At 39.6% G+C, this 72,089-nt stretch overlaps 1 protein-coding gene across 1 annotated transcript; it reads right to left on the bottom strand.

The window, feature by feature from the left end:
- Positions 1 to 15,794: 15,794 nt before the first annotated feature.
- Positions 15,795 to 47,941, bottom strand: LOC137259056 (GLIPR1-like protein 1). The gene is made up of 7 exons (XM_067796766.1): positions 47,570 to 47,941; positions 26,081 to 26,213; positions 24,720 to 24,826; positions 22,420 to 22,532; positions 21,602 to 21,690; positions 20,704 to 20,823; positions 15,795 to 16,814 (listed from the first exon to the last, which is right to left on the bottom strand). The coding sequence occupies exons 1-7, from the start codon at positions 47,747 to 47,749 to the stop codon at positions 16,810 to 16,812; spliced, it is 747 nt and encodes a 248-aa protein (XP_067652867.1). The 5' UTR covers positions 47,750 to 47,941; the 3' UTR covers positions 15,795 to 16,809.
- Positions 47,942 to 72,089: the final 24,148 nt, after the last annotated feature.

Below are 72,089 nucleotides of genomic sequence, written 5' to 3'. Positions count from 1 at the left end.
GGGACACGACTAGGTAACCAGCTACTGACAGTAAGTTCTATAAGGGACACGACAAGGTAATCGGATCTTTGCAGGTTCTTCTTGTGCCATAAAAAGATATCACCAGACACTCACATACCTGCAGAAACAAAGCTATATAGGTCAACATAGTGCCATCCTTAGATCACAATACAAACCTAACTGAAATAACTGAACAGACCCTAAAGCCAATAATCATTTCGAATATTGTGACATTTGAATCTAAAGTATCAACCCTAACTATGACGCAAGCTTCGACTATATCTTCTGACCTCACACCCTGATGACAACAACGGACTTTATTTATATTTGTTTGAAGACACATGCTCACTGGAAACCCAAATCTTCAACCACGTGAAACATAAAGATGTGCTATATATGTGTGTGTGAATTATGTTAGTTTTGTAGGACCAAACTGCATTAGTTAAGAAGATAATGCTGCTTCATAATCACCATTTTGTGCAAAACACATTGCCATTGTTTGGATTCCCTGTACAAAGTTGTAACTTTGTAAACGCAGTAGACACAATTAATGATATCTCGTTGAAAATCCATGACAGTCAGTCAAAGATGCATTATTCTGGAAAAAAGCTTCCCGCAATGATGAAACAGAACAGAAGGTTTTACAACATTAATTAACAACAAAAGCGAACGTTTCATTGCGTGAAGAGGATCAGAGAATGTTTCAAACAGAGCGTAAATTACGGAAACCCTGAAGGTTTTGTGCTGAAATCGATTTAGTTACTTTCCTCATGAGACCTGAGACCATCAATCAGTTAACTCATTGCTAGGCGTTGCATCGATGACGTAAGCTCCTGAACATGCCAGTAATTTGCATGTCCTCCAGAATGATTGCACTCGGGTCAGTTAGGTTCTCTAATACACTGCCTAAGATGATCACAGAAGTGTTCTAACGGGAGTGAGTGCACGACGTCCAAGGGTACACGGGTATGTCAGTGATGCTGATAGTGTCTTGACGTATTTGAACAAGTTGATGTCCGGGCTTGTTTATCGTCACAGTTTAACAGTTCCGGAGAAGAGAAAGACGTCCCAACAACGTTACTTTTTAAGAGTTCCGAGAAGGATCGTGACACCGCAAACGTACATCCTAAACCCAGGAGTCCAAAACTTAGTCAAAAGACTCGTACTTGACTATAAGGTTAATACAAATTAAACCTGCCCTCTTCACTGAACACCCGTTCAAAACACGTCACTGCCGACGTCGCTCAGAAGGGTCAAGGCGGAATACTGTAAGACAGTGACTTCTGTAGTGCAATCACAAGAGGCCCATGGCTGCGAGTCCGGTCCAGAATGGAGTCGAGAGTGGTGATTTCAAGTAATCAGTTGGCTGTCTGCAGTCTTATTATCGTTATTCCAAAACGCCAACCCCTATTCGACTGATAACCTTGCATGATTTTTATCGTCATTTTATGAGCTGTGTCATTTTGAGTTGCAATCGCGTACCATTTATACCCTCCAATCAATTTGTTTAACTTGTGTTATAATACAAAAACACTTCACTAACAATTCACCAAACACGGACCTGTAGTTCAATGGTATGATTTGGGAATCGTTTCAACAACTTTAATTTAAGTTTTTAAGAACGTTTTCAAGCCTGTTTACAATAAAACAATGTACAATTTAAGTGGTCTTGCTTGCGTTGATGTTGACAGTACCGGTGACATCGAATATTACAATACCGACGATCAAGGATGATGATCATGGCGGTGGTTGATAGCTGTAAGACTTTGTCAATACAATGGTCATGCATCCTTTCAGGTGTTCAATTATCTATGTATTATCGATACGTTAGAACCACTGGTATTATCTCCCATCAAAGTTGCATTCGACTGGCCTGAAACAATGTAACGATTGTACAATGGATTCTGCTAGAATAAACCAATATGCTGCCTGATCTATAGTTCTAACATAAGTGCTAAAAGACCATAACGCCTACAGTTTTTGTATGTGAGAAGTACCGTTGATAAAGCACACTTTTTTGGTCCTGAACTTTTTTAGTTAAAGCACGAGGATTTGCCAAATTTAATACACACATGAATTATATTACAATCCTCGTTCAGGGCTAACTAACAGGCTCTTCCAATGACGTGTCTGCCGCACTACGTCAAGGGGCACGCACGCTGGCGTGAAAACAAAAGATTGACAGTTTGAAGACGGTGGTTTACGTTCGGGTTACATATCTTCTCTGTATTTCAGGTTCGTCTATGATTGTCGTAAACCACACTGGGAAATGTGAACATCTCATTTCTGACACCAATGTAAGCTTAAAAAAGTAAATCCAAGTAAAGGCATGCCATGGATGTATTGTGGGAATGTAAACATTGTGACGTCGGTTACCAAGGGAACGTTTTATAACGACGAGAATGGAGTCGTGATGTCAATACTGTGTGACGTTGTGCAAAACGTGTACTAGATGAAATACTTTCGGTGCTCATAGCAAAGCATCTTAGAGCAGACGTACACATTATACTTTGTAGTGGCGTTGTTTCGCCGTTCTAGTCTAGCTTTCCGCTGCCAAACGCGACCTTAGTACACGCACGCGTTTACGTGCCTTAACTGTAATAGTTCACAGAAGAACTGCCCTATATTACACTGTGCAGGGGGTAGAGCGAACTGTATTTCTGAAGTTGATAATACGGACGGATTGTTTATCCATCCCGTCCTTCATGCCTATCAGTTAAGTGGAGGACATACGCAGACCTGGGTAAATGTTGACAAATGGTATCGTTTCGAAACAGCCAATACTGATTTATCATAAACTATTTAATTTGACATCGCCTGAAAACACCTGGTTCTGTTGATAGTTATCAGAAGAGAAATGTCTCAAAGCATATTCATAGAAAGATAGAATGCTCTCCATTAAACGTTTGAAAATACTCATCTGGGTATGTTCAGAACAAACTATTCCATTTGCCTGTAAATAAATACATGTTAGTCTGGTGGTTCTCATTCACTCGCTAATTTCCTGGAAAAAGTAATTACACTGAATAACCGCGTTGATAGCTTTATGTCATATTTTTTCTCACGCTACCCTACATACTATTAAAAACAACTGTGTGTTTCATCATTGTGGCGGATTTGATGTCAAGATCCCTATCTCTATATTCCTGCATAAGATTACGAACTGCTATACATATTTATAATTGGCGAACTTATGTCTAGTGATAGTTGATATCGGAATAAAAGGCACTGACATACATTGGCACAACTATTCACTCGTTGCTCCTCAGAAGCTATTCATTTAGTCACGGTTGAAAGTAATTACGTGACATGGTGGTATAACTTGGGGGGAAAATTTATTTTTCTCCTTTCTAATAAGAGACACGTACTGGCAAGTATGTGCTAGTACAAAAACGTGACGTCCCTTACAAATTTGATTCAAACAATTCAAATCCCACACGTCTTTAATGTAAAGTGCATCAGTCTGACAACTGACTGATCCTGTACAATGTATAATGTTGTTTATTTGTATAACCCTGTTACCTTATAGCGGCACGACGCTGACTTCAACAGTCATTTTTATTTTTGACTTTTAGTATATTCAGCTGTTATCGAATGATACATACTGGGGCAGACATTGATCATCTCAGACGCTGGAATAAATGACTGCTATTAATTTTTACTATGAAAATGCTAAAAGTATCAGTGTATGAACACCATCAATGCAAACTACATATTCACAAGGTCTGTGTATTTAGTATGTGAGTGAGTGAGTTTTACGCCGCTTTAAGCAATATTCCAATATCCCATATCACAACAAGGGACACCAGAAATGAGCTTCACACATTGTACCAATGCAAGGAATCGAACGCGGGTCTTCGGTCTGACGGGCGAACCCGTTAGGCTATCACATCGTCCCTATTTAGTAAGTACACAAGTAACATTCACACAAGTAACTGCTTAGTATATACGAATGTTACCAATGATCTACACATGTCAACGTAGAAATATTCAACAAGTTGATTGAATGCAGTTGTATTTAGGAAACATTTTGACAAAATGGCAACAACTACGTAATGTTGTCATATGGAGCTTGATGTCTTCGATAACACAAGCAACAAGTCATTGTTTTCTTTCATTACGCAGTAAAAGACCCATATCTTGTTCCATTGTAGTAGGTAGAACTTCTTACGCAGTGTTTTATATCTGATACATGTAAGCTTATCACTCACAGTGTTTTAGTAAGCCAACAATCAAATATTTATAGAATGGCATTTCTCTCCATAATACCATTTTTCACTTCTCGAGATAGTAAACCCATCCTTGAAAGCAATCACTTTAATCTTCTCTCCTCCAAACACTGCATCATATATCAAAATATCAAAAATATAACAGTTAAATTGTCCCTGCATTAAAACCAAGCCGATACCAAGTCGATTCAGTTTTCTGTGCTAATTCGTAATTAATAAAGATATAGAATAGATACGGGCTAAGCACACAACCCTGTCGTACACCCAAATCACAGTCAAACATACACGAACACATATTATTAGACTTAACGCATGGACGCAGACTGTATATAACTTGAACTTCGTTTTACAGTTTACCAAATCTGAGTTGGGTGACGCTCTTTGAAAGGTTAATGTAAAGAGTATGCTCGGTCGCTTCTGAAAATGACATGCAACATGAAAGTAATGTATCCGCTATGGGATTTACATCCAATATCAGTTTAAAGGGAAGGTGTGAATGGGAAACATTAAGGTCAGCCCCTGGTATCTGACTCTTTTGAATGGTTTATTGAATCACTGAGTACGGATATGACACATCTGAAGCTGTCTGGCTGGTATATTCTGTGTCAGATACTGGAGGAAGCTATGCAGTGTTGCGGCCCGTTCACGTAACATGAACCTACTATTGTGGGTTCGAATCCCGGTAGGCCCTGAGTATATTTTCCCAAGGTCCTTAATATCTACCTTCAGTTGTTGGCGAGCCATAGCCCACTTTTATCTCTCATCGTTCTCTATAGTTAAACTGTTTTATATTGAATTACTAGTTTTAAATGAATATCTGTGATATACTATCGATTTCACTGTTCTTCATCAACAGGGTTTCAGTTTCCAATATTCTTGATGAAGAATGTAATTATCACTTGTTCTCGTCACGATAGGACGCAATATTGCCGATGTGACGATAAATATTAACTCACTCACTCACCCACCGAGCATATCGTAGATGTGTCAGCAAAATAAAGGTGTTCGTGGGTTTTATTAAAGTGAAAACAAATTTCCGATAACCTCACATGACTAAAATAATGATGAACAAAGATGTCCAGACTCATGTTAATAGTGATTTAACATGTTGATTAATGAAGACAAACCAGCGGGCAACAGTGGAAAGATCTCGGTTCAATGATCCGTACATCACTGGGGTCAAATACATCATGCATTGTACCCGCGATCTCAGTTAAGTACAGATTCTAGTACCTTTATCCAGGACTCGAACCCCCATCCTCAGTGTCTGGCACCTATTGTTTTAGCCGCGATTGTATAATCGGTTAGATGGTTTGTGGGCTGGCCTGAAAACTGAGAAAGGGTATATAAAGACCTGCAACTGTACCTTTTTGAAGCACTATGTCAGAATTGAATAATGTAACCGAACAATTATGTCAAACTCTAAGGAAAGAAGTGATAATTTCAAAGCTTGTGCAGGTGGTGCTAGGTCTAACGAGATGTGCGTGGATGACAGTGAAGTTACCCTCTAGCCAACTCTATGCCATTATATTTTCAGTCCTGCTTATCTCATGTTACTGTGATGCATACTTCCAATGAGAACGAAAGCCTAAAATACTTTCAATAAATCTGCTAAACACATAGTCAACTGTTCTATTACGACTATATCAAGAGAATGCGTTTATGAATGAATGACTGTCAAATAGTCCTGGTACTATTTGACCCCAAACAGTAGCACCCTCGGATACACAGGTATGCAAGTAGATTGTTGTGTGGGTCGCACAAAAAGGTAAGATAAGGGGCCGCTCATGATTTATGATTGGGGGATGGGGGTGGGGTAATTATGATTTTCATGAAGAAGCCGTGATGTTGCTAGAATAGTGCTAAAAGCGAAGTAAAACATGCTGGTTCAGTTATTCACTATGCCATAACGATTTCTGAAATGGAAAATGTAAACGTTGAAACCATAACTTATTGCCCACCACTGTCTGAAATATCCGAGTTACTACAACATCGACAGAGCTACCAGTGCTCCACAGCTTAAACATCTTTTGCACCGTCTGATTCGGGTACGAGTACAAGTAGCCTAATGGAAACATTCGTACCACAAATCCTTTGACAATGGCCGATTTCTAGGATTCTATTTCTATGTCATCAGATATCTCATTTATTCTATATTCCGTCATACCGATGAATATAAAGCTATTCTCTTGTCATACTGAAAATGTAGCAATCAGTCATTTGGAGTTTGCAACAATTATAGATACAGGTATGTGCTCGTTATAACCTAATACATTTCTTTTACACCTGTGACGATCCGGGTTGGAATGGTTTTATTGTTCTGGTCTTTCACCTGACTGAGGGTCAAGGAAAAGCCCAGACACGTTGTGTATACAACAAAAAGGAAGTTGGCATTAATAATATTTTGTCTTGTACTTGAATACAAACTTCTATATGTCTCTCAAGAACCTCAATAACACACCTCTACCACACTGGGCGTGGTCTTCATTTAAACCTTGTAAAGGCACGTGATTCTATTACAATGATTCTAAAGTCCGACAAGAGCTCAACATCAGAATTGACAGAATGTGTTTCGGGTCAGGTGTCATCTAGCCCATCCGCGGCGCTAGACTGCCCTGGCAAAATACATACACAGTAAGACTAATCACATACCAAACGATCACGAAGTCGTTGAGAAAGCAGTGTGCCTTGGAAATATCATCTTCCCTTACCATTATTGAAATGCACGTGATATAATGGCCAGTGTTATAAATATACTCGCTGGTATTTTCAGACCATTTACAATACTCCTGGTCTTTGGGCTTATAAATGTGCCATTATGTTGTCGTTTTGGTATCAGTTCATATTACAACGGTGGTAAAAAAAATCTAATATGGTATTATAAATCAGAGAATGTATAGAAGCTTGCATAAACAGTAAGATTAAAGCTTTAAGAAAGGACGCAGACATTTCAGTCGACATCGGCAGAATGCTGGGTTTCGTAAGACAGCATTTTCCATTTTCTGTGAAACTTTATCCGCTTGTGAAAGTCTCAGCAGCTATGATTTATCTTTTCTGTAAATTTATATTGTATCAGTGCCAGACGAATATGTTATTTCTGTATGGTAAACATGGTTTTCACCCACCCGTAACGGGATCGCCGGTTTAGTAACAATAGCTATTACGCGTTGTTTGAAAACATCAGAAGCGATGAGACAAAGTGGACACACCTTGTTCAATGGAAAGGGGCATTGGTAGCCCTGCAAACTTTGAAGGACCGATATTCTGGCGGGGGCACACAGGGAGGGGGCGTGGTTTGTTGATGCGTTTTGTCACTGTAATGAAGGAACCTTACAGTGACGAAGATTCTAATGTACTATGTTTTGTAACTGCACTTTGAATAAAGCCAGCCACGGCGAGGGAGCCGAACAATTCCAGCGACAATCATTATGACAATTTTCCGATAACTACTTTGCCGACTTCACATTATTAGCAACCACTGAAAACCTACATGATTTCACTGAGCATGATAACAAGATAAATATTTCCCCTAAACATTGAAATTCAGTGTTATTCTTACCATTATACCAAAGAGAATTTGTTTCGTCGCATAGTCAAGACAGGGTATTCGATTGCACTGACGTATTTCTGGTTATATATCAAGTGTATAATAAATCTATTTCCCCGAAGTTTGCCTTCACTTATAACCATTTTTGCACTTACACGCAGTACCCTTAATTATTCATTTACTGGACCCGTAAAGGTCCCGGGGTAGAATAGGCCTTCAGCAACACATGCTTGACGTAACAGGCGACATTGCTTGTCGTAAGAGGCGATTAACGGGATCGGGTGGTCAGGCTCGCTGACTTGGTTGACACATGTCATCTGTTCCCAATTGCGCAGGTTGGTGCTCATGTTGTTGATCACTGGATTGTCTGGTCCAGACACGATTATTTACAGAACGCCGCCATATAGCTGGAATACTGCTGAGAGCGGCGTAAAACTAAACTCACTCACTCATTATTCATTTACTGGATTTTCAGGTTATCGATCACTTCAATATATGATTTGTTTATAGACAACCGTCGAGATGAAAATTAGTCTTGCCACATGTAAACTGACTGGTGACGTGAATGATGCATCACATACTCTTTACAAACACCAAACCAATTTCTTCTGCCCTGGGGTAGGTGCTAGTGTACTCGATATTGACAATACAGAATTTTTTAAAAAGCAAACCATTTAACAAATACAACGTCTTGTAAAATAAGTATTTTATACTTTGACCTAGTCTTTCAGAAAAACGCCAGTTAACATATGTGGTGATAAACTTTACCGAGGTAAAAGAGACAAGTCCATATTCAGAGGATTCCGGATTATGACCGAGCTATCTCTGCTATCCTTGTCCCCAGTCATGTCTGAGGTATGGACTGCATACGATGAAGCTGTCTGCACATATGAAGCGAGTATTGCTCTGATGAAAGTCCAGTGAAGCTGAAAAACACATTCTGGATATCCTCAGTGACTAATCTTTATCCAAACATCTTTACCTGTTACTCGTTAACCTAATCAACACAAGCCCGCACACCAATCAGTTGAAGCCTGTGCATAAGTTGAAGCCTGTACATCAATCAACCGAAGCCTGTACATCAATCAATACAAACCTGTATATCTTGTTACCAATTGTTATCGGTCTACTGTTATGTGTATATATACTACAACCCTTTAGTTTTATCCTCACCTCACCTGAAGATGAGACTAGAATCTGTCTCGAAACGTTGTGACCTTGTATAATAAAGAAGTTGAACCATAAAGCACTTTTAGTATGTAATGAAACTTTTACAATGGCTAAGTTCTGAACATGTTTCATGTTGACAGCGCTCCAGGTACTGAAGGAAAGGAAAGCCACATTAACTCGGTGCGCTTAGTAAGCTGCAAGAGTTGTGTGATCCCCAGGGAGTTGAGTTTGAAAATACGATGTGCAGTTGTTATGGATAAACAAAGCGCCCTTGAACAATTGAACTGGAGAAATGGATATCGGCGCCATGCAAACGTCTAGTATACATGTAAACAATGTACAATATATAAGTAAACAGAAAGAGACCGTAACCGCCAGTTTGAACAGTGTTTCAGGTTGATTGGAATTCTAGAAGTTGGTGAGTCAGTAATAAAGCAGACTATTGATACCAACTTCTTGTTTATTGCCAAGGGCAAAGATTTGGTGCAAATTATTACACCGGTTTCAAGTAATATTGGTTCAAATGTTTAACAGTCTGACTAATACAATAAACGCAGTATCTATTTATTACATCTCACCAACGTAGATTCCATGTTTGAGCATATCAGTTTTCCATGATTTGTTTAATTTCTTTGTGAAATTTACATATTGATGGAAGTGTCACCAGTAACTATTGTTATAATCACGAATACTGTTTTATTCTAGTGCGTTTTCTTTCTGAAACATCTTGAAGCACAGCGATGACTTGTTCCGACGCATGTTCGTTAGGAATAAACCACAAGGGATGTATTGGATTATAACACATTCATATCTGTATTTATAACTGTAGGAAACGAAGTGACCCGTATGATTGATTGCTACATTTTCAAAATGACAAACACAAAATGGTTTGCCATCCATCGTATGATGGAATATATGTAATGAATGACATTTCTGATGAGAGCGTACCAGACAAATTAGAATGTTGGCGGGAGCACTTTAACTTAGAATGTGTGGTCAGAAGTTTTTGCACTCATATCCTGATTTGTCAGAAGTTACTTACACTTCCGATACAAACCCGGATATTGCAGACTATGGTGGCCAATCAGTTCAAACGAATTTACATTTTTATCTGTACAGGTTTGCAGATTCCTATTTGAAAACCTTCATGGGAGACTCGCAAGGGGTATTTTATTTTAAATCCAATGTGTCGGCCCGAAGCCCTTATTTTGCTCTTTTTGGCGACCTGTTCCCGTTTCCGGTAAACGATTTCGTTGCATTTCCGAGCCTCTTTTCGGGTACAAATGGTTTCGACACTATTGAATAGTCATTCATAAACACATGGGCTTTATGCAGCCGAAATCCTGCAATCGGGTTTGTCTATAGAACTCTAAGGAGTTTCACTTGGCTAGATGCTGAGAGTGACTGCAGTGCCAATGAGACAGTACACCTGCTACAAAGACAAAAATCGACACACCGAGGCAGCTTCCGAAAAAGTAGATATTGCATTACTTTCCTTGGATTATCTCATTATCCACACATCCAAAGTAGTCACGCTGAAGACCAGGGCTAGATTCACCAATTGGGTACAGTGTATGGGGCCCATTGCTGGTGTCTCCGCCGGTATATTGCTGAAACATTGCTAAACGCGACGTAAAATGTAATTTCAACCACTCACTCATAATCCACAGCTGTTAGACGTCTGTCCACCCTGACTCCCACCAGTGCCTGAAAAGGAATAGACCAATCAGACCGTTACATAAGTTTCATATCTATATCTATTCTCGATGAGTCAGCACAATATTCAAAAGTCTTAAGGACTAGGGCGATGTTCTTAATGTTTCCCATATACACGTTCCCTTTAAACTGAGCGATATTCAGCTGGGTGTAAGACTCCGTGGCTGCTTCTCTACTTTCCATTTCATTTTGAGAAGCGATGGAGCATAACATGCCCTTTACATTATGATTTCAAAGAACGTCCTATATCTCGTGCTCAAAATTTGATCAAGATCCCATTAAAGCCCACAAAAAGGTTTCAGACCAGACATGTGGAGGACATTAGAAAATGTGAGGCATCAATGATCGTGATAGTGTTCCGTTCAATACCCCATTTTGACTTTCACCGCATGTTCGTTGAGCTGGACAATTGACGTTCCATTTGGCGCCACCGCGGATCAGAATACATTTTCATGAATACCCACATCCACGCATTCATAAACACAATGAACGCAGACCGCTGTCACAGGGTAGAATATGGCTGCTTGTCGCGTGAAACAGTCTATAGATTAAAACATCTCGTCATTTTTTTCTCTTTGTGTTCTAGACGAAGTTTGGATTGGGACCCGATATGGGTGTTTTACTGAATAAGGAAAGACAACACTGTTGGTGCCGACATACCACACCCTTTCGAGGTCATCTGCTACTTTATGGCGACATTATACGGATTTGTTTTCAGTTTGCCAAAATGTTTCCAGCACAACTTGTTGAATACTTCTTCATTGCAATGTGTAGCCAATGGTAACATATCGTACATAACAAGCGGTTCCTTATCTGAATACTTTTTATACAGTTACACAGGGGCTTGTGTAGGTCTATTGATTGTATTTATACACTGGCGGTTAAACAGTTTTCTTTTAAAACTTAATAACAATCGGTTATGTGTGATCATGCAATTCTGAACCTCTGCTCAACTATTTTCTATGTGGCGACGTCAATATGAGCTAAATATATTATTAATGTGTCTTCTAAGTGTTGAAGTCAGTGCCGTCAGTCCATGGGAACAGTGTTATACAAACAAACATAAACACAATGAACTCCTAAAGGTTAAGTCAACTGCAACAGTAATGTATACTGGTCTAAAATAGTTAAGGATATTTGTAAATTTTGAAATTATGAACAATTGTGTATTTATACATTGGCATACTGATCAAAATCAGTCATCAAAATAACGTAGTTTGTCCAGTATACATAACAATAGAGATGACAATACAGATGGGATTTGAATAGTGTGAATCAAGCTTTTGATGGAACTTAAGTTTAGGTACTGACACATATTTTTTGCCTCTCTTTAAACGAGAGAAAGATCAAATTTTTTTCCAATCCAAACTATGTCACATTGACACGTAGTTGGTTAAACCGTGACTAATTGAATATTTTCTGATGAGCAAAAGATGAATAGTCGTACCACTGTATTGGCATGTCTTTGTTCCAATACCAAAAACGACTGAACAAAAGCTTGTCAGTTATAAATAATTTAACACAGCACATACTGCTATACATCAGCACAGAATTAGGAATTTTGAGTTCACATCCGTCACAATGAAGTTTACGGTTGTGTTGAATATAGGGTGAACGTGAAGTGATGCAAAACATGAAGCTATCAAAACGGGTTTTTCTCAATGTAATGACATAAATGTAGTCCATCAAATAAGCGAGTGGATAAAACCCTATGTAGGGCACTAACAGATAGTTATTTACGGACAATATATTCTGTAAAGTATTCATATGTGTTATATTGGTGTATTCTAACTTACTATGGAAATGCATTTCTTTGCGTATGGCTATCAACAGAACCAGACCATGTCAAAATACATTGTAAATCTTTTTATGATAAACCTGTACTGACTATATATATACAACCTATATCATCTGTTAACATACACCCCGGTCTTTATATGTCAGTATGAGTCTTACGGTTTACTGGTCCTTTAGAAGTTCATTGTGTGTTTGCTTGTTTGTATAACGCTGTTCCCATGACCTCAACACTTAGAAGACAAATAGCATATTCAGCTCATATTGAGCACCATATCTCGCCTTTGGGATCATTTCCTTCAGACTAATTCCGCTCAAGATCGCCCAAGAAGCGACCGTCCAAGAGTTACCACCCAGGCTCAGGGCCACTACATCCGGACTACTCACTGGCGTCGTCGTCCTACCATAGCCTTCGAGACTGGACAACGTATCCCTGGTTTGAGACGAATTTCCGACCAAACTGTAAGAAATCGATTTCGGAAAGTGGGGACTCGACCAACAAGTTCAGTAGTCGCCCATGATTGAGATACTTATGTCGGTGCAATCGCTTGCGATGGCGTCGTAGACACGGGAAAAGGAACCTGAAAAAAACTGGAGACGGATCTGGTTCAGTGATGAATCACGCTTTCTTCTTCTCCGGCGAGATGGAAGACAACGTGTTTACCGACGGAGAAATGAACATTTTGTCCCGAATTACATCACCGACAGATTCGGTGAAGGAGAAGTCATGGTGTGGGGTGAGCAAAGATCTGATATAGTGCTGGTTCAGAGGAATTCCACACCACATCGGTACAACAGAGGGAGTTCTTACAGTATGACAACACTTCTTCGCACACAGCACCCGTCACGGTCCACTACCTTGCCAATTCGAACGTCCGTGTCTTGCCATGGTCTTTCCGAGCTCCAGACTTATACCCAAATAGAAACCTATGGGATGAACGTCACCGTCAAACTACGCCCCAAACACTTTCACAACTGGTGGCAGGAGCTATTTCGTCGACTTAACCAGTCTGTGCCGAGACGGTGCAGAGCAGCATTTGCTGTCAATGATGACGCCATCTTGTTGACTCAACTACACAGGAACACGACAATGAAGGCGGTTGTTGTGTTTTGAGAATTATTTGTCTATAGACGTGAGAAAAATATGAAGAGTGCAGTAAGAAATATTCACTGCTTAAGAAGTGCAGTCAGGTTCAACCTTCCACACCTCCTCCCCTCCCTCCAAACCCCCTATGCAGAGAGTTATGAAGGAGTTTTGATTAGTGCAGACTAGTATGGTGTATGTGACGCCCTCTATATGCATTGTTTTGTTTACAATTGAATAAACTTTGTCATATGGAACACCGAATGCCCAACTAGTTCGGCAAAACACTCTGTCGGGACTAACAAGAATATTCTCCCGATCTTACTCTAAACTAAAGAACGTGAACACATTGGAAACTTTCAATGTCCGAACCAGTTCCCATTTTACACATATCATACAATTTGTAAATATTAATGGAAGCAAGTGGAACTGACAGGACCAGTGGTGCGCAGTGATGATTACTCGACTATACTTGAAAGTGTCAAAGGCAGGAATGATACTGTGCAGTAGGGGCGGATATGGAGTTTTTAGACAGGGCGAGGGGTGCACGAGAAGGGACGGGAGGGTAAAGGGGAGTGCGTGTCCCTGTACTATCCCCACCCCCTCTGGATCCGCCTATGACGGCACATGTACATGTAGGTGGCGCGACTGCCTTTTTCCTGGTATATACGTTCTAGCACATGGGGTTTTTCAGCAAACATTGTTGTTTACATCTACGGGGCTCGTCGATATCCTGTCATACGTGAATGACTGAATACGTCGGAATTTCATGCTACACATAAAATCAAGCTTCGAAAGATTTAGTTGCTCTTTTGAAATAGTGATATCAATCCTATTTCTGGTGGCAGAGCTTTGAATCTATAAAAAAAATTCAATTGATCACTATGTAAATACATAGATGCTTAAACGCAAAACTGACAGAATATCACACTGCAGTTTGTAAATGTGAAGCAAGAATCATAAAAAGATATCAACAAAAGATATCATTCTAGTTGGAGTAAACACGTCCCAATGTGTATTTAAGAGACATGTGGCTAGACCTTATATCAGATATAAAGACACATGATATGCGGGTACACGTTAATGAATTGATATAAAACCTCATGACAAAGGAATCTTACACTCCTGAGTAAACGTTGCCGCCAATTAAGGAGTAGAGTGCTTACAAAACTGCTTCCCCCTTCTGTTGTTGCTAATAAACATGGATCAATACAATTCAAGTATTGATTGATAGATCTTCGCTGAACGTGTAGCGTTCGACGGTTAGAAAGAATGGACACGAATTTAAGAGATATGTTAGCAGGTGTGCGTGTGTATCTGTGTGTGTAGAAGGAGGGGTGTGGTGGGGGAGTGGTTGTGTATTGGCATAGCAGAGGTTTACATCATATATAAAATGTATACACATGACTAGGCCGCATTTTCACTTGCTTGTCGATATAACGATATACCTGTAGCTTTACGTAAACGTCTCGGACAGTGGGCCTTGTTTCGAATTTCATGTGTTATTTTACAGACGCTTCTAAATTTGCATGCTTAAAGAAGGATAATAGAAACATGGTGTGTGAATTTAGTTTTACGTCACACTCACATTCCAGCTCTAAGGCGTTGGTACGTAAATAATCGAGACTGAATCAGACAATCCGATTGCGGCGTTGAATAACAAATCAACAACAAATCCCATTGGTTCAGCCATATCGTGTATGCATTGGATCGTATTTTATGTTCCTTCAGGTCGAGCAATATACGTACAGCTCAAGTCCGGTATGTTGGTTTTTCACAAAATATGAAGAACACAAAATGTTGTTCGTAGGTTGATTGACAGGTTATAACCGTCAGTAAATGTGTCACAAAGGTTTGTGGAAGACATGAGGAGGAGATTCAAAATCTGACGGCTTAGTGTCAAGATATTCCAATGCAATTCCCGCTTTTGGAACATGTACCACAAATTCTCGTGTTTTTTTTCAGGTTACCAACTGACAAAACCTTTGCATATTCTGATGACGTGTGCCACAAATGATACAGCATTAGCCCATCTCTCCGCGATCACCGGCTGTCAGCCGTGCGTGAGGGATCTACAAACACATGTTATCGACTTTTGTTGTGTGGATTTGTCGAATATATTCCCCGCGTACTCCATTTTACCCTGAATTCTATCCAATGTAACCTGATAGAGATAACAGCCTTAGAGACTAACCTGTAGGAATATTATACAAAAAGTATTTAAACTCAAATGTCAATAAAAACAGGATTGGTGTGATTTTCAGTGTCTTTATTCTTTCAATGCGAAGAGGTATTACAGATGATCATGTTAAATGCTTGTTTGAGAAATTTATGTACCTGTGAATGTTGATCTTTACATTCTCATGAAGACAGGATTCATCAGAGCATTATTGTTTGTTCTTCAAATGTGACGTTTCTGCTTATATCGTTGTCGTATGTGACTGCTTGAGAAATAATGTGCTCATCCCGTGGCCTACCAGTCTTCATTTTAATGTAAATACCAGCATCCGATCAAATTACAATAGTTTAGACTCGAAGGTTGGAGTTATATATTAAGTAGATAATGGTCTTGCTTAGTGAATACAAATGACAACAACTGAAGAGGGACATAAGCGGAGATGGCAGCTACAAAATTTAAGTAAAAACAAAAGACTGGACAGTGATAGTTATAAAGAAACAGAAACAACATGTTTATTTATGAAGGGGGATCTAATGTGGATTTAACAAATATATGTTAACATATTTAGTCTACAGTTAGGCCGAATGAATATTCAATCTGTTTATGACACAGATACAAAGTTTATATGATGAATAGAGGCAACTTTGGGGTTAATGAAACTTTAAGCAAGACACTGCACAACCGTCCAAACACCATGTCCAAACTGGAGACTGTTAAAAAGACACGCCTCACGAGGCCCAAACCTATGATGACACAATGCCGTGGGGTCGTGTGTTCTAGATGGGATCACGCTGTCTTAGTAAAGTCGAAAGTGCGTGTTTTCACCCAAAATAGTACTTGAATCCCAAACATGAACGTGTCATTCAAAAATGGAACATTTGTTACATTTGGACAGAAACCTGCCAGTCAGGTGTAATGATGTGCCAGACGGAATACATATATGCTATGAAATCATTGTGTAATTAACGAAAGTGTAACTAAAAACAGTTATATTTGTCGAGCAGAGAACGCGAATGATAGATAAATGTGGTATCATATACATAATCAGCATCTTCGTGGGAATGATGGACTCAGCATGCCATGTGGTGTATTAACCTACAACATAAAAACATATATAAATACACTGTATCATAGGTAACAGAACTAAAATGCTGTAGCAGTTTTTACATAACAAATTTGCAAATTTATTCTGTTGCAGTACAGTATCAGTACAAACATGTAATAATTCATGCTACAGAACGTGCACCTGACGACAGGTGAGTACTTGACGAGATACAGAGTGGTTTCACAAGCACGCAAGCACATGCTGCGCGTTGTGTGTGTTACGTGTATTGTCACCGAAGCGATTTGTAGACATGTTCATGGTACATGTGCTCACGTATTTGACGTGTAGATGATAGCTATGCTGATATATTGGACGTGCTCATAATGCGTGCGTTCATATGCTGGACGTGTTCACATAATGATATATTGGTTCACACACTGATCGTTCACATAATAGTGAGCGAGTTTATATGGTCTTGTAAATAATGCATCGGGTTACACACACACACACACACACACACACACACACACACACACACACACATATATATATATATATATATATATATATATATATATATATACATACATACACACACACACGCGCGCGCGCATCATGCATATATATATATATATATATATATGCATGATGCGCGTGTTCACATAATGAACTTGAATGTGAAAAGTGTGTCCACACACTGATCGTGTACATACAGTGTGCTTACATCTTCTACGTGTGCATGATGGCTGCGTTTACTGAATATTCAACGAAAAGATAATGCGTGTTCACATACTGAACGTTTAGATGATGCATGTACACCCATATTCAGTGTTAACATGAAGGGTGTGTTCACATCTGGAACACACGAGTGAAGGTAGTGTCCCCACGAAAACTGAAGGTTGTGTGTATGCTAATATATGAATGGTGCACGTGAAGGGCGTGAATTTGATGTGTGTGTTCATATATTAGACGTGCATTTGATGCGTGTGTTCATGTACTCAATGTGGATGTGAAGCTTGCGTTCATACTCTGGACATGCACTTGAATGTGTTCACATATTGAACTGCTTCCAAGAATAGGCGCAGATTGCGCAAGAGATTTTTTTAAACCACTGTCTACTGCCTCCACGTCAAGAGTCTCTCACGGCACACCCTCATGAGACCTGGGTTTTGGCCTCTACCATGGCGCTCCACTGGAACTGTTCCCCCCAAGCCATCATGGATGGATGATGGGTTTTTTAAAGATCTGACTACACGCGGGATCTCCCCGTCACCGACACGGAAGGGATACGTCAATTCGATCCTCAGGTACTAACGCAGCAACTGTCGTCAACCCGCACATGCATATGAGAAGCAATATCCTTCCTTTGCATCGGTCCGGTTCTGTGTATCTCAAAAATATATAGATGTTATCCTTATCTTGGTATTATTTTCACCTGGGCATAGATCACCTCACCTAGGGAGGTAGGGCGTGTAGGCACTGTCATAGCCATGACCTGACAGACAGAAGCACTGTTTGTGCTACATGCAGAGATGATCGACAGTCCCCTTACTGACCTCTACGCTTCGAACAACTGCGTCAGTGAAATGTTGATTCCTGATTACCTACGTGATTTTCGAAGCCTTCCGCCCCTATGGCCGTTTACTTTGGTTCACCAGGGGAATGGGTACCGAACGTTGAACGAGTTGGGCAACCTAGTCTGTCGTACAGACCCTGAAGTATATATATCCAAGAAAGCCCACGCAAGTGTAGAAAATATGGCAAGTCTAGATTTCCATAGCTTCTGAAAATGAAGAAAGTCTCATGGCTCCATTTCATTATATTAATTTCTTTTCACTATGAACGTCGTTTCTTCAGTAAAATATGTTCATTTCAGAGACTAGCTGTTAGTCTATTGGTTACTCTCCTTTTCACCGCCTTCCAGCGTGTGTCTGTGGGTGATGGTTTCGAAGCAAGAGTTGTCCAGCTTAAGGTCTTTGACTATAATTCCCAAAGGCTACTTCATAATCGCTAGGAGGCGGGATCTACTTGCCAAACAGCGCCCTTTCCTTGTCAAACGTGGTGGCTGAAAATCAGATTAATTCGGGAGCGTCCACTCCGTGGGGATTTTGTGCTGTATAAGCCATATGGTTTAGCATATCGGGAGTGCTTTCTCATCGTGCTTACTCGTGGATTCCTTGTGTTATGCGATCTAATGGTTGCGAGTTGACACAGGATAAAACGTGGAAATTTCAACCATAAATTATTTGTGTCCTTATCTTATTTCACGCGATGGATATCCATCCGACCTGCCCCTCATCACAGAAAGCGGAACGCTCCAAGAAGGGAATGAGCGGAGCAGGCTGAGCGATCTGCATGCTTACAGGAATGACTGACAGATTCTGCCATGGAGTGGGGGCAGAGTTCAGGTGTCAGAAGCCAGAAATCTGAGTCAACCTAGCCTACAGCATGTTTCCTCACATGGTGGTAGAGGAAGAAGAGAGGGGCATACCGTGGGGTAGGATAAGTATATTAATATACAGTTCATGGTTAAAAATTTTCAAGAATCAGTCAACGAAGGACTATAAAACATATAGAATTTCACAGATATTGTCTAAAATGAGCTAAAAATGTATAAATATTTTATTTACGAAGACAATGCAATATAAAAATGCTGATTAAAGAAGAAATGACAAATGCAACATTTGATAAACCGAACAAATAAAATTGTATCACGGTGACAAGATAGACCGATCGTCGGACGTAATATATATCACCAGATACACGACAATTTCATGCATGTGAACAGAAATCATTGAACAATTGATGCAATGGTGTGGGTAAAAATACTGTCATTTTTGACAAAGCCAAAATGACTGCTGAATCGTCGTTTCTTGAGACATGTATATTTGAACTGAAAATTCATCGGCTATTGAATCTGTTTACATGTATATAGATACGGACGATACTTGCGAGTTTGATGCTGTGAAGGTAGTCATATTAAGAGATTTCCATTATCAGAAAACATTGTTAATCGCAGTGGCCTAAGAACAGAAAGTATCCCATATTACAAGGGGATAATATTACTAAAGCATTCATTCGTTATGGTTGCATCGCAAATAAGTCTGCCTTGGGGACAAGGTGGATCATACATCCAAACCATCATGTATGTACGCTTCAAAATTACGATGTGACCATTACTCATACTTAGGTAGGAACATAACAGGATGTGACAACGGTTAAATTGTGCTCGATAACGGAAGAAAACACTATATGACGCTTGTGCGAGAATGTTCAATCTATTGCTGACTGTCACCAAGCCTCATCATGCTACATTCTACTACTTTATCGTATTTGAAGTGTGACCTACATTCACAGTATAAACTCGCTTTATACGAATAGTTATCTCACCTCAGTCGCTACATTCACAGTATAAACTCGCTTTATACGAATAGTTATCTCACCTCAGTAGCTAGGCTAACACCTCACCTAAACCGATGATGTATGCTGTTCGGGAGCAAAAACATGAAAACCGACTCGAAATATAGGACTAAATATTCAAATTCAACACACATTGAACAAATTCACTCATCTACACACTCAAGGGGGTCACTAACGTAAGATGGAACATGCAAATATGCTGGATTTAGGTTAAGAAGTCAAACGCAAATTCAGAAAAAACAACTGAAATAAAAAGTAATCTGTACAGGCATAAATAAAAGAAGGTAAGAAAACAGAGTACATGCGCAATGTTGTTCGTATTCCCACACCATATAATATACATGCTGGGGATTTACCCTTGTGGAAACAGGGTGGTTACGACAAAGCACATGCAAACAGACTTGATCAGAAAGGAAGGAACAAACTTTCTCCCGCCACTGTCAGGCATTCCCCAATTCACAGAGTCTCCACTAAGGTCACGGCCAAGACTTCCTCCATTGTCAGAGCCTTCATCCTCACCGGTTATTCTTGTCTGACATGTTTCCCCTTCATAGCCAGTGCTCGTACAGTTACACATGCAGACATCTTGGACCAACTGGCCGCCATTTTGGCATTTGATGTTATTGCAGTTCGGAAGAGCTAAAGAAGAAAGTGTGGATGAATAAGTCAAGTAATCTATACACACAGTGGGTCAAAGCTGCGACATTTTTAGGTGACATTTAGGTTTTTCTGCAATCTGAGGATGAGGCTAGGTTTGATGGATGCGATCGATGATCGATAATACCGAACGGCAAAAGAAACGTATGAAAACAGGAAATCTAATAAACATAAGCGTTCATGTTTATATCTACTGTTTACAAACGTGATAAAAAAAACAGAGTTGTGGGGTGGTGTGTTGGGTGGTTTTTTTTCATATTTATTTATTGTAATTAATTGTTTTGCTTTGTTTTTGTTTTTTTTGGGTTTTTTTGGGGGTGTGTGTTGGGGGGGGGGGGGGGGGGGTTTGACAATGCTTACTCAGAAATGTGAACTCCAAGACGACTAACACATATGTTTTCAGGTCTTTTATGTATAACGAGTTTCCTGAAAGGTTCGGTTGTATTCATTATTTATGTATGCGTGTCGCATACTGACAGTCAGTCAGTCTTGCTCAGAGACAAGTAACGGGATCAGGTGGTTAGACTGGCTGGCTTGGTTGACACGTCATCGTATCCCATCTTTGTAGGTCGATGCTCATGACAGTGGTCACAGGGTTGTCTGGTCCAGACTCGATTACAGACTGACACCATATAGCATTAACACTGCTGAGTGAGGCGGTAAACAACAAAGAAACGAAAGACATTACAGAAGACGTTTAAAGGGTATGGCGAAGCACTGTGTGTAGCGTTATACATTCTAAATCAATATCATCACTCACCACATAGCTTGTTGACACAGACTCTACCATGTGGACACTCAGAACACGGTTTGCCCTTCTTGAACAGCGGAACCCCACGGGTGTTTCCCCTGTAAGGTCCAGTTGTGCCTTTATATGCTTTCTGATAAATATTTCCAATGCAAGACAAAAGTAACTGTGAAATCCTAACCTTGACTCTTGCTTACGTTCATTCAAACACAAAATAAATAAGTCGTGTTTGAAATTGTAAGAACAACAGTTCGGTTGCATTCTCCATGAAATGTGGACGGAGAGTCAGAGACATACACTTTCGTTAATCCGACGAAACAAATTCGATGTAAACGGTCAAACAGCGGAATGGATTTCTGAAAATAAGTAATGCCACCTCATATGTTCTAAATGTACATATATTAATTAATCAATCAACTAAATGCATTTAGAAATCTCAAGGAAGATGTGTTGGTTTATTGCTTAACACTGCGCTCAGCTATATTCCAGCTCAGTGGCGGCTTAAGGAAGGTAGATATAGAACTCGGTATTTCTATACAAGAATATTATTTGTTGTTCGCTTTTAAAGCCAAATATCTATAGACATGTATTTCAAGAGAGCTTAATGTTACGATTCTGTATAAGAAATTTTTGTCTTCGTTTTCATCGGTTTTTGAGAACTTATTACTTCATGTATGACGTTGAAAGATCGACTACCACAAGCCAGATATCTGAGGGCTCGGGCTGAAGTCTATTAGGATACGCAAAGGACTTCACAATTCAAGGAGCACCAAGAGTTTTTTCAATATATCCCGAGTCGACATAATGCATACAAAGTGCACAGTACTCACAGTGGCCCATAGTCACAGACCATGAAGAAACCATCCCGTACCCATCTCGAGAACCCCATTTTCTTGCAGTATCGTACAGAACACCCCACTGTTTCTGTGTTGTACCACACCATCTGTAAGAAAGAAATTGAATTCAAATTTAAAATCAAGATGGTGTCTTTGTTGACATCCCTGGCAAAACAGTTTTTTAGAATTGGTGTCTGGCCATTCCCATTAAAAGAGTTCTTCCTGCCAAAGTCTATTGCTTGAAGCCTATGTTAGCCTGTGGGAAATGCGATCATTTGTATCAAGAAGAGATTAGTCTGTTTGCAGCGAAAATGTACCGATGAATTTTTATTCAAACCAAAAAAGTAAATGAAATAAAGCGGAGTTAAGATTGCGAATCCTCATAATTTTACAACTGATGATTTAAATCTCAGAATTTTATTCAATTTAGGTTAAAGGTTGTTAAACAAATGATCGTAGATTCTATATTATTGGTTTGTATTACAAGGGGGTACGCGCAGTATTAGGAACAATGAAACAAATGCACGTGGAATACGTGATACGCGTTAACTTAGACCATCCGGATGGGACATAACCAAAATAATCACTAGAATATATAAAACCTTTTACAGGTAATTGTTATCTCAAATGCAACATACGTTACACCATGTAAGTATGAATGGGCTATCGGTTGATTTTACACATTATGCGTATTTATTCATACATTTGGCATATGTACTGATGGAATCCACGCAATAAACTAAGTGACTGATTGAGAAAATGCATGACTAATTTATACAATTTATACAAATGAACATGGCGCATGAATTCCAAGGGCATATATGAAAGATATCCTTATTGGCGTACTCTTCAGCCAGAGATCGTCTTTGTCGAGGTATCTCCGTCAGTTTCTGGCGGATGTGGCGGATGTGTGTGGCGGATGTGGCGGATGTGTGTGGCGGATGTGGCGGATGTGTGTGGCGGATGTGGCCGATGTGGCGGATGTGGCGGATGTGTGTGGCGGATGTGGCGGATGTGTGTGGCGGATGTGGCGGATGTGGCGGATGTGGCGGATGTGGCGGATGTGGCGGATGTGTGTGGCGGATGTGGCGGATGTGTGTGGCGGATGTGGCGGATGTGGCGGATGTGTGTGGCGGATGTGGCGGATGTGTGTGGCGGATGTGGCGGATGTGGCGGGTGTGTGTGGCGGATGTGGCGGATGTGGCGGATGTGTGTGGCGGATGTGGCGGATGTGTGTGGCGGATGTGTGTGGCGGATGTGGCGGATGTGGCGGATGTGGCGGATGTGTGTGGCGGATGTGGCGGATGTGGCGGGTGTGTGTGGCGGATGTGGCGGATGTGGCGGATGTGTGTGGCGGATGTGTGTGGCGGATGTGGCGGATGTGTGTGGCGGATGTGTGTGGCGGATGTGTGTGGCGGATGTGGCGGATGTGTGTGGCGGATGTGTGTGGCGGATGTGTGTGGCGGATGTGTGTGGCGGATGTGGCGGATGTGTGTGGCGGATGTGGCGAATGTGGCGGATGTGGCGGATGTGTGTGGCGGATGTGGCGGATGTGGCGGATGTGGCGGATGTGTGTGGCGGAGGTGTGTGGCGGATGTGGCGGATGTGGCGGATGTGGCGGATGTGTGTGGCGGATGTGGCGGATGTGTGTGGCGGATGTGGCGGATGTGTGTGGCGGATGTGGCGGATGTGTGTGGCGGATGTGGCGGATGTGTGTGGCGGATGTGGCGGATGTGGCGGATGTGTGTGGCGGATGTGGCGGATGTGGCGGATGTGTGTGGCGGATGTGGCGGATGTGGCGGATGTGTGTGGTGGATGTGGCGGATAATACTGATGATCTGCTATACCAACTTTGCATGATTACGTATACACAAAAAATCATGTAGATGCATTTATCATTTAGTAAATCATACCGCCCTTATTGACAAAGCATGTGTTCCGGATGTTTATCGACTTGTTCAGTAGTCGGTTTGAAGCATAAGAAGAGGTTCCAAATTGACAACAGCTGATCATAAAATGTATTCTCTCGGCCCTGTTAGGGTAATATATAAAATCGCACATAATTCTGTATCTTTCCTCACACATACAAGCCCTTTCCTGATTGGCTGAGCCAATCAATGTACCCCGAATACAAGCGAGTAACACTTTCTATGTTACTCGCTTATAAGTCCCGTCAGCTGCATGATAATGACGGTAACCAAAAGTGATGTTTGGAGGAGACAAACCAATGGTTGATATGATGGTGAGCGTTCGATGCCTCCTGCAGTCACCATGTCGTTTCCATGGATACATACCTGGACGTAGTGACCACACATCCTCCTGGACCTGCATGTCAGTTGAGAGCTGAGGAACTTCTTCTCATTGTGCCACTGATCCAGCGCCCTAGTCGTGTACATCCAAGCTGCAGTACAAAAAAAGTGTTACTTCAAAACTGGAGTACCGGTTTCCACAGAACAGAATCTTTATTACGCTCAGACCTGGATGTTCAGCAGAACAGGTGCAAACATATACTTCCTACAGCTATGTTGTATATTTTGGGTAAAGTTGAAATGTTAAATGCCTGGAACTGAGAGATGGTCACAGATACAAATCACCATTTACCTTTACGGCCACTGAACAAAAAGGCAGAACAGAAAATATGGTAGGTAAACAGATGAGCAGACCCAGGTATTTTCAAAGGCGGACACAGGAATTTTCCAATCCCTGAAACATACCTCCCACCCCTCATCCCCACCCCGTCAAGAAATTGAAAACAAATACAAAACAACAAAAAAGAAACAACGAACAGAAAAAGCAACAAAATAATAACTTTAATGTGGCTTTCATTCATTTTCATATGCAGAGACACATACACACACAAACACACACGCGCGCACACATACAGACACATAAAAACGCAAAATGCACACACAAACACACACTCACAAATGGATCCGCCAGTGGGTACATAAAAATGTTAAACTGTATTCATTTTAGGAGATTATCTTTTGAAAGTAAAATAGAAAAGGCAAGGTGCAAGGTATGGTTACTAAGAATTATTGAGCTTCCCATCAAATTTTCGTCGGAGAGCTGGAACTCCACGTCAGTATCGCTATTGTAAGATATATAAAATTTAAATATGTACTGATAATTTTCATTTTCTACCTAAATGTCCAGTATATAACGAATTACGTGTAAAATACTCTGAAAATATTTCTATGTACAGCATAGGCATCATGATGCATAATATTCAATTCATTTACTGTCCATCGAAAAATTATGTCAAAGATGTCTTATTTTTAGACTATTCATTTGTGTCACAACAGCTCATATACATATTTCATATGTTAATACTGTATGTGGGCCGAGTGGGGTTTGAAAATTCCTGGATCTGTGCTACCATACAGCCTGTGATTCTGTTTTGATTGTTTTGAGGAGCGGCGTTAAAACTGAATGATTATACCTATGGGGATCATCAGACCCAAGCTGCATCAGACAAGTGTTCATTACTAGTCAGGTAGTTAAAGTTCTCACTCGTCACTCCGAAGACTCGGGTTCGATTCCGCTCATGGGTAATGTGTAACGCCCATTTTCGGTGTCCCCTGTCGTGGTATTGTTGAAATATTGCTGAAAAGGGCTCAAACCATAGCTCACTCACTCACACAGTGATACTTACTGAGAGACAAGTACATGTTTTCGCCGACATATCTGTAGTCAAAGCCTGGGATCCTGTGCCGCTTGTAGTTGTGGTACCACTGACATTTTCCTGTCCAGTTCTGTGCCAAATTTTCAAGTCCAGAGTTCCACAACTGCAGTGTTAGTGAAAAGACGTGCATATATATATATATACACACACACACATATATATAAATACACACACACAGAGAGAAAGAGAGAGAGAGACATACACACACATGTGTGTGTGTGTGTGTGTGTGTGTGTGTGTGTGTGTGTGTGTGTGTGTGTGTGTGTGTGTGTGTGTGTTTATCCATCTTTAGGTCCCTTATACTGTCCATTTGGGTTGAAAGGAGAACGATAAATGAGAACCACATAAATGAGACACATGGTACTGAAACTTGCGTATCCAAAAGGATGTGAAATCTGACGCTTTGTGATCAATCACAGAAAGGGCTGTTTATAAAAAAAACCTGTCATTTAACATTATTCTATTTTCACTCTTCACACCGAGGGCTGACAAACGGCTGGTGGAACAGCACCGTCCGTGTCCTGACTGAGCTGAGCTGCACCTAAAGTGCCCGACGGCGCTGGTCAACCAGTCGTTTGAGAAAAAGAAAACAGAACGTTGTTATGTGATAGTATCCTGCACTACTATTTCCGTAATCGATGATAAAACGTCAGATTTCAGATCCTATTAGGCACAGGGGTTTCAGGAACATGTGTCTTATTTATGTTTTATGGACTTATCCCTATTTAATCATTCATCGTTCTCATTTGAACCCAAACGCACTGTACTACTGGTGATACTTATTATACTACTACGACGACGACGTCGAGGACGACGATTTCGGCTACAACTGATGACTTCTGCTGTTAGTACTACTGATGCTTTTACTACCATGAATTACTATTACCACTACTGCTGCTGCTGCTGCTGCTGCTGCTCCTCCTCCTCCTCCTCCTCCTCCTCCTACTACTACTACTACTGCTGCTGCTGCTGCTGCTGCTGCTGCTACTCCTACTACTGTGACAACTACTACTACTGATGCTACTGCTACTACTGATGCTGCTACTAGTACTACTACTGCTACTACTACTACTGCCGCTGCTGCTGCTGCTACTACCACTAATACTAATACTACTGCTGTTGCAGCTGCTGCTAATACTACTACTGCTGCTGCTGCTACTGCTACTACTACTGCTGCTGCTGCTGCTAATACTACTGCTGCTGCTGCTGCTAATACTACTACTGCTGCTGCTGCTACTACTACTGCTAATACTACTACTGCTGCTGCTACTGCTACTACTACTGCTACTACTACTACTGCTGCTGCTAATACTACTACTGCCGCTGCTGCTGCTGCTAGTACTACTACTACTGCTGCTGCTAATACTACTACTGCTGCTGCTAATACTACTACTGCTGCTGCTGCTAATACTACTACTGCTGCTGCTGCTAATACTGCTACTGCTGCTGCTGCTGCTAATACTACTACTGCCGCTGCTGCTAATACTACTACTGCTGCTGCTACTGCTACTACTACTGCTAATACTACTACTGCCGCTGCTGCTGCTGCTAATACTACTACTGCTGCTGCTGCTAGTACTACTACTGCTGCTGCTACTAATACTACTACTGCTAATACTACTACTGCTGCTGCTACTACTACTACTACTGCTGCTGCTGCGGCTACTGCTAATACTACTACTGCTGCTGCTGCTAATACTACTACTGCTGCTGCTGCTACTACTACTGCTAATACTACTACTACTACTACTACTACTACTGCTGCTGCTACTACTACTGCTATACTACTACTACTACTGCTGCTGCTGCTGCTACTGCTGCTGCTACTACTACTACTACTACAGTTATCAACCTCCTACGCCACCTAATACTGACATGTCTATTGTAATTTATGTTGAAAATAAAAGCTTGAAGCTGGAATGTGTTGTTGAGATTTATGATAATATAGTTACATTACTTCTCTATCTACAGGAAGACTATAACAGCGAGAATACAAATGTATTGATTAAGTAAACTAATAAACAACTGTATCATATCATGTTCCCCTACCATCTGTAGTATTGGGTCTCCCTGAACACGTAGCCTTGTGATAATTGTATTGTGCAACAGATGGTGGTCTCCAGATAAAGCGAAAATCGTTTGAGGCCCGTCATCCCTTTCAAAAATCATGCGAAAGTAAGAAACGTTGGTTGTGGACAGTAATAGTGATCAACTCTAGATCTAATGATAGTCAAATGAATGATAAATTCAAGGGCTTCGCTTCTTCCCAATTATGTGTGCCATCTCTTTGGACATTATGATTCTGCAAATGGGTACCCGGCAGGTAGAACGGCATTGCGTAGATGCTGACTGGAGTGTAACAATGATAATCTGGTGCATACTGATCAAAGGGCAGGGGTGAGAACATCATGACTCATTGAGGGGAATTACAGTATAAATCCGCTGGTAGTAGTGAGTGAGTGAGCGAATTGAATTTTACGCCACTTTTAGCAGTATCCGACGGTGGTCACTAAAAATGGCTCCATATGTTGGATCCATGCAATGAATCGAACCCTGGCCTTTAACGTGATTGAGATCATTGTTTAATAGGAACATACTGGTTGTATCTGACAATGTATTTCGTGTTAGTAAACACCTCTATCTCAGACCTCTTCATTCTACGATTCATATCCTGAGCACGTGTTTACTGAAAATTGTGAAATTACACAGTGTTCATCAGCGGTAACTAAATGGTATTTCCAAAATTTAATTTATACAATAAGTACTCGTGTGACTTGTGTGATACATGACTACTGGTTGTGAAATCGGTCACATATGGCGTAGAGATCTACTTTTCCACAGACATTTCAAGTTACCTGCTAATCCAGAATTCTTCGGCGCATTCCATTGAATCGGTATCAATTTGACCATTACAAGGCACACAGAGAGTATAGTTATATAAGGCTTTGATATGAATCGAAATAATGATGAAGGTATTTCAAATGACAATAAAAGGTACATGTGTGTAGGTTATATCGGAACCATGATCTCATGACTGTACGGGTGCATTATATGCAAATGTGATTGCTTTCAAGAACTTATCCATATGAGTAAATCAACACAAATATTAAATAACCCGACATAAGCCACCCGAGAGCATCCAAGTCACTTTCAAAGTAAATTTCGGGGTTTTCATTATAATTATGGCGGACAAACAGCTTTTTAGTCTTACTTCGTGTTATCCTAGAACGTTATAATCGTTCACACTCGGCTGCACCCGTAAAGATCGGATTTGAACTGATTTTCAGCAACCAATGCTTCTCTAAGACTAACGGGATCGTGGGGTCAGATTGACACATGTCATCGTATCCCAAATGCGTGGATGCTATTGCTGTTGATCACTCGATTATTTACTGACCGCTGCCATAGAGCTGGAATATTGCTGACTGAAACGTGGCACTAAATCCATCCACTCACAATCTGCTGGAATTGAATATAGACTCAATCACGAAGGATACCTGAAGACGCAGGCTGTGCCTGTTTAGCTTATGTCTGAACACAACTTATTAGTGTGTGCACGTCAATCCCTACATTCAGCTGAATCTGTGTTAACATACCAATAATTTACACTTCATGAATTTTCTCGCACTTTTACAGAACAGCTGAAATTACGAAACCCACACGTCTGGCGATATCCTGGGAAACTGGATGCAATCCGAAAGGAAGGATATTTCCTTTTGAGGGAATTTGTAAGCTGCACTTACGAGATTATCACAAGTGGGTTTTTTTAAGGAATTTGTAAGCTGCGCTTACGAGAATATCACAAGTGGGTTTTTTAGGGAATTTGTAAGCTGCGCTTACGAGAATATCACAAGTGTTGTTTTTTTCATTCTATTCGTCTAGCTGGATCACCATTAGTGGAATGCAATTATATTTGTTTTTCTCTTTTTTTCCATGAATAAAATGTGATTCTTTTCAACGACTTTCCACTGTAGACTCTGGGATACAGAAACAAGCAGGTATTGAGTACACGATACCTGAACTAATGCTCCCCAAATGCAAGACTACCGTTTGATTTCATTACATGTATTCTGCTGGTGAAGTAATGAACGTTATGCTTTTACCTTACCTGCTTATTGAAAGTGTTCATGTTAACTATATTTTAATCTTTAACAGAAATATAATAACCAGATTTTGATTGCTACGTTTTGTATATAGATACAGATTTCATCATGGGTAGTTTATATTAGCTATTGTCAGTGGTTTTATCCCCACAGGGGAGTGAAGTAATGTAAAGTCATTGTCCTCTTATGGGAATAAGCGGATTTATACATACCATTTTTTCAATCGTAGTATTTGAGTTATGTCAAAGCGGATTTATACTTACCATTTTTTCAATCGTAGTATTTGAGTTATGTCAAAGCGCATTTATACTTACTATTTTTTCAACCGTAGTATTTGAGTTATGCCATAGCGGATTTATACTAACTATTTTTTCAGTCGTAGTATTTAGGTTATGTCAAAGCGCATTTATACTTACTATATTTTCAGTCGTAGTATTTGGGTTATGTCAAAGCGCACTTATACTTACTATATTTTCAATCGTAGTATTTGAGTTATGTCAAAGCGCATTTATACTTACTATATTTTCAGTCGTAGTATTTGAGTTATGTCAAAGCGCATTTATACTTACTATTTTTTCAATCGTAGTATTTGAGTTATGTCAAAGCGCATTTATACTTACTATTTTTTCAACCGTAGTATTTGAGTTATGCCATAGCGGATTTATACTAACTATTTTTTCAATCGTAGTATTTGGGTTATGTCAAAGCGCATTTATACTTACTATATTTTCAATCGTAGTATTTAGGTTATGTCAAAGCGCATTTATACTTACTATATTTTTCAATCGTAGTATTTGGGTTATGTCAAAGCGGATTTACACTTACTATTTTTTCAATCGTAGTATTTAGGTTATGTCAAAGCGGATTAATACTTACTATTTTTTCAATCCTCGTATTTGAGTTATATCAAAGCGCATTTACACTTACTATTTTTTCAGTCGTAGTATTTGGTTTTATTTCAAATTTTAGCTAATGTTTCTTTCAATGGCCAGGGCCTGAAGTAGTGGTGAAAATCTAACTAGGGAGTGGGTGAGTGAGTTTAGTTTTACGCCGCTTTTTAGCAATATTCCAGCAATATCACGGCGGGGACACCAGAAAATGGTCTTCACACATAAATCTAACTAGGGGCCATGAGTGTAGCAAAGGTACCATATGTCCCCATGGTCCCTAGTTTGGTTATCTACCTTCAGTTACAGCCGATCTATAGTCCGCTTTTAGTTTGTAATGTTCAACATAGTATATAACTGTAAGTTATATGCTACTTTAAATGCCATACAGTGTAATACTAGTTGTTTTACTGTCCTTTGCTGACAGACTTTATAAAATAACATTATAATGTATTAACAGTTTTAGTCACGATGTGGCTGAAATATTGCCGAGTGACTGTAACTTTTAACTCATTCTGCCTCTCCTAAATAGTTCACTGATATTTTATTATTCTCATAGGTTTTGTTTCCGGAACACCATTCTCTTATGCTGTAAGAATATATATTTCTCGATTATACGTTTCATTTTTCACTTTTTTGTACACATGACTCATATTGAAATTTTATTGAATTTCTCAGAAAGTACGCCGCTTCTGCGAGTCTAAGGTACGTATGACTACTGCGCATGACCCATTCTTACTGGAACTGTAAAAGGTATTGAAACCTTAGTACTGCTAGACGCATATTACATGATCTGCGCACTAAACGCATTTGTGACAAGAGAGGCGGTACAACGAATTGGGCGAGTACACTTGGCTGCTACAGGTAGCTTGACGATTATGCACGTGCAATACATGCTAACCGTGACACGAAATCAACACCGCATTTTCCTTCGAATGATAAGACTGCAATTTCAGGTATAAGATACTGATATTCCACGCTAACTTTTAGTTAAGACGAAGACAAATAGATGATTGGGGCATTGACAAGCATTTTAGATATTCAACAATTTTGTTTAAAAAAACCAGGAAAATGTCATTTGCTTCGTGAAATGGATCGGTGGTCCTAAACATATTTGCTCAGTATATTGTGTTGATTCAATTCGTTGGGATTGTTCCTGTTCCCAAATCGAGTGTGCTATAACAATTCATGCGTGAAACGCACGGGGAAAATGAACTTGTTTCAAGTGGATCGTTCTGTGGGTCGTTCCCAAGAATGCAAATTGGGGTCATTTGTCAGGTCATGGATCATCTTATATGTGTTTACCAGTAAATACGTTTGAAAAGGCGCTACAGTTTGGGATACCAATGGATTCTACGAGATTCAAACCAAGTGACTTGTCCAGGCAAACGATTACATGATTACATGACTACTGAATTGTCTGGTCTAGACATGACTTGCCTATATAAACAACGTCATACAGCCTCAATACTGTTCAAACAAACATTTGCTCATGATGCAGTCATACCTGTACAATCGAAACTACTTTTAGCAGAGATGGAAAGGCCTAAACACTTTTTCCAAAAGAAATTATGAAGTGTGCATATCAGAACATTATGTCATCACACACAAAAGATTCTGCTCACTTGTGTGTTGAAAACGGACTGTTCAGCTCTATGTAAGACATCGTAGCCTCGTGACCTCGAGGACATATCCGTTTTTCTCTCCTTTATTTTAAAGATATATAGAGATTAAAACACGAGCGAGTGTGTTAATTTCTTTATTTTCCATTTGTATCTAAGTTTTTTTATTTCTAAACAACAAAGTCCATGTAAAACGAAATCAGCTGATTTCGCTTGACTTAAAAGTCAAAGTCGCTTAAGAATACAGTGATACGGCACTATGGACGTAAACTTCCTGTGTAATGCCACTAAGTAAAGAGCGCGATATATTCACAAGCTACTCTTGCACGAAGACAAAAATACAAACACATTTTGAATTGAATTTTAATCTTTATCATCTTACGTAGCTTTAAGAATTGCATAACTGAAAACATTGTTGATGAGAAAGTTATTCGCCGTCAGAAGCGTCACTGAGACGAAAACGAGCAACACGGCAACCTTTTGTTACGGGCTCGGTCTCACCCACTGGCATACAAGACTTGCCAATATTGATGTGGAATTTACCCCCGCATATTGGACCTCCGAACATAGTGTAAACAGCATTATTAGACAAGGCTTTGCTTGTGTTTGTGTACGACATGCATTGGGATGTAGATATAGTTTGGACAACGTCAGATGACGGAACGATTGAAGACGCGTGAAGCGATCATGGAAGAATGGCAGGTTGATTTCGGGTCGAAGACAACAGATTTCCCACTTCCCTGTGTTGTACATCAGAAATTAATTTTTCACACTCTGTACATTTATATGTCCAGACACTTGCATGATTTTGCATTAGAGCTACGTTATTGTCCGGCAACTTCTGAATCCAATGTTTGTGGGCACCGTGATTTGTTAGCCGTTTGTCGCCAGTGATGTGTGATCCACTTGTCATTATCGAGTCGAGTTTATTTTTACCTTTTTTGAAATCTCATATCAATAAACACGGTGTGTGAAAAATTGTTTGTTTGTAACGTTTAGTATTTGACAGCATTTCATGGGTTTGTTCTCGTAGTAGCGAGACTGAACATACGTAGTAAATTTGTAGTAAACAGTTATGAATGAAAAACGTAGTTCCCCACTGCAATGGAGTCATGGAGGTCATGGTCGGATAACTGAACAATGAAATTCGTTTTAGGGTTTATTATTTTAGGGTTTATTAATATCAGATATTAATGCAGCCTCGTCTTTATGGTTCCTTAATAACGCACTTGGTCAAGCTATATATGTGACTCGTCATACAGGACAGAATGTATGGGTCAGGAGTTTCTGGGCTTTCTCTTGTCCCTCCATCACCCATAACGATTTGTCTTCTACATGTTGTGTGTGTGTATTTGTCTGTTTGTTGTTGCACTTGTGAAAAGTTTCCAAAACAGTTTCCACATCCATGGAAAATCGCTAGTAGAACCAGAGTCGATTGTACAATTCTGACTAGGTCGTGAGCATGTGTTTGTTTGACGCCACACTCGGCAGTTTACATCAATAAGATGCGGTGTTATGTCATTTCTGTGTCGGTGTCACAGATACATGCGTTGGGTCAGACGCTTCTCGCGTTTCCGTAAACACCTGTTACCGTAGCTATTTCGGACCAATGTATATGCAAGCATACGTGCAGTTGCCAGTGGTATTACCCACGATGCATATGGTCATTTAAGACATTTTCATCACACTGCTTACCACACCATAGTGTGTAAGATGTTTGAGGCACAGATGCATCACATGAGGCATTACATAAATATTATAACACACGTTATGCTTGTACTGTTTAACCCTTGTTGTTTCTAAAGAGTGACAGAAGGATTATTGTCCAAAGCAACATCATCACTCTTGCAGCTGTTCGTATTTGTTGTTCACCTAGAAACAATGGTTCCAGAAAGAATTTTAATGAGTAGAATGAAGAGGGTGTCCCGTTATCGTGCTAATTGTTTTTCATACACTTGATTCTTAGTCGTTTCATTTAACTGTGGTTAAATCTTCATAATGTTTGTAATGTAAGCAGATCAGTGTGTATTAATGGTATTGAGTAACTGTTTGATTTTTTATGGAATGTGGAAAGTCTACTATAATGCGGAAAAGCCCAGTATCTCAAAATACATTTAAAACCAACCATAACTCTGTTCACAATAAACATGAGGAAACGGAATACTAGTAACCGAAGGTTACCAATTATTAGTGTAACTGTCAGCCAGATTCCAATACAAGCATCTTTATAAAGCTATGTTATTGACTGAATGCATCAATCGCGTATTCAAGGTCTCTGCTGCATTTAATTATCGTTACATGGCCGTGTAATGCACCAAGGAGTAAACTGTCAAAAGAGCCATGGTATATTGGATATCCTCAAATCGAAATGTCTATAATCCAATCATAGCATGCATTAAAAGGACCTTATGCATGCGTATTAAAGTGCAGTCTCATGCATAATTAAAGCCAAAAGTGAGAAAATATCAGGTAACGTCCGTGAATCCGTGCCGTCCTTGTTTGGGAACACACACACACACACACACACATCACTCTCACTCTCACTCTCTCTCTCTCTCTCTCTCACACACACACACACACACACAAGCACAAACACACACATACATACATACATACATACAGAAAGACAGACAGACACTGGCGCACACTTGCTGTCATGTAACTGGACTAAGGCAAACTCAGTCACATGCTTTTCCATTCAATATTATTTCCGTATTGATTTTCACACCAAGTCCCTTATACTTTTTTAGAACATTTTACAACTCTATGTAACACATGTTGTATGTAGGATTACCCTACTTGGTAACGTAATATTTCGTACTTTTGTTGGATTGAGACCTACTCTGTTTCGAACTCACACTATCAGAGCCAGTGAAATAATCCCGATCATAAGAAGTCAGCAATCTAACCCACTCAGCGGCCTCCACAAAATTGAAGTCGACCAACTGCGACAAATATGCAGTCGGCCTTCCATTACCGCGAATGTAGGGTGGGTCGCTGACTTTGCGCTGTTGATGAGGTTCTTGGTTGTTCGTGTAAATCAGACACTATCGAAAAGGACAAAATTTGTACACAGAGAGAGTAGTTCTCACTATACCATATGACCCACACTGGTCACTAAATTAGTGGGTGAGCTAAAGTGTATAGTCACAACGGTAGTATTTTAGCCATATCGTGACTTCAATTCATGAGAATTGTGTACACTTTAAAACCGATTTCAAATAAGGACAATACAATATCAAAAAGGGCTGAGGATCGCCAACAACTGAAAGTAAATAATCTCTCTAGGAACATTGGTCGCTAAAACGTCCACCAGGGCTTCCTTTCACAAAGCACTAAGGTTGCCGTAATTCACTAAGATAGCCTTCGCGCAGTGATAAAGAATGGGAGATAAGGTTAACCCTAGTAAAGGTTGCTTCGTGAAAAGAGACCATGGGTACCGTTGTACCGATCTTACGCTAAGGTGACCGTAACTTCCATACCTTGACAACCGCTAAAGGTGGTCTCAGCACTCGGTAGTTTTATGTATCTGATCAGGATATCATAGACCACGTCTCGGAAGACGCAACGGATATGATGCAGCCCATCAACCCTACCAGTGACATATCAAACTGCTTTTAACACACTATCAATCCAATATTAACGCTTAATATACCTAGCCTGCCCAGCTGGGATATGCTACTGTGATAGAGTTACATCGTTGAAGGTTGCAGCATAATCATTGTGCTTCTACGATGGGATGTCAGAAAGTATTGAACCTCACCCGGACAATGATATGAATGCCACTGTTTTTATGTCATATTTTTTCTACACCATATCTGTCAACCTCGAGCAAATCATTTTGACCTTTTATCTCGGTACCAGCTAAAAACGCAAGTTTGCAATACATGTATCACAAACTTCAGGAAACAAATAATGCAAGAAACATTTTGTATGTTTGAGATAGGTACAAGTCCGCTGGAATCAAACTTAGATATTAAAAGTGCATAAAAAACAATTTGCAACTACAATCGCTTGTTAAAGTGACCCCTCCTTCATGCTTACTGAAAGAGCTTGTTTTGAAGGCACTACCCAGATGGCGTATCATAAGAACATAACTGATTCTAATGTCTTGCCAATTCATACCTGATGCCGAGGGTTCTAACTAAATAATGAATGGTCAGCCAAGTGTCAGCTCAAAATATGTTGTAAACAGTGCCAGCTTGAATATCTGAACACAATGTTTTTGACAGATCAGAATTTGTGTGTCCTTGAAAAAGAACCCCCGTGTAAGTCTCAGTCAAGTAATCCAATTCTTTGGCTGTTGATTTATGTGATATTATCTGACGATATACCGTTATCCAAGAGGTACCAGATATATCGTTTCTGCAATTATTTTACAAATGTTATACCCTATGTGTTGTGATGACCCATGCACCTGTATACAACCTGTTACACCTGTTACACCTGTTACACATAAGAATCCATACCGAAACGTCGCCATTGTGAAAATAAAGAAGTTGATCATCCATAAAATTTGTCCCTTCACCTTTAGCTCAGCAACTTCTAAAATGCCTCTAAAACAGCCCACAAAAGCAGACTGGGTCCACGAATTCACCAGGAGAGAGATGTAATTGCCTCTTTTGTAGTGGTTACATATTTGTTTGTAGGTAACCAATACATGGCATTGTGACTTCACATGCAGAGTTGTGACATATTTAGACATGGTACGTTACCATTCATATATTCATCGGTGTAACACATGTTGGTCAGAGAATTGACGGGAAAGAAAATTAATTTTGTACTTTAGCAAACGTGTGACGGAGAAAAAAGCAATATTTTCCTCATTGTTATTTTCACAACAAAAATTCACTTATAACCTGGAATCTCTGAGGTTTTACGTTTCACCAAGATGAACTTTTCATCAGAGCTTGTTAATTTGGTGTTGGATGAAAGTGGCTTTTGGTACTGCTGACTAACCTTGAAACTTAATTAGAGCACTCAAGAACTCGAACCGACCTTCTAAAAAAGTATAAAAGTACTACAATCTATACTTTACTAATAAAGTGTAACCCCAAATATAACATATGTTACATTTTACCATTTTCTAAAATGGCATTTGTGTTCACAATGAAATATTGTTTGTTTTTCAACGTTAGTCTCAAATCAGTATCACACAAAATATGTGTATATGTATTCAACGCGTATCTTAAAGGTCACATGCAATGTATAACACAACTTTGCAGATTCTGATACCTTTCGGTATGCACTTACCGAAATAAATCGTCAACAATGCCACTTCAACCTTTATAGTTGAGAAAAAAACGCGATGGAAAAAACCCCGCGAAATCGGAGTTCAAACGATTCAAAGCGGTTTCAACAGCTGTGCTGCGCTGCGCTCATAATGCATGCCCAGTGAATAGGTTCGCAGTATGCATGCCCGGAGTATGAGCTCGTGAACAGTAGTATAATCTTGGTTGCCCATTCTTATTACACAAACAAGTAAATAATCAACTCGTTACATAAAAAAACTTGTTGATTGTGGTAAGCAGACTTTGCCACAGGGAAAACTCAATGTCTGGTTTATTGACACCTATATGTCTGTTTGCCTGTTTGCTAAAGACAATATGCAATACACAGCTTCAATCATTGACCACATGCAATTTGAACTTAACACCTATCAGGCTATACGCCTTAAAAACATTAAATAAAATCGATTTATGACTCGTGCACCCGAGTCCTATCTCTGCCACATTATGTAATTAGGCAGGTGTGATACTTGTACCCATGACATATTTTATGTCTAAGGTTTGCAAACAAACTACATCCATTTGTCTCGGATGACTGGATCTGACCGAAACTGGTGCAAACTCTTGTCAATTTCAAGTCCTGCTTTGTACTTCGACGAATGACATGTTCCATCCACGCAGTAGTTAACCATCTCAACTGAGATGATTCTTTATTGGATCGAACGCAGATTTAGAGAACATGTATTTACAAAACCCAACATCTCTATATACATTCTCTATGGATAACAACTTCTTGTAGTGAACATATGATTTTGTTTGACAACGGTTTATGAATCCATACTTCAAATGACACATCAAATACAATAAAAGAAGTTGTTATCCATAAAGAATCTTACTTTACTATAATTCACCATACTTCTAAAATGATCGTCTTTCCGAACACACTATGAGCCCTCAGCGTATCAACAAGTGAACCAGCCAAACGGAAGCCGTCGCTACTCTATGGTGCACATCTACCCGCTATGACTGGGTTCGGTCTCCCGTGGGCTTCTTAATAAGCCCAAGTACAAAATATTACACTTTTGAATCGCGATTGTACGCTTATAATTTTGTTTATTTGATTTTTTACAGGTAGTAATGTATAGTATATGCCATGAATAAGTGATAATTGTGTTTTAAATATGTTTGATTTTTTGGTTGCATGTGACCTTTAATTGGAAGTTATGAAATTATTTCACGATTTAAGTTGTATCCAAGTAACATATATTTGACACTTATCTCGAAATAAAATCCAATCTGGTGTGTACTCCCGCGTAGTACTCTCGCAGCGAGTATGGTTGTATACCGCGTTTTGCAACAACTGTCCAAGGGACTCAAGGCTTCAAATATTCTGCCATAACTGTAAGAGCGCTCGGATACACGACGTCCCTTAACACCTTCAGAAAGATCTCTTGGTATTACATAATCAGAGACTAAAGCCATTCAGTGTTGGCAGTTCTAAGAGAAAACACCCACAGGCGAAGAACAGTTCCGCAATGCGACCAAGTGGGATCATAGTCAACTTGGGCGAATATGAAATGATTCCACAGTTGAGTCAAGTTCCCGAGAGAGTTACCCACGACAAATTCCCCCTCTTATTCTGCCTGTATACAACTCAGCAGGTGATAATGCTCTCTCACAGAGATTACAGAATTGTTCTTTGTGAAGTCACAATGTTATTTTCCGAGCGATTGTCACGGGTGCTATTGCATTGAGAATGAATATTCTGAGCACATGCTCTGAGGATTTCTCAAGTAATAAAGCCGCAGTTAAAAGGCTCTCACAGTCACGACATAGTTATTGAGGGAGCTACAGGGTATAGGGCGTCAGATACAACAAATGTCGCTTGGTACTTGAAAATAGAGTCTTTATTCCATCTTCTGCTAGGTTATTGGATTTCTTATTCCATCAATATTATTGTTGAGATTCATCTCAGTTAGATTAAAGTACATCCTGTTTTACATATTTATAAATTATTTTGTGGTCGTTTTAAGATGGTATATACTCAGCCGTTAAGACGACATACGTTTAAAACATGACAGAACACCATTAAAACTGATAGTTTATGGTTAACTAACTCATTTTAAATAATGTACACATGCTCTTTGGAATGATATCAACTTAAATGATTAAGCTTTTAGAATAAGTTACTTCAAGTTCATCATGTTATCTGGCAAATTAAGCGTCCAAAATATTTTGCTTCAAATTCATTACGTTTCTCTGGCATTTAACGTTCTAAAATAATTTCCTCCAGTATCAACGCAACACTCTATCAATTAGATTTTGCAATATTTTGCTTCACGTTAATGTTGATTCTATGTATTCTAAGCATTCCACAAGTACATAGCGAGGCCAGCTAACACAGTCGATGTTCTCTGTTGCTGCTTATTATGCATTGATTGTTTCCCTGACAACTCAGCGTATCATGATATGGTCGACCTTGGTCGTGGCGTCAGCGTGGCGTCAGCGTGGCGGAGGAAGAGTTCAGTTGAGTTGGGTTCTACGTCACATCGGCATTATTCCAGCCATAGAGTGGCGAGATCAAGTTTGCATTTATTACCCATCCAGGTCCATGGTCCAAAAAGGTTTTGTTTCAAGGGTATATACATTGCATTTCACTACCTTTTAAAACAGAGAACGGTTTGATGTTGCAAAATGTAAACAAAAGCAACAGTTAATGGAATGCTTAGGGATGTGTCGAACCGAGGTCTTCGAACGAACCCAACGCCCCTTCCGCCTCAATAAACTCGACAAGCATAAATGAAATTAGGTCGCTAACCTATATCGACGCAAATGCGCAATCTTGACTAATAGTAGTGAGTGAAAGAGTATGACTTTACGCCACTTTGGGAATATTGGGAATTGTCACTGCAGGGGACATCAGCACCGGAATTGTGCTTCACACGCTGTCCCCATGTGGGGGTCGAGGAAGTAATAATGAAAGAAAGATTCGTGTTTTTCACGAATGGGTGACTCAAGCATTGTCTCCACAATTACACTTAGATAACTTAAACCTGTTTAAAACACAGTTAAAAACATGTTTTATAGATGTCAAGAATGTGTGCATGACGGGCAACATTTAGACAGGTTTGAGCACACGGATCAAGATAAGTTACACTATGTGCTCATACTGCAGTTTCAAACTACACCATGATTATTTAGTCTTTATGTGGACCAATTTCAACACGGCTAGGAAATGACAAATGGAAACCTGTTGTCAGCCAAGCTTCAAGTACGAATTTGCTGTCATTAGTTACTGTTACAGAGCATTACATGACGTTAGCTCACCTTGCTAAGAGATATGACGAGCATGGATCTTTTCTGCAAACGTTATACAGTTTTGATGTTGTTGTTTTCGGTTATGTTAGAATTTAATGACGACACTATGGGTGGCGGTGCATTCTAGTCTCCTTTTATACTCTATAGAATTATTCATAATGTGAAATGGATGCAAATGCTGCTTGGATATTCCTACCTTTTCTCAACTGATATTGTTGTGTGTAAACAGAAAATGGAAAAATGTTACTTTGCAAGCAAAGATATTAACAAAGATTTAGATGTTCCTAAACTCTTTTTCCAAAATATCGAAGAAGAGTTGTACTTGTTTTCAATGATGCAAATCAGCAGAAAATGTTTTTAAAGTCTTAATTCATACCAATGATTCTTTTACATTTTGACATGATGCCTTCAAATTGTCTATCTAGGTCGAAAATCGGATAAATTAATTCTTCTGCAAAATATGCATAAAATTTGAATTGTTGTTCAGCTTACTTGTAAACTAATGCCTTCTAACATGTCCTTGATATGTTTTAAGTATTTCACAAAGGTAGGGGGGATAACGTTTCTTTTGGCTTTTAGTGTATGTTGCTTACAAATGTCCGCCTGGGCACCTGCAACATATGGGTATTATCGTGCTGTAAGGTAGAACTTGGTCCCGATCAGTGTCGTCCCAGGGTTTATAATCCACTGTAACGGCCATGTACAAGGATGAGCTGATTTGTGAAGCCACTACGAAGTCGTTACGATTTCACCATCATACTGAAGACACATGTAAACCCTTGCGAGACCATCAGAGCTGCCCACATTACATCATGGAGTTAAATGTGACGAGTATCCTAGTCGTGTAAGACGAACTTCACATACTGTCTACAGAAAAGCGGGGATTCCTGGCGGCGAAGTGGAAGCAGGCTGGAGCGTGTCGAACGACCGGAGTAGACATTGTACTCTCTCAACCGGTTGCTTGAGATTCTAATCCTATTCACCCATAACCTTGAAATCGTGTTGTGAGCATATGATGTGGCAGCTTAGCATCATGAGATTTGCCCTGCTGTAGACTGCGTCTCGAATGACCAGCATTAACCTGTACCAGACTGGTAACTACGTTTTGTGCCATTCCCGTTTGCAGCATAACCACGCATACGTTGATTTGAAGCGTGTCTTGGTATTGTGCATGTTTAAACAAAAGTGCTTATTTGAACGCCTGATATCTGAACAATCACGTGTGTGAGAAGCTTGTTACCAACACACAGGTGTTACCAACACACAGGTTTTATTTTGCTTTTCTTCAGGTGTACATACAGGTTGACATATACTATGTAAAAGTATATTAGGCTCAACGCACACATGTAACAAACATGCAAACATCCAAATAGGGTGCCGTCGAAACTGCAAATTCAGTCAAGGAGAGATAGTCAGGAACAAGCATCGGAATATATGTTATTGAAGTTCAGTGAAGCAAGGTTAGCTTATTGATGAGATTCTTAAGTGGCATTTGAAGTTAGCAGTTCAGTAAACAGACAGTAATATGGATGAGTTATTTGTCCATGGGACAGGTAGCCTAGATCCCCACAGAGGCTAACACCAGAAACTGGCTTCACACATTGTACCTTTGTGGACAAATGAATAAACCGCCGCTCCTGTTCTTATAGTGTACTAGGATTAAGAATTACTACACGTACATGTGGAATACTGGACATCAGTTTTGAACCAACTTCACATCAAAATGGTGTGATCAATGGCAAAGTGATATATATTGACATCGCTGTCCTCACTGGGGGACACTGTGTTGGGTCTCGGCAACTGTCCTGTAGGTGAAGTTACAAAATATTAATCCCGAGATATTGATTACATCTACTGTACATACCAAGACTGCACGAACAATGTTAATCATGGATATTATGAACAACGACTCACGCATTAAGCAACGTAGACACCAGGTCGTCCAGGTCGTCATTACAACAAGGCTACGGTCTCAAGACGTAGCATTAGTAGAGGCACCGTGGCAGAAAATTCTGACATCTTGTGAGGGAGAAAATGATACGATATCATTTGTGACATTGTAGTCGGTTTTGTTACGAACAATTGGTTTTGTCACATATCACGCGCATAAGAGATGACGTAACCTTCTTGTGTGCTCAAGACATTCTAATTCTTCATAATCCAGAACAGATAAAGAAGTTTTGCGTGATGACGACGATTATTTCAGATAATGCAGCTGAGTCCTATGATGCAGCAAGCGACATCCAAGTATTGCTGTGGACCTCATTTTCCCCAGATAAAACTTTCATCGAATACTTACTGGATGATCTTGATCATATCAACTACAACCTTCCATTTGACCCAAGATCCGCCCGGCAGTGAAAAACGAAGAGTGACCACTCCTGCTCAGGATTCACCCGGGTGTTTCACCTACGTCACCGATTTCTTACAGAACGAGCAGTGTAGGAAAGGTGCCTGTACTTCGAGGGATTTCTGACCAAACCATCAGAAATCGAGAGGTACGTGGGAATTCGTATATATCGACCAAAATTTGGACCTGCCCTGACATTACTTCACCGACAACGACGTGTCCAATGGTGCAACATGGTACAGGCTGGATAGATAGTATGGCGCAATTCCTCAGAGACATTTAAAAGCCAGGCAACAAAGTTTATAGGTTATTCTGTGTTCATTTGGGAGCCAGTGCAGTGATCTCAAAACAGGAGATATGTGATCAGATTTTGGAGCCAGTGACACAATACTAGCAGTACTGTTTTGCACACTGTAGTCTGGAGATCTGAGATTTTATAGCACTGGTCAGGAGACTGTTACAATAGTCCAGTCAACTCATCACCAAAGACAGGACAAGGGTGACAGCAGAGTCAGTATTTCGGTATGCTCCCAATATTTCTCAAATGACAGAAGCAGCTTTTGATTAGACTGTTTACATGATCATCGAGTGAAAGCTCTTGATCGAGAATCACACCAAGATTCTTAACAATGTCAGACATTGAATCTGGGAAGTGCCGCATTCAAAACTGGACACTTAGCATTGAGATCGACGTGTAGGCGTTCCGATCAGAGGGCATTCGCTCTTGTCATCATTCAACTGGAGTGTGATGCTAGCTTCCCCAGGATGAAGCAAGAATGAGTATGTATGTCATCAGCATATTCATGAAGCTGTACAAGAGCCTTCACACACAAAGTGAAAAGTAGAGGTCCTAACACACAGCACACTTCAGCATGACTGCATTTGAGTAGGATTCCTCAATGTAGGCGTATTGACATCAAGAAGTGAGATAGGATTAAAACCACCTTAAGGCAGTCTCAAGAATACCAAACTTCATCAGTGATCAACAGTATCGAAAGCGGCACTTAATTCAAGAAGTGCGGAAAGTGCTACCCTGTTGTCAATGTTCATCCACAGATCACTGAGAATCATGAGGAGAGCTGTTTCAGTGCAGTGATGAGCACGGTAGGCAGATTGGTGATGATCATGAAGATTGTTCTCTTTGAGGTACTCGGACAGTCTGGCTGACTGCTCTTTCAGCTACTTTTGACAGGAATGAAAAATTGGATACGGGACTGTAATTTTTCAGCTGATTTTCAATTGCTGATTTGAAGGCGACAGGAACAGTTCCAGACCAAAGACTACCGTTAATGACTTACTCTATCACTGGTAAAAGAATGTCAATGAATTCGAAGACAACTCCGGTTGGTATTGGGTCAAGAGCACAAGAAGTACCGTGGTGTAGATTTTCTGATAATTTTGCCTATGTCAGATGGGAGACAGCGTGTCTGCTGTCGTCAACACGAACATTTTCCGCTTAACTGTGTTCGACAGGTGGGCAGATTTCGTGAGAAAAACGTCATCAATCTTACAGCAAATCGCTACACCGACGAAATCCTGAGATCTCACCTCCTCCCACTTTGCAACCGCCAGAGAGAGTTGTGTCAATACAACTCTCGACCCCACACAGCTCAGAGTAACAGGTGACACTCTCGCCAGCGCAAAGATGCCAAGATTGGGAGGTGAAAGTACTTGACACCTAGGTCACGGTTCATTTCCGGTTTATGTCTTCATATTTCTACTGCCTTCTTTAAGACAATAATGCTATTCTAAATAATGCTCAAGCTGGTTTCTGCAAAAGGTTTTCCACAATCAATAAGTATATGTGTCCTAAACATGCTGATGAACCTTCTTTAAAAACGTAAACAAAAGTTATACTGTGCATTCATTGTCTTCTCCAAAGCGTTTGATAATGTTTGGAGACGCGGTTTGTGGCATAAAATACTGACGCAAGGTATACATGGGCGTCTTTTTCATCTAATGCAAAATGTGTACAAAAACATTTAATCATGCGTGTATGCAAATAACAATTACTCAAACTACTTCCCGAGTGATTGTGGTGTGAGACAAGGTGAAAATCTATCACTACTATTGTTTTCTCTGTTCTTAAATTGGCCTGAGGCACACGTTCCTAATGACAATTGTGATGAGTCTATATCAAGAGTCTAGATGTGAATGCTGTGTTACACCTTTTTATTCTCTTATACGCAGATGACGCAGTAAGTGTTAGTCAAAGTCCAAATGGATTCCAGAGATTATTAAAAATCGTTCCGTATGCATTGTGTGCAGTAGAAGCTTGATGTCAGTATATCCAAAATTAAAAACGCTATATTTGGTGGTGAAGAACTTTCTAAAAGGTTAATTCTATTTCGGAACACATGTACTCGAGATTGTTGACTTTTATACGTATCTAGGTTTAAAACTAAATAAATCCGATAGGTTGATACACGCTATCAAACCTTAGTTGACTCGGGAACTAAGGCTAAGGCCAGAAATATTAATCTTCCGATAGGCTGTTTAATGCGGGCTTTTGATGTAATGGTTGTTCCCAGTCTCTGCTATGAGTGTGAAATCTGGGGATATGAATCACTGGAAATTATCGAAAAAGTTCATTTCAAGTTTCTGAAAATCATCTGTAATCTTAAAGTATCGACCCCAACGGGAAGGTATCTTCTGAGAATTAAGATGGTAAAGCGACTGATTAAATATTGGCACACCTTGCAGTACCTAAAATATTAAGCGTTAAATTATCTCACTTTACACAGCGTTGTTACACTACAAAAAACCCACTATGACTATCATGGTAGGTGGTTCAATCTTGTCGAATCTACGCTAAATCATTTAGGTCTTAGTAATATTTTCAGAGACCGAGAATGTGTTAACACTGAACGGCTAGCCGTAAGGTAGAACTAGTCTTAAATGATTAATTTACCCAGAGGTGGTAGTCTGTAATGAATAGCAGCTCCTAGACTGTTTATTATAGGACTGTAAAAGATTCTCTAACATTTGAACGTTACTTTTTTCTTCCAACAAATTTATGTTTATATGCCAATTTTGAAATTCAGAACAATTACCCACCTTAAAATTCCACCCATTGAAACCGGCCGCTGCGATGGTATAACAAGAGAACATAGAACATGTAAGCTATGTGATTCCCCAGCAATAGCCGATGAAATTCATTATTTACTGCGATGTAGACAAAATAGACGACATTAGACAAAAAAACTGTCCCTTCACGATAGGTTAAATGAAAACAAAATCTGGCTACATTCAAGCAACTAATGTGTACACAGAAAACAACAGAATTGAAAAAACTCTCGGTGTTCATTAATAGTATACTATCACATTTTAAACACTAACTGTGCCTCGTCTTGTCATTTTCTATGCAGTACGATATTTTGTACTCTTGTACCACCACTGGGTGTCTGAAGGAGAAGAAGAAGTAGTAGTTTTCACCGACGCCAGTCATTATTATTACTTTCATATCATTACTTTCGGTATTATTATTAAGGGTACTTTCGTGTAATATCCATGAGGATCAATGCCGAACAGGTGTTGATTTTCTGATGAGCTTCGACTCTCTGATAGTGGCAAACTATGCTTATGCATGTACCTAGTCACCGCGCGTCTCTGAATAAGACAACCGCGACATAATAATAATATTAGTTGACGGATTCTGTGACATTTTGTGTCCCCTATTTAACTGAATTGAACCTAAAACATTAACCCTTATCTGCCCATCTTATTGTTTTGAGCATTAAGTGATAATTGTCTGTACGTATTGCTTCAATAATGTTCAATTAGTCATTAACATTGTCTTTACCCGTGGGTCTTGTGAATCAATTCAGAACAGGTGCTAGTGAGCTTCGACTTTCTGACAATGGGAACATTAGCAGGAAACAACAACTATAAGCTCTATTTATGAACGTATTGAGAACAGGGATGTCTTTATGTCATGTACTATGTACTTACCAGCTGGTTCATATTGGAGGCACCGGCTTCCCTCCTATAGTTATTGTGAGTCCTTAATAGAGCAACTTTCTCCTCGAAGGTGAAGCCAACCCTGCCCTTAGCGATGACATCAAATCTCCAAGCATCTGTTTCTTGTAGACAACACCAAAACAGCAGAACCAGACGAGCTAACGTAACCATCGTGTTTGGTGAACAAGTTTGCCTCTTCTGATCAATCTGCTTACCTGGATTACCTTGTTTATATATTGGTCCTCATGGGGCAGCTCGGTACGTTAGGTATTGTGACTAGGAGATGACTATACGTGTAGGCAGATTGATTGGTAGAGCCGGATGGTTTACAGCCATGCCAGTCATTAACATATGTTCATGTATCAATAGTCCAGATTGTGTATCTGTTAATAAACAGCTGCTGGTTGTGTTTGGACATTATTACTTTATATACAACATGACTTTATAAGACATTTTAACACGACTTTGTAGCAGGTCAATATTTACGGTATGTATGATTTGAATAAAGCAGAAAGGATTCCACATGTGATAGAAATAGGCATTTGCTTGATAGTATGTCTACAGTTCGGACACGTTTAAATATTAAGAGGCTTACTCTACAAAATATTTAAAACATTAGTTTACATAATCAATTCCTTAGGTGTGACAACATGATAAATTATGTAGGTGTAATAACAACAGATATTGCTTAGGGATGATAACATGATCAGTCACCTTGGTGTTTCATAACACATATTATTTGGGAATTGTCATTTGATTGGCATTCAAAAATATTACATTATCGATTACTTGGCAGTGTCAGATAACTGACATTTGGTTTAAACATATCTGTTCATGTGATCCTGACGGTTTTGGCAAACAAGCATAAAATATACTTAAAGCCGCTTCTTTACAACGATGCGATGGTATTAATAATAATGATAGATAGGGACGTACACACAACCTGGATGTTAACATGATTGGAATCTACAAGGACAATTCTAATGATACAATTTGCAAAGAGTCGCTGAAGGTAAAAATGAAAATAAAAATGTAGTTGTTGTGACGTTAAGATGTCATTGTCTACATATACATTAAAATTAGATAAGGTTAATTGCGAGAATCTATGGGATATCGGTTAGGTTCTGATTAGTCCCAATGGCCATGTAAGAAGGAAGACAAACTACATCCCCACTAAAAAAGTATACATCTTATCCTATGTCGTTAAATGTGGGGCAGATGAGGAAGAAAAGCACATCTTCGACGAGATGCCCGCAGTTACATTCAGGACTATCATACATAAACTAGATATTCTAATTCCTAGTTTAGAAACTGCTCAGAAGAGCCTTTTGAGCCTGCACAAAAACTGCAGTAGGTTATCAGTATGTCAATACAAAACAGCGCGTTTTCAGCTTGTCTGAAAAGTAATTTGTTCTGTGGTGATCTGATCTCCTGTGGAAGGCTGTTTCAGAGGACAGGGGCTGCTCAAAAGAAGCTGTGGTCACCAAGCGGGTTTTGCTGGGTGCTGGAACACGGAGAAGCTGGTGCTAGTCCTTGTGTCGCATTGAACATTAGTATCAAAATCTTGTACTTGATTCTCTCTACGATCTTGCGTCAGTGTAAATTCTTTAATATGCCGATCCTTTCTTGTCTTGGTCAGCAGTCGGACGGCTGCATTCTGACATCGTTTATTGATGAGGTGTTTCGGGAAAACATACAACGATGCATTTGCAGTAATCCATGTGCAACAACACAGAGGACTGGACAAGAGTGGCAGCAGTCTTTACATTCAGGAATCTTCTTTCTTGGCGGATGTTATAGAGTGCTGTTTTACAGCCTTTGGAAATATGAGATTCAGCACTTTGGAGATGAGTCAACGATAAAACCGAGGTTGCTTGCTTTGTCACTTGGAGGAATAACACACCCTCCAGTCATGAGGACTGGAAATGTTAACTTGCATCTGACAAACTTGGAACTGATGACGATAGGTTCAGTCGTCTTCCTGTTCAACTTCAGAAAGTTCGTGGTCATCCACATCTTGATATCTTCCACCCATAGCATTATGCGATTGAAGGCATTCTGGACTGATAGGCTCTGTGATAGTTAAATGCTAGATAGAGCTGAGTGTCATCAGCGTAAAAATGGATGCTCCTGAAGTTACGTGCTCTCTGATGCAGTTTACCGCTTTCTGACTGTAAAATCACCCCATGTATTTCATCCCCAGTCTTGCAAACAGCACTATATTTTCCTGCTTCTGACCACCATTTTTCTCATATAAATATAAAAATATAGTTTCTTTATTCGCAATTGTAACATCTGTACACAATGTTCCGAACAAAAAATTATTGGTATGTTTAGACATAACTGTATATATCCCAAACAACTGTTAATGCAGATACTCTTTAAAAAAAACTTGACATGCTGTTAAATATAACATCATTGCTCAACTACAAATTTCCAAAATATGATTATCCAAAAAGTGTTTGGTAAAACCACAGATGGTCAGGCTATCAAACCACTTGGTCAGAGTAAAATGTCGGCATCAGGTGTGATCACCGTCAGCATCGATAAAAGCTTGCCTTCGGTGACCCATAGAAGAAAGGTGATGCCGAATACTGTGTTCAGGAACGTTTTTGCTCTTGGTAAAGTGTACAGTTCTTGTAGTGTCTCAACGTTGTTTTGCTGGAGGAAGTCCTGTTAAACACGTGCACAGTGAGGTCGAGCATTGGCATGATCCACAGATAAACCGTTGACGTTGATCAAGGGAATGATGTGACGTTGAACTGGTCCTCTCATAAAATGTCTTTCATCCCATAAGCAATTGCGCACTGTCTGGTCAGAGATTCGGCTAAGTTCATGGATTTAGAATGGTGGTGACCGTAGACTTGAGATGGTCTGTCTGAACAGGCTAAAATGTGCTGCTACCCCATGCCCTTCCATGTGAACGGTCGATAGCGTTATGTCGTGGAACTTCTGTCGATTTTTCATTCTCTATATGTCTATACAGGCTTAAAGCAGTGCATGTGGAGTACCACTGATGTGGCTGATACACCTTTTCATGATGCACAACGAAAGTGCTTAAACGTGAAGTCCATGACTGTTATTATCTGATTATCTTATAATTTTTGTCGGAACAAATGTAGATGAACGATGATTCACTAGAGACGTGAATGTAACGTAACGTGTTTGTTCAACGTTCCTCTTTTGAAAGTTTTGTCGTCGGTAACCATTCCTCCCATCATTGGGATTCAGCATGGATTGGCTTGTGTCAAATCTTTTTTAAAAAGTTCCCTCTCTCCTTGTCTCTCAGTTGACAGTCCACTTTGTGGCCTCGCTATGCCAATATCAGTAGTTAGTGCGATGCTGACAGTTTCATCCCTGACTTTTAGTGTAAGTAATACTATTTGTGTATTTTTTTCACCAATCAATCTTTGATTGTGTCTTTCGTATTCATTGTTTTGTATGGTGTTCTTTATTGTGTCTATTTCATCTTCTTGAGCTATGTGGATTGAATGCAGTCCTTTTTTCTAATTAAATCTTTTGTTCGTTAATTATCATTCCACGATACACCTTCAGTTTATAGAATTCCGGGTATTCTTTGAAATGGATTCCTTATTTTATGTATTAATGATAGTCGCAATCATATGCACTTAGGAGTATCATTCTGGTACCGATCATCTGTCAGATGGGTTGTCCGCAATCCTTTGACCATGCAGAAGGAAAGTCTCCAGAGTTAAAGATACTATTACACCGTACATATAAATAAGGTAATAAAATATTTCTTTTCTTCAAGTCTTTACACTCCTGGTCATGTCATAGTGCACTTAGTTTTAGTGACTCGATTACTCATTAACATGTTTGCGTCTTTTCCGCATTCTTGGACAATGTTTATAAGTTTATTAGCAGCTTCACTTGTGTGCTTATCAGACAAAGCAGGAAAATCATCATTTCCAACAGTGATGTCCGTACACGAAGAGATTTAAGAAATATATCAGAGTTTGACGGCTTCCATTTATATCTGTCAATCTGGTAAACATTCCCGTCATCTTCACTAACATTATTTTCCGATGGGCTGAAGTAACATAATAGGGGAAAGTGATTTGACTCGGTGCGGGTGACCACTTCAAAGTTTTCAATTGTTTCAAATATTCGACGGGAGCACAAAATGTAATCAACCAGACTTCCACCGCCCTGTGTATGACAAGTGAAACTACCGTTAGCATCTCCAGGGAAACGACCATTTAATATATGAATTCCAAGTGAGCAACAAAGATTGATCAAATCTGTACCGTAAGTGTTTACTTCATTGTCTCTTGACCTCCTTCAAGATCTAAAGCCATCGCCTTGGTAAGTCATGTCATTCACAATACTAATGTAAGAATCACTTTTATCATCGTCATGTAAAGTAAAATCGTTCAGCAATCCCGTTCTGGCATTCAAATCACCTGCAATTATTACATCAACATCAACGAAAAGCGACAACAACTGTATAAGGCAAGACTCAATGAAATCAATCCCAGTCACAGGACGAGTATCAGCTTTGGCTGGGGATGCATAAGGATGTACATACACGATGCCAAGTAGAACATCATGAATAGAGACCGTTTTGTTTGGAATAAAATAAAATAAAATAGCCTAATGTGATATTACAAATACGTCAATAATCAGACATTATGCTGTTACGTTCGGATCGTTTATTATTACATGTCATCAATACAATAGTCAGTATACATTCGAATTCTTTATTATTATATAGAACGAAGGGTTATCAATAAAAACCGTATATTACTGTCAGTGTCATCCATGTTGATATAAACCAAGAATACTAGCGGCCCAAGGACGAAACCTTGTGGGACGAAGGCTGGTTTTTAATTTGGAACTGAAGCCACTGAATACGACACTCTTTGTGTCTTCGAGGTGGCTTTCAACCCCAACAGTATTTTGCCACAAGTACCATAAACGTTCTATTTCCGTAATGATTCCTCTGTGTCATACTTTATCGAATGTTTTGCTTTGAAAAACCTGCTCCTATTGCCTTCACTTAATCTAATTCTGTAGCAATAAAATCATAAAGGTAAATCTATTGGTAAGATGGTGAATCTCTGAGTTACTTTCTCTGAGATAATTAAATACGTGGCTGAACAAACATTTTTCAAATACTTTGGGTAGGATATTGCCTGGACGTTAGCAGGAGTTTTAGTACTCGATTACCGATGATATCACGATCGGATGCTTTAGTAAAGTCAACGGAGATCTAGAGTAAAATATCTTTAGCTTCATGATGGAGAATAAGCTCTGATCCGTTTTACATTAAATTCTGATAGGTTGTGGTCAGGATATTTAATAACAGAAATTATTATTCATAGTTGTTACGATGTTATATTATTATATTATGGACTAACTCCATGTATACAATAGAGCATGTGATCGTGTCCTCTCACATGGGTTACAGATTTATCCTTTATGTAAGTCACAATGTTTTATGCGAGTGTCTATCACGGGTATTATTGTATTGAGAATGTTAATAAGTATTCCAAGCACATGCTTTGAGGATTTCTCAAGTAATAAAGTCGCACTTGTGAAAGGGAGCTACAGGGTGAAGGTCGTCAGATGCAACACGTTATTCCATGTTCTGTTAGGATAGGACATTTGTTAACCTATGTCATATTAAATGTTAGACAGTTCCGTTTCAGTTAAGCAAAACTACATCCTCTTATGCGTATATCTGGCTCTTGTCGTACAGCAGGCCCTCGGTGGTTTTGATGATACGTTTTACTCATAAAGACACCTTGAAATAGTTTATGGTTAACAAAGGCACTTTTATTGGTATCTATTCAGTCTCGCTGGGCTCATATCAGTTATGTTGTTAAAATTATTTGCTTTAAGTTCATCACGTTACTCTGGCAACTGAGTTTGTAAAATAATTGTTTCCATGTGAAGAATCGAACCTGGGTCTTCGGTCTGACGGACAAACGCTTCAACCAGTAGACTTCACGTCGCCCCTTCCGTCTAAATAAACAAATCAAAAGAAACTAGTCCACTAGGTTATAATACGCGATCCTTTCAGTAATGAGTGAGTGAGTGATTGCGGTTTTATGTCGCAATGTTTTAGCAATATCACGGCGGGGTACAGCACAACCAGAAAGGTGTTTCCCACATCGTGTCCTTGTGGGAATCGAGAAAGCAATGAAAGAAAAATGTTACGAAGGATACTTCAGACTACGGAGGAGGAAGTGAGGCCACGTGTTCCAAGTTCATCACGAATAAAAGACGCCTTAGGCATTGTTTCCACAATTACACTGAGACAATACCGTAAGCTTAATCAACTTATGTACACTTAAATACGTTTGATACATTTCTTATCATTGACCTCTGTGAGTGTGTGTGTGCGTGTGTGTGTGTGCGTGTGTGTGTATGCGCGTGTGTGTGTGTGTGTGTGTGTGTGTGTGTGTTCAAGTGAGTAACGAAAATATTTCTTCTTCAAGTAGAGATCTCACCATCTTACCTGACATTTGGTATACCTTATTAAAACTAAACATGTATTCAGCAGCGGATATAGGCATAAACAACCTCTTGAATCAGCGCTGTACAGGAGTACAGATTTGCTGTTGATCTTCGAGTCCCTTACAGTGGGAAACTGGGATCATGCATGTACCTAGTTGCGTTTCTCTGAATTGCCAATCTCTATCGCGTTTGTCTGTAGTGCTTTTACCCATTTGCCCTTTGTCAAATTGCCTGTATCTAATCCTGGCTTTCAGCTGTCTATTGTTCATCAACAACCAGCACTATTTTACTGTTAAGTATTGGTCGGCTAATTACCACTAATTACTTGGTAAGTGCTGGCGTACTTTCAGCATTAATGAACTGCTACCTGTTGGCTTCCTTTTGTCCGTTACAAATCACACACAGAATCAGGAACTATTTTGTTGAACCCAGTGTTTTAGATGGTATCACGTAACACTCTAAAAAGTCACGTTTTTATACGCGCTTGTTTCAAACGAGTAAGGTTACAATCGAACCATTTTTAGAACCAGCGCTGTATAGCACTACAATCAACAACAATCAAACATCATCCAAGCGTAACGAAAATACAACCAGTGAACCATTCATCATCGTGTTACAGTGTGAACCATTTCAATCGGTTTCATCTCACTGTGCCGAAGGTGAACAATCGCCAACGTGCCCGTAAAAGATGAAGAACATTTATATGATGATAGACAACTTCTTTTTTGCAATAGATGTGACGTTTGTGGATCCTAATACCGTTGTTAAGAAAACGATGAACTAAAAGAAAGGATTTCAACAGAATCTTCAAGGAGTGTTTGCAGTTAGAGATTGTAACATAACCTTTTAACGTCACAACACAACGTTCACAAACATAGTCTGCAGATATATAATATTTAATACCCATATGGTAAAACACGACCGATGTCATGTCACGATGCACTTATTGAACAAATGTACATGAATAAAATGGATAGTACAGAAAATCTTACATCGAGCAAGCGTGACTCATTCGAAACCCGTACCAACTTACGTATCATACAAAGAATCAGACGCGTTTCGTAAAAGACGTATAACACATTTAATCGTGCAATAGTATACATTATAAACGCCATGAACATGTAATAAATGTCCTATGTTAACATGTGCTAAAACCATGAACGTTTTGGGGGCATGGTAGGCGAACTGGCTAAAGCGCCAGGATAGTGATCCAGCGAGCTCGAGGTGCCGGGATTGAGCCCACCTGTTACCAGGCGTAAAACCCTCGTTAAATTGGCCTATTTGGTCAATTGATGCTAATAGCGTCATCAAAATTGATCAATGTGAACCCAGCCGTGCACATGCTGCGTAATTCTCTGATCATCCTGTTTTAGTACTGGTAATATGACTGGTAATATGAACATAGAAAAAAAATTAAATAAGTACAGGTAATGTAGGAAAAGATACTCAAGTTTCTAAGGTATGCAAACATTTGAGAAACTTTACAAATCTAAATTTTAACATTTTACAATTTGCGTTTCTCCACCTAAGGATTCATATTCCCAACTATTCGGAAATGTCAGCAACTATATAAATACAACTATTACTACTGAAAGGATTGTATTGGAAATACCGATGATCATGCATTTAATGTGATATCAACTTTTGATTTCATGGACATTGCAAATCCGGTCACAGCATACGTGAAAAGGGTGCTTGCGCGTACGACAATACACAAACAGCGTACGCGTCACACCATATCGACTTTAGCAATATTGAAGCACGTCCACAAATCCGGTCATTGCGTGTATTTTGGTCTGTATTCATGTTTATTCCAATGTTGAAATATCCGGCTTTTGGTCCCGTGTAAAAGAAGTTAAAGGTTACTCGCAACCAAAACGTCAAACATAATTAAAAGACATTTATCACTTATTCGTGACACATAATATACATTGCTGCTTGTAAAAAACAAATAAACAAACTTACAGGCGTACAATCGCGATTCAAAAGTGCAATATTTTGTACTTGGGCTTAATTCCCACGAAACGAAGGCCTCGGGAGATCGAACCCACTCATATGATGGGCGTTTTAGAAGTATGGCGAGTGACAAGAAGATAAGATTCTTTATGGACAACAACTTCTTTTATTGTAAATGATGTGTCCTTTCAGTATGGATTCATATACAGTTGTCCAACAAAATTATATACACTAGAAGACGTTGTTATCCATAAAGAATGTATATAGAGATGTTAGGTTTTGTATTATCTTCAGCAGACGGGCAGACAGACATATAGGAGTCAATAAACCAGAGTTTTTTCTGTGACAGAGGCTCCTTCAAAACACAACTTTGCAGAATCTAATACCTTTGGGTATTACCGAAACAAATCATCAAAAATGTCAATTGAACCTGTAAAGTTGAAAAAACTCAAGTTCAAACTAATTTTCCCCGGTGCTGGGGGAAAAGCAGCTATGCTGTGCTGCACTCATAACGCATGCGCAGGGAGTAGGTTCGCGGAGCTTGAAACGGTATGCCTGCCCGGAGTATGGGGTCGTGAGCAGTAGTATAATCTTGGTTGTGTACACAAACAAGTAAATAATCTACTCATTGCATTAAAAAAACATGTTGATTGTGATAAGCAGACTCTGAAGCCATAAACAACCTTTCGTACTTTTACCCACACAAAGGTTTGTATCCGAACGATCCCGAATGCTATTTACCTTACGATCACTTCCGGGTTATGCACATGGAGCATGCCACAACAGTGCATAAACAGTCGCTGAAAATAGCGTTTTGGGCAATATTCAAGGATGTCAGCTTGCGGAAATATTATCTAATGGTAACCACGTCAACAGAAACAAAAGCGTATATACTGCACATCAAATGTCAATGTTATATGCGGATTTTCTTCTGTTGAGAGATCATTGTCAGTGACCGGTGTATTTCGTAAGTCTGACTAAACCCTTAACAGTATCCCTTGTCTGATTGGTTAAATTCGTTTAGCCTTTTCGCATTTGACTGGACGGTCATAGGTCCCTCAAAGGTTACGTGACGTGACCCTCCGCTAGGTCTTGTTAGACCCAGTGTAGGAGTGTAGCGAATGACACTTGGGAAAAGTTTACTTAGACTGGTGAATAAATTCCTACTGACACAATGCAATTCCAAACATACCAGTTACATTCACTCTTCCGAATCATTGATACAATCGAAACTTAGGACATTGCACTAGAATTTGAAAAAATCAGTGACTCGGTAGCCATGAATGACAGATAGCATCAGGACGCGTCCTTCAGACGGATGATCAATGAAACTGAGTGTATTGTTTATTCATAGATGTATTGGAGACTTACCAAGTATGCTGTACTCTGACCTAATGAAGGCTGTTGATGATCATTATTTCAATGTCATATTGCAACATCTTTTTGAAAGTTTAAAATACTTTTGTTTGTGGGATTTATGTAGTTCAGCAATATGCTGTGCGTTAGCTATGACCCGAAAACTGCAATATTGGAGGCTGTTGCCCACGGTGGCTTGGAATGGTTAGCCTCTTCAATTCATTCGAGATCACACCAGATGACCATATTGAGTCTCTTATATCAAATGGGAGATCTTCAGTGTTTAAATTGTTCTGCTAACGTGGTTTGGTCAAATTAGATAATGATACAGTTCAAGCCAAATTTTAGACTAAAATTTACCCTACATAAAACATACCAATGTATGGAACAGTATGCTACTATTGTCTGCATTTAACACACCAGTATTAATCTAGTGTTCAGAATACTGGAATATGAGACTATCAATAGACAAACGAACCGATTCGAATTTTACGACACTGGCAGCTGGTTAGTATATGGCTTCTGGTTTGAAGGTAACTTAAGAGGAACAGCAAATAGGCGTTTTTTCAAGGAATCTGTTTTGGTATTATCTGTGCCTACGTTGGCAGTTTGGGTGTATGTACTTTTATATTTTAGCATCATCGACACTGGAATCCTCATTGATGCTTAAGACGTATAAGCAACACATCAATACAAGAGTTCTTGAGAGGCATTTAGAATTGGGACGAACATGAGAGCATGACACGTTTTATGAATAGCAGGAATTAGCTATAAAGCGTCGACCAATTAGACCATTATCTCATCCTCAGCGTTAAGGTTTTGCAATATCAGAGAATTGAGAACATGATAAACCGTACAAATCTTTACTGTATTTTAATTAAGGATTGACTGTGTGTTTCTTTTGTTGCATTAAGGTATGAAACTAAAAACCAATGTGCAAAATGAATGAATGAGTTCGGGAAATATAAACATAAGAATATGCCCTTAACATAACATCAACAATAAACAACAAACACAAGCTAAATATATTTCATCCAGCATTTTAAGCGCCACAAGTAGCATGTCAAATCGTCCTTTGCTTCTATTACTCCATCCATCTTCTGGCTCAACGGAATGAAGGAACAGGGGAGATAACTCTAACTATACTTGCTGAATCATATGTCACTAGCGTGTGGCGACATATTACACTTTATTTATTTCCCGTAAAAATGGTTGGTTGGTTTTACAGTTTTAGGGCGACTTGGATCAGTAAAAAGCCTATCTGCGCCCAACACATTGACTTCATTTAAATAACAACCCTGTGTAACTGCATTGTAATTTCAAAGGGAATCGTTTAATTAAAAATAAAAGAGACGGCAACAGTATCAATATTACTTTAGATAGATAAATAAGCATATCTAATAACCTCTGCTGAGTGTTACGGATCAAAACCCTTATGTAACCACTTTCATTTTTGAAGGACGAGATACTTGTTCATTGAAAAAGCAGTAGGTTCATATGGCAGAGTGGTAAAATGTTTTAAAAACCATAGACTTACATCAAAGATCCATTCGAGAGCCTGTCTAGATAATATCATATTTTCCAGAAGACGAAACAAAATCAAAAACTGCCCGTTGCACAGACCCATGCATGATATTGGGGCCCCAAACTGTTTCTAATGATCAACCTCAAGTACAGCATTTCTGAGATTGTTTCGAATGTGTCTGTGCCCAGGGCATGTAATTAGAAAATGTTCGATATTTTCTGGCGTCTCCAAATTGCAATGGCCACACTTAGAAGAAAACGCCTTGTCTATAATACTCCTGTAAGCACTGAGCCCACAGTGTCCAAGCATAAGTCGTGAAAGAATAACCTCATCACGCCTTTAACGACGAGCTTTTATGACCAACTTTCAAGGATGGTCTAAGTTTGTACATATGACGTCAGGTATTCCCTGTATCCCACATCTGTTGCCAACTCATTGTAACAGATTTTAATAAAACATTTTCAAAATCTTTGGGGACTGGTTGAAATTCAGACAAATCAACTTGAGGGAACTGTAATCTAGATTTGGCTAAATTATCTGTCTTCTCATTTCCATGAGTTACAACATGTGCTGGGACCCACACAATATAATATGCAATGTATTTCATGTTAAAAGACGTGTCTAACTTGAATATCTCATGAACAATGTCCCGTAATAATAACTACTTGCGGATTTACCTCCCCTGCTTTCATTCACTCACTACAATTCGTCACCACAATTCACTTTACGCTCCAAGAACATCGCTTTTCGGCTTGTCCCGGAATAACATGAGTTGGTTACGAATGACTCTCTACGTCAGAATTGTGACTGGTATAATGACGACGAGAGACAAGACGAATAATCTTTCAGGAGGTAGTGCCTCATGGTGGAGGGATGGTATGGAATTTGAGGGGGAATTCGCTGGCAGGAAAGAGCCACTGGTTATTGTCAAGGTCATCTCAGCGTTACATGGATGACGTATTGCGTCCTGTTGTCCTACAACTTAGGAGACAACATAGCATACCAACAACTGTCACGGGCTGACCATCAGCATGTCAGCGCCAGACTAATGCTCCAACCCTGATTGTACAATATGCCCTCGTAGCCAACATCGTGTTGCCATGGTCGGTACACTCTCGTCTCTGGGATGTCAAGGATAATGGACCGCCGAGTTTGATGGTGACCACATCTTCCTGCCAGTCGACAAGAACACATCCACGCCCTCCAATAAATAGCAACATATCCTATATGACGTCACTCGACGTCTGACGTTTTGTATTCATTAATGTGTCACTACTGAACTTGATGATTTGAGATGTGTTAACCAATTGTCCATTGCATTGAAGGTTAAAACTTGCCATCTCCCTCTGGCAAACCGTTTATCAGTATTTGGTGTTGTGTTGACTTCCTTGGATATTTTTATGTTTACAGTGCAGTTCTCTTCCTGCAGCTATTCTTCAGATTAAATACATATAAAAGAATGGTTAGGTTTTAGTTGTCCGTGATTCTGTTTTACTATTTTGATTGCAGACAACCACAATGTTTACTAAATAACCCTTCAAAAATGAAAACCATTAAACATATTTTGGGAGTTAAGCGGTTTACACTTGCAGAAGTTTATAACTTCGTAAAACACCTTCACCAGATAACAGTAACATCTGATATGTCTCAATAGCATATCAGCTGATTTGGATGAAGTATAGGTGTTTGGCAAGACGAAGAGGAACAACGCACAGAGGGGAACTCTCAACCAGACTGATCCCTTGTCAAAAATCAACAAATTTGTTCATGATCAGACTGCCTCTTCATGTTAAGACAGCTCACCTTTCTGCACTCCCTTTTGCTATTTTTTCATGTAAACCAAACTCCAAAACTAAGTAAAGATGGTGTAGAACATGAAATGGAATGTGGCAATTTCTGTAACAAAATCAAAAGCAGTTCTATCCTCGGAACACAGTGACAGTCCAAGCGTTGATGGATGTCCTGTTCAATTTAGTACTAGGATTTGTATTTGTCAAATGGGCCCTAGTACCACAAGTCAGCAAAGGGAACATTGAAAAGTAATAGAGGTATGTCTTTCAATGATTGGCGGAATATTACAGGTGTTTGTTACACACACACAGACACACACACACTCACACACATCCACAAACACGTACACACACACATCCACACACCCTTAACCCCCCCCCCCCAACCCCCTGCCGATGCACCACTAACTCAACATCTGTCACGTTTTTTTATGTTAAATGTTTTTATTTTTTTATGTTTGAAAAGGTGCGTAGACAAGTTGGCCTGCTGTCTCCTAATCTATTGATATTGGTATTTGTTATCAATATATCCCTTAGTTGCAAAATAGGACAATGATAATGCTGACGATGCTGATTCGTTTCAAATGGATATGAAAGGTATGAATACATACTCCCATTTAGATAGCTGTCAAATGTAACGCATTTGGGATTACACTTTCTCTCACTTTATTGATAAAACATAATGTCAGTCCCTACAGTAAGTGAAGACATGACAAAAGCTATCTTGACTGATGCAAAAAGCCGAGAAGTAACAATATAATGTTATTGAGCTTCACAACCACAAAGGAGTGTTGATAATCTTTGATAGACATAACAGTCCTTACTGTCCATTTATGCTGCTATTTATCCATGCATATTGCTGACATAATTACCCTGGGTCCTGGTCAACGAGTACAGAACTTTCCTGTGGAGAATGCAACCTGTTGTCTGTCATTCGCTCAAGGTTCAAAATCAGACTACCATCGTATCATACCATGTACGCAGTGTACCGCTGGGTGGACAGAGACAACTTTGAGCAACTCACTTGACTAAGGTTAGACTACATACACAGTTGTAGGGCAAGATTGAAGTCCCAGAAACTCTCAGGAGTCAAGCTGGCAACCAAGATTAATCTTCCATATACAACTAAATCAACATTTATAGGATGTCAAGGTCAAATGAAAGAAAATGATTTGATATTACGAACAGATTAATAGTCAATTCGCGTTGTAGAAAGATGACACAAATCTGTAATATATATGTAATATTGGACCCATGAAGATCCGGTTTAAAGATGCTGTTCAGCAACCAATACTTGTCGTAGTTCCACGACAACCAGAATCAGGCTTCGCTGCTTGAAACTAAAGAGAGGTTACCATTGAAACAGAAAAAAAACAAGTATACTGTCGTGTGTATTGTGGCCTTCCACTGATCGACATCGAATCTTTTAGAAATGTTCTTCAGCTGATTAAAATATTCTCTCAGTGAGTGGGTCTTGTTTTAGCCGTACTAAGTAATATTCAGCTGTATGGCGGCGGTCTGAAAATAATCGACTCTGGACCAGACAATCCAGTGACCCACAGCATGAGCGTTGATCTGCGCAATTGGGAACCGATGACATGTGTCAACCAATTCCGATCCAGTTAGGGGCATCTTACGACAAGCATGAAGGGAAGGTCAATATTCCTACCCTGACCTTCACCGATTATATTTTCTCAGACGCGTTAAATAACGTCCTTGGCAAAATAATCAAGTGTGACACATCTATCTGAAAACGAAATATGACAATGGTATTTTTCAATTATTTTTTGTTCTTTTTTTTTCATCAGATGATTAGCCAACCATGTGCACATTTGAGGTGCTCAACGCTCAACATCATCTTCTATTGCATCACCATCTGAATGTACAACGGTATTCGCTCAGCTATCGACAGTTTCAACTCTAGATGTGCTGCATCGTTTAAATCTTATGTCCACATGGAAGAAAAACGTGCAGCTAAATATTATTCATATGGAAAAAGCAGGTTTTTCACACAAGACATGTGCGATGAATACGAGGAGTGTGAGAATGTTTTTCATTAATTTCTTGAATGTCCACTAGTACTGTATACTGTTCAGAGAACTGATGGTCACAGGTAAAGTATTTATCAACCGTAACATGCACTCTGTATCGTCATTCACACATTTTACTGCAATGTTTGGACTTTGTACATGTAAAAATGTAGTCAAAAATGTCTATCTCGTGCACGTATTCAGATATTGAGTGTTAATTGTCAAACTCAAAACTTATGTTGTAAACAAAACCAACAACAGACATTGAAACAGTGGACTTCCATCCTGAGTGGGTAACAGCTGCAGTTTTTACATACATTATCCACATGTACGGCTAATTACGTCCACGTAAATTTTCAAATATTAAAATATCTTTACATAATGAAAGAGTAGTTGTAATGAGTGACTGTTGGTTTTCGCCGCCTTTAGCAATGTTCCAGCAAAGTCACGACGAGTGACACCATGAACTAGCTTCACACAATGTACCCATGTAATAAAGCGCAGGTCTTTAGCATGACGAGCCATTAGACTACCCAACCGCACCGAGCGATCGTAAATACAACGTTCAGCTCACCCATACCGGGACACATCAGTATAATGTATACGAGTATTTAGTCAATGTATTTTTTGCTCATTCCGATAGTTACATGTATACAAACATGTTTTTCTGTAACAGAAGTGAGTGAGTGAGTATGGTTTAACGTCGCCTTTAGGAACACTCCAATTAAGTCGTAGAGGGGGACACTGGAAACGGGTCCTACACATGTACACCGTACCCATGTGGGGCATGGAACCCGCCATGACGAGCCAACGCCTCAACTACTAGGCTACTCTGACACCGCATTAACAAAATCAATAAACGAGTAAAATGAGTTGACACATTGCAACTTCTAAGGATTGTTGAACACAACATTCAATGATTGAGATATAGGATAAAGGAAAACGGGGTTTTTTTTCAAAATATACATCATTGTTTCTTTAAAATATTTACTCTACAAGAAAGATGAATTTTAAGGGTTTCAGATTGGTAATAAATTTAGGTGAGTGAGTGAGTGAGTTAATGTTTAACGCCACATCGGCAATATCTCAGCCATATCGTGACGAGAACCATAAATATTATAAATAATAGTGAATGGTAGAAATGCCAACTAGAATATCACGGATGGACATTTAAAACCAGTAATTAATTCTAAAACAGTTTAATAATAGAGGACGCTACAATATAAAACACGGGCTATAGATCGCCAACAACTGAAGGTAAATCACCATACTAAGGACCATGGGGACTTACGGTACCTTTGCTACCTGCATGGACCCTAGTTGGATTTACATCATCCCCTCAGCTGCTGGCGATGGTAGGACAGTTTTGCCAAAGTTTTAAAAGAACACAAATGCTACGTTTAAAATCAGGTAAGCAAAAATTAAACTGTGAACGTTTTGGGGACTTACGTATCCTCTCAGGATGACAATAATTTTACAATGCTTTAACCCCCTTTGAGGATACAGCCAATAACAATACCAGTTGCTAATTTGTACTACCAGTCGTTAAAATATATCTATCTACAGCATATAGTAATCAAAATTCAGTCATTAAATCAATTTCTTTTGAAAAACCAATTATTAAATGATAACTAACAGCAGTAAAAAGATAATTAATAGTTTTGACATTGAAATATTTATCCCTTGTGAAGGAGAATTCCACACAGTCAAGCAGGATATGCTTGACCGTAACTCTCTCAGCACAGGGGATACAAAACGGAGGATCTTCACCTTTTTAACAGGTAGGCATGTGTATATCTTGTGTGGCCAATACGACATCGTCTCACGATGACCTCTTCAAATCTGGACTGACAGCCCAAGTAGGTGTAACCAATATAGGGTTTTATTTCATGTAATTTATTGATAGCAACTTGGGTGTCCCACCTCTTTTGCATAAGACAACGGATGTAAGATCTAATACTAGCTTTGTAATCAGAGTAGGGACTAAGAAGTGGTGTCACAGATTTATTGAGTGCTGCCTTGGCAGCAAGATCGGCCATTGTGTTACCAGAAATGCCCACGTGGCTGGGTAACCAACAAAAGACGATGTCGTACTGGCCAGTAGCAAGATCATTATATAATTCAATAATTTCTATCAAAAGTGGATGTTTACAAGATAGTTTTTTAATAACCTGAAGGCACGAAAGAGAATCTGAATAAATTATATATTGTTTATGTTTAGGATGTCTTTGAATATATTTGAGAGCCGTTAATATGGCGTTAGCTTCTGCAGTAAAAATAGAGCCGGTATTTGGTATTCTAGAAGATATTGCTCTGGATCCAATGACAGTGGCACAAGCCACAGCGCCACCGTCCTTAGACCCTTCTGTAAATAAGGCTTTGTAAGTATTATATTCATTTTTTAATTAATTATATTCTTGTTTATATTGTAAGTCATTTGTTTCTGATTTTTTTAATGATGTTAATGTTAGGTCAACTTGGGGCTTAACCAGTTGCCAAGGAGGAGAAGAAAGAAGTCGAGAAGGAGATATAGTTTCCAACTCAATGCCAGCAGCAGCAATAAACGTCTTTATTCTGAGCCCAAGAGGTGGAACAAGAGAAGACTTTTTGCTATACAAATCCTCATACAGACTGAGGATTGAAGACACAGTTATATGCAGGGTTAGATTCGTTAGAGTATAGTTTTGTGATATATTGTAAAGATGATTTTATACGACGTTGTGTAAGAGATGGTTCATCGGCTCCAACGTAGAGACTGTCAACAGGAGAGGTTCTAAAGGTCTTAGATCTTGGTGGTGGACAGAATCTAATAGTTTCAAGTTGCTTTTACAAGCTCCACCATAAACGATGGAGCCATAATCAAGCTTTGAGCGGACAAATGATCTGTATAGGTGTAGGAGAGTAGCTTGATCTCCACCCCACCTTGAATTAGACACGACTTTCAATAAATCAAGTGCTTTCAGACATTTTGTTTTCAGGGATCTTATATGCGAAAAATAAGTTAAATGTGAGTCGAAATTCAGACCTAAGAATTTGGGTTCTTTGACAACATTGATGGGAGTGCCATTTAAAAACAGTTCTGGGTCCTTATGTGGTTTATATTTACGGCAGAAATGTATGCAATTAGTTTTTGATATAGAAAATTTAAAGCCGTTTTCTAGACGCCATTTATTGATTTTGTTTAAGCACAATTGCATTTGCCGTTCAATGGTATGCATATTTTTACCACGACAAGAAATATTTAAATCATCCACAAAAAGTGACCCATCAATTGAGCCACTTACAACCTTGGATAAACTGTTGATCTTGATGCTAAATAAAGTGACAGACAAAATACTGCCTTGTGGGACACCCTGGTTCTGACTGTAATGATCAGACAAGATGGAACCAACTCGGACATGGAATTGTCTGTCTTCTAAAAACTGACATATAAATTGGGGTAAACGGCCCGTCAAACCAAAGTCATGAAGATCCTTAAGAATTCCATACTTCCATGTCGTATCATATGCCTTTTCAAGGTCGAAAAAAATTGATACAGCATGTTGTTTATTTAACATGGAATTTTTAATAAAAGATTCTAAACGTACCAAATGATCGATGGTACTTCGATTTTTGCGAAAACCACATTGAATGTTAGTGATCAGGTTGTTGGTTTCCAGGTACCAAACTAAACGATTATTAACCATACGTTCCATAGTCTACAAACACAGCTAGTACGTGATATTGGTCGGTAGTTAGAAGGATCAGTATGATCCCGACCAGGTTTAGGAACAGGAATGATTTCGCCATGATGAAGGGAAATGACCAGAAGTCCATATATTATCAAAGATATTCAACAATGTTTCTAAAGACGATTCAGGTAAATGTTTAAGGAGCTGATAATGTATGTTATCAGCTCCAGTCGCAGTATCATGAGCTTGCTCAAGGGCAGTATGGAGCTCATGAATGGAAAAGATTTCATTGTAGTCCTCCCCATTGTCGGAATTAAAATATTTTTTCTTCTTTTCTTGTTGATCTTTAAATTTCTTAAAGTCTGGTAAATAATTTGACGAAGAGGAATGTTTTGCAAACGTTTCACCAATTTTATTTGCAATATCAGATGTTTCAGTGAGAAAACTGTCACCTTCCTTGAGATGGTGAACACTACACTGTGATCCTCTACCTTTGATTTTCTGTACCATATTCCAAACCTTAGAAATTGGCGTTCGTGAGTTGATTTTAGAAACGTAGTTTTGCCATGACTGTCGCTTATGTTGCTTAAATGTGAGACAAGCCTTGGCATTAGAAATTTTACATTGATTTAAATTATGGACAGTTGGATGGCGACGGAAATATTTTTCTGCCTTTTTTCTCTCCCTTCTAGCTTGTTTGAAATCAGAGTTAAACCACGGTTTACGAATGTGTGAAACTGTAAAGGATTTTAGAATGCATTCATCAGCTATGATATTTCATTCATCAGAAAAGGTTTGAATAGGATCAGGGGCATTTAGGAATAAATTAGGTTGCAACCTTTCAGTGCATAATGTTCGAAACAGAGACCAATCAGATTTTGTAAAGTTCCTCCTTGATGATGGCGGAGTGTCACTTGGATGTACAGTTGATAGAACAGTGGGAAAATGGTCGCTTCCAGAAGGTCATCATGAACCGACCATACAAATTCATTTAATAAGTTGGAGTCTGTAAGGGAAACGTCTATTGAAGAATAACTTCCCGTTCCATAAGTATGTGAATTATCAAAGAATATACATAAATCATTGTTGGAGATGAAATCTTCAAGTATTTTTCCTTTTGTATTTATAATTGAACCACCCCAAAGTGGGCTGTGGCCGTTCAAGTCACCTGCGATAATACAGGGTTTAGGAAGTTGATCATACAACTCTTGAAGATCTGATTGCTGAAGACAGTAAGAAGGGGGAATGTACAGAGAACATAAAGTGAACACAAAGTTAAATGTAAGCCTGACTGCAACTGCTTGAAAAGGGGTATTAAGTGAGATAGGACTATGGATTATACCCTGCTTCACAATAACTGAAGATCCTCCAGTAGCCTTATGACCTGGAGGGGAGAAACTATGATATGAGCTTTACTATCGTAGGTCAACGGAATCAGTAGCTTTGAGATAGGTCTCTTGTAAGCATAAAACTGATGGCTTCAAATCTTGAACCAAAAGTTGTAGATCATTAAAATTATTCCGCAGACCTCTACAGTTCCATTGGATTATATTTTGAGAACGCATGGCGGTTCAGTAGGAGATCTGGATGAGTTCAGTACCAATACACTAGAGTATCAATCATTTAGGATGAGCTATTGGAGAAAGCTCACGACCTTTTGTCTTTGGAGAATGACTCCTGGAGTAGGAGCTCACCTGAGATGACACGTCCATGTCATCTAAAATTTCAAACCTATTTAGAACGGACACAGGGTCTCTTTGTCCTTTAGGCACACGATCAGTTCTACGTTGCTTTTTAGAATAATCAACGTTCGCATTTGTTTTTTTCACAACTGGTGCAGACGTCTGAGTTTCTGATGATTTCAGTGATTTTTGTGAGGAAGACTGACTGTTAGAAAGGGAAGTCAGATCAGAAATACACACAAGTTTTTCAGCAGACATCCATGTCAAATCAGTCTGACATTCAATGGACTTGACAGATGGTTTCAGTACCTCTGCGTGTGTGGATTTACCTCTCAAGGAAGCATTGCAAGAAGTCGAAGCTGAAGCAGCCAGTTTCTTTGCTTCTGAAAAACTTATATTCTTCTCAGTTTTGATACGCTGAGCAGACATTTCAAACTGCCAAGCTGGACATTCTTTTGAGGAAGCCATGTGCGAACCAGAACAATTCACGCATTTAGATCAGATGAACATGTGGTAGAATCACGATCGTCACCACCACAGCGATGACAAACAGCTTGGTTCTTACAGGTCTTCTGTTCATACCCAAACCTCTGGCAGCTAAAGCACCTGAGAGGATTAGGGACATATAGATCAATTTTCATAGAAAAACATCCAACTTTAATAGATTGGGGCAGTTGTGGGATATCAAAAGTCAGTAAATAGGTATTGAAAGGTAAAGCGATACCATCTTTCTTAAAGGAGAAACGCTTAGCCTCAACAGCTCCTTGCATCCGTAACTGACTGACAATGTCATCAGTGGAGAGATCAGCAAGACTTCTGTCTCTGTCACGAATAATACCTTTGCTAAAGTTCAGTGTTTTGTGAGGATAACATTTAACAGGAACATTTCCAAAAGATTTTGCTTCCATCAGATTAGCTGCTTGCTCTCTCTTCAAGCATTCTATTAAAATTGAGCCAGATCTAGTTTTGGTCACATTCTTTACTGTTCCAGCAATACATTGGATTGCTTTCTCTAATAGAAAAGGCGAACAAGAAGTCAATTTTTTCTCACTAGATTCAGCAATAATGAATCGAGGCCAGGTATCACGGTCAGAATAACACAATCTCGTAATTGTGTCTTCCTCATCATCAGAGTCATCTATATGAGAACGTTTTTGTTTTTTGGGGTTTTGGTTAGCCATTGTTGTGTAGTTGTGTTTTCACCCTCCTGGCTCCCCACCCACCACGGAGTGTCAACAAGGACGGTGCCTAATGCCTGTGGGCCTCCAACAGGCGGCACCAAGGATACCAAGAGGGTATACTCAAGCAGTAACCTTACAGATAATGTACCACTAGATTGGCCCATGAGCCATCGCCTTCTGGGCATGAGACTCTAGGTAAAAGTTATAAAATATATATTCATGCAAACTTACATCAGAATCAAATGATGTTGTTTGAACAGAGGGCGCCAAGACCATAATTTCAACAATTCCAAATATTTTTTGTGCAGATATATACAAATCCATGAACAGGGCTTGGCATGACCAGTCGATTGGTTGAACCGGGCCCATTCAACCACCCGTCTAGGTGAAGTCAGGGCCAAAGTGGTGTATTAGGCAACAGGAACACGGTTGCAGGCCCCTGTTGCTCTCAACCACCAGGATCCTCTCCTCCACCGACACAGGGCCGCAACCCACGGCAAACGGGTTGGTGGACCAAATATCCCCCCGGGTCCACTACGGGGGTGTTGGCGAGCTCTTGGCGGGTGCCTAATTAATTTAGGAATTTTTATACTTATTTATTTATTTTTTTGCTTTTTTAATTATTTGTTATATTTTAACATTATTCTAAATATTTTTTATTTTATTTTATTGTTGTTTTCTTTTTTATTTTTTTATTTTTTTACGTTAGAAGCACCAGACTAAACCTGATATTTTCATTTATGAGTTGACGTAGCTCTGATCCGGTTCTCAATAGCCAAGGTAATTTTGTCTTAATATGGCCACAGTGAGGTTCAATACGCATGCAACATGTGTTAGATGTGAGGACTCTTTTTCATGTCCAAACAGTTTTGTGTTTCAAGAATTAGTGTCTGGATTTTAGCCAGAGAGACAAGATCGATTTACATGAACAAACTGAAGTTAAACATAGCAACACCTGAGTAAGATACCAATAAAGCAGAGATGGGTGTTATTAATAATGCTGTATTTCTACACCGCCTAATATGTAAGTAGATAGTCAGGTTTGGAATTCATGAGGATAGATAAGATAAGGCTGTCTGGACATTGTTTCCATTAGTGATCTTAAGATAGGGGAAGATTGTTCCAGAGGTGAGAAAGGTTCTGTCCCTCATGCTTGTTTATCAGGAGTGGAGATTGCCAGGGCTTGTGAATATTGATGAAATATTTTAGATAGATACGCACGCCGTTGTCAGAGAGGCCGTTGAATGCGCTGTTTTGTAGGTTTTGTGTTACATGTTAGAGCATGCAGTGAAGTGTCTTCCACGTGCACTAGGCTGTTGTGTTTGGGCATTTGAATCAAACATAACTGGCTGTATTTTACGGCCCTTGTTTTGAACGATGTTTCATTTCACTCAAACCCAACGAATATTGAATCAGTTGCTTCACTGCAGGTCGTTTAAAGTGCCCATTAAGCACATAAAGGTTCAATTTACGTTAGAGAATAAATGACCTCGCCACGTTTGAGTTTATGCATGACTATAAAATTTCAGTGTGTTCCCATGCATACGTTTTCTTTGTAGTATTGTTCACATATATGCAGTTGTATCAGGCACGTTCAGCTTCCTAACATCGCAACATGTCACACACCGTCCCTGATATCACATTCTCCCAGTCGTATCACACACGACACTCCCATGTCACACCTATTGACGTATTAATAACCCTCAGTAGTATAACATTCGTCGAGAAGTAGCACACAGATCCAGTCTTACCACAAGCCCTTTATCGTAATTGTCACACAGTCCCTGATATCACATTCTCCCAGTCGTATCACACACGACACTCCCATGTCACACTTATTGACGTATTAATAACCCTCAGTAGTATAACATTCGTCGAGAAGTAGCACACAGATCCAGCCTTACCACAAGCCCTTCATCGTAATTGTCACACACCGTCCCTGATATCACATTCTCCCAGTCGTATCACACACGACTCTCCCATGTCACACACCGTCCCTGATATCACATTCTCCCAGTCGTATCACACACGACACTCCCATGTCACACATATTGACGTATTAATAACCCTCAGTAGTATAACATTCGTCGAGAAGTAGCACACAGATCCAGCCTTACCACAAGCCCTTTATCGCAATTGTCACACACCGTCCCTGATATCACATTCTCCCAGTCGTATCACACACGACTCTCCCATGTCACACACCGTCCCTGATATCACATTCTCCCAGTCGTATCACACACGACACTCCCATGTCACACATATTGACGTATTAATAACCCTCAGTAGTATAACATTCGTCGAGAAGTAGCACACAGATCCAGCCTTACCACAAGCCCTTCATCGTAATTGTCACACACCGTCCCTGATATCACATTCTCCCAGTCGTATCACACACGACACTCCCATGTCACACCTATTGACGTATTAATAACCCTCAGTAGTATAACATTCGTCGAGAAGTAACACACAGATCCAGCCTTACCACAAGCCCTTTATCGTAATTGTCACACACCGTCCCTGATATCACATTCTCCCAGTCGTATCACACACGACACTCCCATGTCACACCTATTGACGTATTAATAACCCTCAGTAGTATAACATTCGTCGAGAAGTAGCACACAGATCCAGCCTTACCACAAGCCCTTTATCGTAATTGTCACACACCGTCCCTGATATCACATTCTCCCAGTCGTATCACACACGACTCTCCCATGTCACACACCGTCCCTGATATCACATTCTCCCAGTCGTATCACACACGACACTCCCATGTCACACCTATTGACGTATTAATAACCCTCAGTAGTATAACATTCGTCGAGAAGTAGCAC

The sequence above is a fragment of the Haliotis asinina genome, chromosome 12, assembly GCF_037392515.1.
Source record: "Haliotis asinina isolate JCU_RB_2024 chromosome 12, JCU_Hal_asi_v2, whole genome shotgun sequence".
NCBI lineage: Eukaryota > Metazoa > Mollusca > Gastropoda > Lepetellida > Haliotidae > Haliotis > Haliotis asinina.
Note: the sequence above shows the minus strand (reverse complement) of the source record. Positions and strands in the feature narration are given on the sequence as shown.

What these genes read in the sequence shown, in the direction of transcription:
- LOC137259056 (XM_067796766.1), bottom strand. Translation starts at nt 47,749, where the DNA reads ATGGTTACGTTAGCTCGTCTGGTTCTGCTGTTTTGGTGTTGTCTACAA. An exon ending in CCTCCAATATGAACCAGCTG is followed by an intron (nt 26,214 to 47,569) that starts GTAAGTACATAG and finishes CTAACACTGCAG; the next exon opens with TTGTGGAACTCTGGACTTGA. An exon ending in CTGTGTCAACAAGCTATGTG is followed by an intron (nt 20,824 to 21,601) that starts GTGAGTGATGAT and finishes TTTCTTCTTTAG; the next exon opens with CTCTTCCGAACTGCAATAAC.